The 61,260-nt window shown below is 48.7% G+C and overlaps 1 protein-coding gene across 1 annotated transcript; it reads left to right on the top strand.

Moving 5' to 3' along the window:
- The first annotated feature begins 28,883 nt into the window (after positions 1–28,883).
- Positions 28,884–57,754, top strand: SSUH2 (ssu-2 homolog). The gene is made up of 12 exons (XM_042927320.1): positions 28,884–28,911; positions 40,722–40,820; positions 41,202–41,283; positions 42,886–43,015; positions 44,501–44,561; positions 45,639–45,763; positions 47,254–47,316; positions 49,011–49,096; positions 50,218–50,310; positions 50,853–50,958; positions 53,009–53,116; positions 57,608–57,754. The coding sequence occupies exons 1-12, from the start codon at positions 28,884–28,886 to the stop codon at positions 57,752–57,754; spliced, it is 1,128 nt and encodes a 375-aa protein (XP_042783254.1).
- Positions 57,755–61,260: the final 3,506 nt, after the last annotated feature.

The following is a 61,260-nucleotide window of genomic DNA, read 5'->3' as shown; positions in this document are numbered from 1 at the left end:
GAACCGTGAGATCATGACCTGAGCTGAAGTCGGGCGCTCAACCGACTGAGCCACCCAGGTGCCCCTAAGATGGAGATTTTTAAAAGCCAAGTTCTGGTGTAGGCACTTGACACACATTAGCTCTGTAACTCTCATGGCAACCGTGAAAGGTGGATAATATTATTACTTTTTACATATGAGGAAAATAGGCTCAGAGAGGGGAACTAATTTTTCCCACATCACACAATGACTAAGTGGGAAGACTGAGATCCAGTGCCAGGACTGACTGGTGCCAAATAAATGTAGATTTTCTGTGGTTGCCACAATAAAATATCAAAAACAATTATTTTGGTGACATCGTCCTGTAAGTCAGAATATGCTCTACCTTTGCCCAAAAGAAATTGGCATAAGGGCCCACCAATCTGCCTTTTTTTCTTCCAAATTTTTATTTAAATTTAAAATAAATTTTGTTTAATAAATTATTTATTTTTATTTATTTTATTATATATTTATTATTTATAAATTAAAATTTATTTGAAGAGTTAACATATAGTGTAATATTGGTTTCAGGAGTAGAATTTAGTGATTCATCACTTACATGTAACACCCAGTGCTCATCCCAACAAGTGCCTTCCTTAATGCCCATCACCCCTGCCCACCTCCCTTCATCAACCCTCAGTTCTCTATCGTTAAGAGTCTCTTCTGGTTTGCTTCCCTCTTTCTCTTTTTTTCCCCTTCCCATATGTTCCTCTGTTTTGTTTCCTAAATTCCACATATGAATGAAATCATATGGTATTTGTCTTTCTCTGACTTATTTCACTTAACATAATACACTCTAGTTCCATCCACATCCTTGCAAATGGCAAGGTTTCATTATTTGTGATGGCTGAGTAATATTTCACTACATATACCACATCTTCTTTATCCATTCATCTGTCGATGGACACTTGGGCTCTTTCCACAGTTTGGCTATTGTTGATAGTTCTGCTATAAACATTGGGGTGCATGTACCCCTTTGATTCTGTATTTTTGTATCCTTTGAGTAAATACCTAGTAGTGCAATTGCTAGTTCTATTTTTAACTTTTTGAGGACCCTCCACACTGTTTTCCGCAGTGGCTGCACCAGTTTGCATTCCCACCAGCAGTGCAACGGTGTTCCCCTTTCTCCACATCCTCACCAACATCTGTTGTTTTCTGTGTTATTAATTTTAGCCATTCTGATATGTGTGAGGCAGTATGTGGTTTTGATTTGTATTTCCCTGATGATGAGTGATATTGAGCATCTTTTCATGTGTCTGTTGGCCATCGGGATATCTTCTTTGGGAAAAAGCCTATTCATGTCTTCTGCCCATTTCTTCACTGGATTATTTGTTTTTTGGGTGTTGAATTTAATAAGTTCTTTATACAAATCTGCCTTTATGCTCCATTAAGCGGTGAGATGGAATCACAGGCTGCCACTGTCTGTGTATAGGAAGACAAACAAGAATTGATCTCAAAGATTGCTGGATTCCTGGGACTGCTCTGCCCCCCACAGGTCATCACTAACGCTATTCGTCACCCTGAAAGTGCAACCAGTCCCTCTCCTCATTGTTGTGTTCCTCCCCTCTTTTCTTGGGGTGCTGCTTGCTGACTATGGCAGAAAATCCTCCTTTTCTCTAAATTTATATGGCTTGTATCAAGTATGGATGCACGTTGATTGCAAAGAATTGGATATAATTTCTTTGAGATGGGTTATGTGTAAAAATACTAACAATGCAACCATATAGCCCTCTTGACTTGACCTTTGCGCCAAGTATAGTGTGGCAGTAATGAAGATACTGACATATTTGCAGCTTCCCTGCTATCTTGAAGTGTCCCTTGTTACTTGCTTTAGACTCTGGTGATGGAGCTCATGCTACCAAGTGGGTAGGAACATTTGCAGGAGCCAGCAAGGTTGAATTGGTTTCCATTGGAAAGGAAGGGAAGGAGCCACAGGGAATGGAATAAACTTAGTAGATTTAGAGGGCTGAAATATAGTGGAGAGACAGAGGAAAGGTTTTTGAGCAGGGAGAGACCCGGAAATAAATCAGGATCCATATGTTTTGTTGGACATCCTACAACAGAATGTCTCTTTGGAGCCTTTTTTTTTTAAATATTTTTTTTAACGTTTATTTATTTTTGAGACAGAGAGAGACAGAGCATGAACAGGGGAGGGTCAGAGAGAGGGAGACACAGAATCTGAAATAGGCTCCAGGCTCTGAGCTGTCAGCACAGAGCCTGACACGGGGCTCGAACTCACGGACCGCGAAATCATGACCTGAGCTGAAGTCGGCCGCTTAACCAACTGAGCCACCCAGGTGCCCCTCTTTGGAGCCTTTTAAAGAGATTTCTATAAAGGTTAAATCAGTAAATATTTACCTTCATCCCTACAATAACCCGTTTTTTTAAAGCAGTCAAAAAACAAAGGGAAAACCTCAATAAATGTGTGTGTGTGTGTGTGTGTGTGTGTGTGTGTGTGTGTATATGTATATATATATTTTATGAGCAAAAAGAACCCATAAAATTAACACTGAACTGGTCAGTTCAAGGGGTGGGATGTTTGGGGAGTGAAGGCTAAATTTTTTCTCTATATCTCCTATTCAGTTTGACTTCTTATAATAATCATGTACTACTTAAGAACAGTTTAAAAAAATAATAATTGTAGACTTACAGGAGAGTTGCAAAGAGAATTCTGAGATTGCCTTCATTCAGCTTTCCATAATGATACCATGGTACATTTGTCCAACACTAAGAATCAACACTGGCACAAGACAATGAAGTAGATTACAGACTTGGACTTTATTCGGATTTCCCCATAATGTCCTTACTCTGTTCTAGGATCCCATCCAGGGTCCTGCGTTATTCAACCATCATGTCTCCTTGGTCTTGTCAAATGTGGGATAGTTTCTCAGTCTTGTCTTTTATGACCTTGACAGTTTTCAAGAGTACTTGCCAGGTATTTTGTAGAGTGCCACTCAATTTGAGTCATAGGATATTTTCTTATGGTTAGATAGACTGAGGTTGTGGATTTGGGGGAAGAATGCCGGCAGCTGAGGTGCCCTTCTCAGTGTGTAGCATTAGTTACATGACATGGGTATGTTTGTAACTGCCAGTGTTTACCATTATGTGGTGTCAGATTTTGCACCAGCAAGTTGCCATTTCCCCTTTTCTAATAAAGAAATACTTGGAAGGAGGATTCTTTGAGGTTATCAAATACCTTGTTTCTCCTTGAACTATTCCCCACGAATGTTAGTATTCACTGGTGGATCTGGCATCAGTTATCATTATACTGCTCAGATGGTGGTTTTCTATTTTTCCCTCCCCTTTCTATTTGTTAGGAATCCTCCTGTCAGGAAGAGTTACCACTTCTCCCTTGTTTGCTTGTTTGTAGGTGTTTGTTTTTAAATTTTTCTTTCAGTGTTTATTTATTTTGGAGAGAGAGAGGCAGAGCGCTAGCAGGGGAGGGGCAGAGAGAGAAGGAGACACAGAATATGAAGCAGGCTTCAGGCTCCGAGCTGTCAGCACAGAGCCCGATGCAGGGCTCGAACCCACAAACCGTGAGATCATGACCTGAGCTGAAGTCGGACACTCAACTGACTGAGCCACCCAAGCACCCCTGTTTGTAGGTGTTTTTATTAAAACACTGGAACGGGACAGGCAGGAAGAGCTGCCCTCCCCTATTTATTTACTTATTTAATCGTTTAAAAATATTGGGCTCATGGATATTTCTTTTACTAATTTTTAATCAATTTAATTTATTTGGGGGTCCTAATAAAATATCATAGCTACTTATTTTATTGCTCATGTTGTTCCAGCTTTGGCTAATGGGAGCTCTTTCAGGTCAGTTCTTGTGTCCTTTTGACATGCTGTATGGCTTTTATCATTTAAACAGTGCAATTAAGTACAAATAATTAAAATTGCTGTTCACTGCTTTTTATTATCTTCCGCTGCTGTTTATTTGAATGGGAGAGGATGCTGAGATAGCCGTGAGGCAGCCTTGCCTTTACTTGAGTTACACAGACAAACCTTTAACAGATGGTGGATTTTTTTTCTTTCTTTTGTATCACAAGGTGCAATTCTCTTTGGCATTTGAGGCTGGTTGTACTCGAATTGAAAATCAGGACTCTAGGTTATGAACATCCGAATTCATTGTTTTTTTTTTTTAATCACAAAGAATGACAAGCACTTCATGTTGAAGAGACTCATGAAAACCATGAACTCTGAGTGTTGCCAAAACTTCACATGGAGAGAAAATTACAAATCAATTCCAGAGTATTGTTTTGTCTGATTTGACAGTGAAAGGCAGAGAAGATGAGAAAATCAAATTTCAAGGTTAATTCATTACTAGTAAAGGAAAGCTGTGCTCACTGCTTGTTTATGCATGCTGCATTGGAGAGCCTGGGAGATGAGCCCTGAGTCTGACGATGTCTTTGAAGCACTGGTCAAAATTCTTTGAGGGTAATGAGCTTAAATAAAGAGAGAAAAAAAAAGTGGGTGTCCAATGATGCTATTTCAGCAATGCCTGGTTCAAGATCAGCATTTGGGACAAAACTCCAAGAGAAGATTAACATTTTGAGGATGCCTTATCACTGCCAAGCATTGGATTGAACAGTTCTGTGAGGGCAGCTCCATCTAGCTACCAAGATAGCCAGTGCATGGAAAATAGCATGCTAAAACATCAGGTCATTTCCCTTTTTTGTGTGAAGATTTGGGAACTGATCCCAGAATCCTGAGGTTTGTAGGGAAGTTAACCTGGCTGGGATCTGTCATTCTATTTTGGGGATACCTGGTGAAAGACTTTTTCAAACTTTCAGACATGTTAACTCTCCACGTACCTTGGTACAGCAAACATTCTCAGTGCTTCACCTGGAGCCCTTGGGTCTCTTTTCTGGGTTTGAGCACTCATGTCACAGTTTCTTTGTGCTTTGCTTCCATGACTTGTACCTGCTATTTTCTTCCAGGGCCACCCTTGGGCAGGTGCAGGGAGCCTAAGTGCCTCTGGGAGCTTGTAGCCCCTGGGAGTTTGTAGACAGTGACTGTAGGGCTGGGTATGAAAGTCTTTCTCCATTGTGTTGGGGTGGGGGGCAAATTTGGGGTGTAACTCATCCTCCAGAGTTCCCCAAGGGACCAGGCCATAGTTGGGACCTTGAAAGGCCTCATTGCCTATCCTCACTCCATTACATGTTTCTTCTTAATAAATACCTTGAACATGAATCCTCACCTAGGGTCTACTTCTTGGGAGCCTGACTTAAGATACTTGGCATACTTAACAGATACATTTGAAGCTTTGAATACAGTAATCATGCAACTTTAAGAGATAAGCACCCACCTCATTTGTCAGTATTTTATATGTCAAGAAATTATAGCCAAAGTTTATAGATACATTATATTGGTGTCAAATTTTCTTTTGAGTGTTTGGATTGGGTGATATTCTTGCCTTCAAGGAAAAAAAAAATATTTCATCTAATTCAGGTGAATTAGGATATACGCTTTTTTCCCCCCTGATATTGTGGCTGAAAAGCACATTTATAACTTTGTAAGGAACCCCTTTCTCATAAGTGTTGTCTTTGCCAGATCTCTTACAGGTGTTATTGGAAGTCAAACTTCATTTAGTGGCCAAGACACCTTACATCAGATTGACTTTAAACACTTGCAGGAGTAAATTATTTCTCTCATTTCCTAAAAAAAAGTAAGCATTGGTTGTAAATTATTTTCCATTTTCATCAAGTATGCAAAAAAAAAAAAAAGGTATGCAACAGCCTTGATGTTGAAAATGATCTTGGGTTTATTTTAGCTGCCATTCTTTTTTTTTTTTTTTTTAATTTTTTTTTTAACGTTTATTTATTTTTGAGACAGAGAGAGACAGAGCATGAACAGGGGAGGAGCAGAGAGAGAGGGAGACACAGAATCTGAAACAGGCTCCAGGCCCTGAGCTGCCAGCACAGAGCCCGACGCGGGGCCCGAACTCACAGACCGTGAGATCATGATCTGAGCCGAAGTCGGACGCTTAACTGACCAAGCCACCCAGGTGCCCCTGCCATTCTTGACTAAAGAGAGAAAAGCTGGTAGGCAAGTAGATTGATACCATGTGAATAAATAAAGATTTAGTTTCCCTTGGACAGAAAACCAAATTATTTTCATCTGCAATTGCCATAGTCTTGCTTTGTTTTTAGTGATAATATTTGATCTGTTTATACCTTCCAGATGACATTAAAGGAAACCGGTGTTTTTTGTTTGTTTTTTGGCTTAATGGCAAGGAGAGAAGCATTGAAGGTTGTAAGAAAGAACTCCTGTGGGCATCTCTCCAGTCTTGCCCTGCTCTGACATCCTTTGATAATAAGATCCTCTTTTTTCTTAGCTAAGATTTGTCTCTGAGTCAGAATGCCCTTCCCCCCAATTAGGGGATGCTGTGGAAGTTCCGTTAAACTTTGGTTTCAAGCCCAAGCACTGAGGAGAAGAGATTGCACAGTGAAGTCCTTCCTGTTTCAACAGACATTACCAGTAAACACTGCCATCTTTGCCTCTTGTGGATCCCTCCGGTGGGGAACTTAGTAGATGAGCATGGTCCTAATTATCAACTCATTCTCCCTGCCTCCTTTCATCCCTGCCCCTCCTTCACTCCTTTTTTCCTTCACCCCCTTTTCCTCTCTTCGTCTTCCCTCTCTTCCAATGGCTTTCCCTCCTTGATTTATTTTTCTTTCTTCTCTTCTCCCCGCCCCCACCTCTTTCTGTTGTGGCAACTGAAATGCACCCATACCGGAGTGATTGCAGTCAGCTTCTTACCCTTTTGACAAGAAACATTCCAGAGAATTGACACAAAAGACCCCTTACAACTGGACATTAAAGCAGAATATCTGCAGAAAAATGGTGGACAGTGGGGTGGGTGTAGATGGCAGGGACCCTGTGTGAGGGCTGTTCTTAAAGAAGTCACTTGTAAAGGTGGGGTCATAGGTGCTAGATGCTAGAGAGAGTACAAGCTCAGTGTTTTTGTGATCCTCTTCCAGAGAAGACTTGCAGGAATCCAAAGGTGTCTTTCTTGAGGAATGTTCAAGAGTCAAATGGATGTTGATGTAATAACCAGCCCAGGTTGTCTTCTGGACACTTTAATCTGCTGCTCTGTGAAATGGGAACAGTGGTCTTGGCTCCTTTCCATATGTTAAAAATATTATGAGGGCTGATGGCATGGGAGGTCTAGGAGAGCATCATGGTGAGGAGGCCAGAGGCCTGGGCTGAGGAGCCAGGACACTTGGGTTTTAGTTCCAGCTCTGCTATTTCTTGGTTTGTCATTATCAGTATGCAAATAGCTTCTGAAGATCTCCATTTCCTCATTTGTGAAATGGGAAAGCTGGGTGTCTCAAAATGGGATACATTTCCTCAATTCAAAGCTACCTCGCCCCCACCCCACTGGCACTCTTGGCTATGTGTTTCTCAAAAGCAGGGCCTACCATAGAATCTGGCAAGAAGCAGTTACTTGGAAATGTTGTTGAATGAAGGGATGAATAGTCACAGTTGGGGACCCCAAGTATGGTTGTACACAGGTCCAAGGGAAGGGGGACACCACTCATGAAGGCTATGATGAGAATCATGTCCCTGCAGTTGGGCAACATGGTGGCCTGCTTCCAGTGGACAAGCATTCAGTGACTGGAGTTGCCAAGAAGAGTGTGGGGCTCTTGGAAGATGTAACGTACCTTATGCCCCTGTGCCTAGTTTCATTTCCTGGGAGCTGCAAAATAACCCACGTGGGTCTTCATCTCTCTCACCTTACAGAAACACAGGCCCATGAACGCCTTCTGGGATAGCAGCAGTCATGGGATTCCATGACCTGCAAAGAGCCTCCGGCAGGACAGCCAAATGAGCAGACCCCTTTTATTGATAAGCCAGAAGAGTTTATGAAATAATCCGACTCTTCAGTTCCTTCTGTTAGAAGCTGTATTTTGGAAGTTAAAGGGTCAAAGAATCCCTCACTTTCTAACCAAGGAAAAAATTAATAGCCTCGTCAGAAAGCAAATCCTTTTTTTTTTTTTTTACCGAGTACATTTAGAAGAAAACTAAATTTTCTTAGAAAATACATAATAATTAATTTTAATTAAATTTTTCAATGTTTATAATTTATTTTTGAGAGAGAGAAGAGTGTGACTGGGGGAGGGGCAGAGAGAGAGGGAGTCACAGATTCTGAAAGCAGGCTCCAGGCTCTGAGCTGTCAGCATGTAGACCAATGCGGGGCTCAAACTCACAAACTGCAAGATAATGACCTGAACCAAAGTTGGACACTTAACTGACTGAGCCACCCAGGCGTCCCAGTAATTAATTTTTCTATAAGTTAATCTGTGTGTCTTTTCCATAAGTTCATCTGGGTCCATCGGTGTGGTACCCATGGAAGCCTCTCTCTGGGAAACCCTCTTAGAGCAAGGCCTCCTGCAGAATTTTGTATTGAGGCTTAGTTGATCAGTTAACAAATTCATAGCGCCCCCTGGTGGAAGTCGCTGCTCTAATTGACCATGGAATTCTTGGATTTGGCTGAATGGGAACTAGAGCATTCCCAGTCACACTGCTGTGGTTCCCGCTCCACCCCCGCCCCCACTTTCTTAATTTTCTCTGCATTTTTACGTCCTTTTTGCGTTCATTTCTCACAAAGTCATGGTGATGCTATCAGAGAACAAAGGATAGGGGTACAGAGGCCTGGACCCAGAATTAGCATTCATTGAAGGTACTTTCTCAGACTCGGCATGTGCCATTGCTATTCTGAGGCCTTCCATTCCTCTGTCACACGTGAGGGAGAAGGTGATTTCCAAGGCTCTTTGTAGCAGTGTAATGCAGTTTGTTAAAGCTTGGGCTTTGGGGTCAGGCTGGTCTGGGTTTTCGGCTGAGCTTGGAACTTGAGGCAAATTACTTCATCTCCATGACCTTTAGCTTCTGATTTGTACAGTGGAGCTGATGATAATGGCAGTCTTGGGGGTTATGTTGAGTGTCAAACAGGAGCATCTTTGCAGAGGCCTGGCTCAGGGCCTGGCATGTTCATTAGCACACTCAGTGGCTATCTTCATTAATGCCCTCGTGATCCTCCAAAGGTTTGGTCCATGGGATGGCTACGGAAGGGAGCAGATCAGTCTCTAAGTGAGAGCTGAAATAGTGGCATGGATGTTGTCTCAGTATGCATTTTGCATTTGGAATCTTTCCAAAATGATTTCGTTTATACCTGTTTTTCAATGGGCAATAATTGGTCCCAAGCCAGCACCCCCAGAGCCTGGGGCCATCCTCAGCCACGTGGATTTCATCAAGTCCTGTCTGTGAATGAAAAGGCAGGACGGAGACCAGAGTCAATGGTGGAGGAAATTATATCCTGCCTGAGTGCACAGTCGGAGCCTGGGGAAGGGAGGTGGGTGGGTAATGATGTTTTCTCCTTTCACAGCCATGATTCTGCTCCCTGTTCAGGAGCTGGGCCAGGCCATTCTGGTCCATGCGCTCAGCCTTCTCCTTGTGCACACCTGTTCCTTTTTCCTTCTTTCTTTTTTGCTAATACGTGGAGCACTTACTGTGTGTCAGCCTGAGTACCTCACAGGAATGTATTCGTTTCATCCTCCCAGCCACCCTGTGAGCTAGTTACTGTTACTAAGCCCCTTTTACAGATGGGGAAAGTGAGGCTCAAAAGTGAATTCCATGACTTGCCATGGCCACCCAGCTGGTAAGAGGCAAGGTTGGACCAGAGCAGGCTTCTCTGGGTCTTCACACTCTACTGCCTTTTCTTGATCCTGTCTCCACCTCCTGTGTGTGGCTGAGGGCCAGACCAGTCAGGTTCTTTATTACCTGGAAACTCTCCCCCAGTATGGATTATAATATCACCATGAATCCTGGCATCCACTGGAAGAGAACCACCAAGAGGGACCAGGTTGGGGCTCTGACTGGATACTCAGCCGTGATGTTTGTTATTAGGAGGGCAGAATGAGACCAAAGATGTGTGTGTCATATTCATTGGGTACCCACCAGGTTCTGTTGTGAGCAAGTTCTCCATGGGCCTCTGGTGTTTCTGCATGGTTTGCCAGCAGAGGCCCTGTTTGTGCTTTATTTGGAAGTATCTTTTCCAGGATGTTTTTACAGTAGACATCCTTGAGAGACAGAGCTAGTGTCTTCCTCTGGAACAGATTACTTACTAGCCACTATAAAATATTTGGGTTTCTTAAGCATGGTGGTGCTCTCCTGTAATGCAACCCATGGCATGAATGGGGGTTACCTGGCCCTCTTTATGTGGTCCTGTGGGAATTGGAGCTCTGGGAACTGGGGCAAAAATGCTGATTGTCTGGCTACCACTATTTGTGGAAGTAATAAAGTCCTTTGTCTCTGATCCAGGAATCTTGTGTCTTCTGCCAGCAGCCATGAAACTGGCATGCTAATTGAGGTGCCTGGGTGGCTCAGTCTGTTAAGCGTCCGACTTCTGCTCAGGTCATGATCTCGCAGCTCATGAGTTTGAACCCCAAATTGGGCTCTCTGCTGACAGCTCAGAGCCTGCAGCCTGCTTTGGATTCTGTGTCTCCCCCTGTCTCTTTTCCTCTCCTGCTTGCTCTCTCTCTCTCTTTTGAAGATAAAAAAAAAACTGGTATGCTAACCTGTCAGCTTGCAGGTAGGGTATGCTTCACAGTTCTTGAGAGATTCTAGGTTCATTAGTTGGAAGAGGCAAAGATTTAGGGTTTCAAAGATGAGTCAGCCACAGCCTCTGTCCTTAAAGAGGTGGAGAGTAAAAGACACATGAGAGAATGATACGGGTGCTAGAAGGTGAACACTTTCTGAGTAGAGAAGGGAAAGACTCTTGGGGACACCGCCTGTGAGTGTGGCCTGAAGGAGGCGTGGGATTTTGATGGGTTCAGAAGCTGGGCAAGGGAGTTCCAGGCAGAGGGAACAGAAGGAGCAAAGGCACAGAGGTGTGAAGGCCAAGGGTGGGTTCAGGGGATAGCAATCATTCCAAGAGTGCTTGAGGCAGGGACGCTGGGCTGGATGCTTTGTCGGTCCCTCTGGAGTCACCTCCACCCTCTCTCCCTGGTTGTCTGCTCTGGCTGCATTTGTCCATGGGAGGTACCAGCAGAAGATCAGCAGGTAGGAGAAATGTGAGGTCAGGGTGTAGCTCCTCTTTGCTCCCTGCCTGTGAGGTTACCTTGGGCCACTCGTGCCCATCGACAAGGTTGTTGTTCCTCTTTGGGGCCTTTACCCAAGTCTCTGCTTCTAGATTTTTACAGACTTTCCCTGTCCTCACCCTTTCAGGTCTAGTGGGTTGTGATAGCTCTGTTACCACTAGCCAGGTGACCACACAGAAACTACCTGCCTCTTTCTGTGTGCTTGCCCCTATTAAAATAAACACTTGTTGCATGAGTGAGTGCTCAAGTGAGCCAGGCTGCCCTGTTGGGACCTGACTAATACAGTGGCTGACAGGGGCTGAGATGTGGGGTCAGCCTCTGGAAGGAGTACCGAAAACCTGTAAGATTGGTCTAGTGTCACCTAATGAGCCTGCTCCATTCTTCCTGTGAGACCCGACTCAGGTGTCCCGTCCCTGGCAAGACTCCCAGGATCTCCATGCCTCCCCTTCCAGGGCACTGACTGACTAACTCTGTTTCACTTTCCTGTCTCTATCCCCTCTGACTGTGGGTATCTAACTGACTTCTGTGTCATTCATTCAGTGAATGAATAAATATGTGGGTGGATGATGCCTGGAGAGAGGGATGAATATGATCCTGTGCCATTGAAGGTTTGGGGACCGGGGAGTGATGTGAACAGCCAGAAGCACAGACATAGCCCCTGCCCTCCAACAGCTTCTAGCCCAAAAGGTGAAATACAGCATGGATGTGTGAAGTCTCTAATCTTAAAAGGCCACATCTGCAGAGGTATTCCAGGCACTCATACAGTGGGATAGGAGGTCAGACAGGAGGGAGCTCACTCTGCTCTGGGCAGGGAGATCAGGGAAGGCTGCCTGGAGGAGGTGAGGTGGAGCTGGGCACCAAAAAATGGTGTCTCAGGCTGCTCAGGCTGCTATAGCAAAAACATAGACTGGGTGGCTTAAACAACTGATATTTATTTCTCACAGTTCTGGACGGTGGAAAGTCCAAGATCAAGGCACTTGCAGATCTGGTGAGACCCATGGCAGAGAGCAGGGAGAGGAAGTTGTGGTGTCTCTTATAAGGGCATTAATACCATGGCCGAATCAGTTTCCAAAGACCCTACCTCCTAACACCATGTTGTTGGGGGTTAGGATTTCAACCTGTGAATTTTGGAGAGATACAAACTAGGTAGGAGGGGCCAGACTTCAAGTGGCCTTGAAGGCGACACTAAGGAGTTTGGAATTTACCTTGAAGGTGCCAGAAAGCCAGTGAAAATACCCCAGTGAGGTTTCTTACTTAAAACAAAAGGGAAAACCAATGAAAAAATCATGCTTTCTTTTAGTAAGGCATCAAGAGAAGTGTCTGGAGGAAAGAACATAGATTTCAGAGTCAGGTAGACCTGGGCTTGAATCCCAGCCTCCCTGCTTGCTACCTGTGTGACTGTTTTTTTTTATTATATGAAATTTATTGTCAAATTGGTTTCCATACAACACCCAGTGCTCATCCCAAAAAATGCCCTCTTCAATACCCATCACCTCCCCTCCCCTCCCTCCCACCCCCCATCAACCCTCAGTTTGTTCTCAGTTTTTAAGAGTCTCTTATGCTTTGTCTCTCTCCCACTCTGACCTCTTTTTTTTCCTTCCCCTCCCCCATGGGTTTCTGTTAAGTTTCTCAGGATCCACATAAGAGTGAACACATATGGTATCTGTCTTTCTCTGTATGGCTTATTTCACTTAGCATCACACTCTCCAGTTCCATCCACGTTACTACAAAAGGCCATATTTCATTCTTTCTCATTGCCACGTAGTACCCCATTGTGTATATAAACCACAATTTCTTTATCCATTCATCAGTTGATGGACATTTAGGCTTTTTCCACAATTTGGCTATTGTTGAGAGTGCTGCTATAAACATTGGGGTACAAGTGCCCCTATGCATCAGTACTCCTGTATCCCTTGGATAAATTCCTAGCAGTGCTATTCCTGGGTCATAGGGTAGGTCTATTTTTAATTTTTTGAGGAACCTCCACACTGCTTTCCAGAGTGGCTGCACCAATTTGCATTCCCACCAACAGTGCAAGAGGGTTCCCATTTCTCCATATCCTCGCCAGCATCTATAATCTCCTGATTTGTTCATTTTGGCCACTCGGACTGGCGTGAGGTGATATCTGAGTGTGGTTTTGATTTGTATTTCCCTGATGAGGAGCGACGTTGAGCATCTTTTCATGTGCCTGTTGGCCATCCGGATGTCTTCTTTAGAGAAGTGTCTATTCATGTTTTCCACCCATTTCTTCACTGGGTTATTTGTTTTTCGGGTGTGGAGTTTGGTGAGCTCTTTATAGATTTTGGATACTAACCCTTTGTCCGATATGTCATTTGCAAATATCTTTTCCCATTCCGTTGGTTGCCTTTTAGTTTTGTTGGTTGTTTCCTTTGCTGTGCAGAAACTTTTTATCTTCATGAGATCCCAATAGTTCATTTTTGCTACCTGTGTGACTTTGGACAAGTTACTTCACCTCTCTGATCCTCAATTTCCTTTTCTAGAGAATGGGGCTTGTAATAGGTACCTCCTAGGGCTGCTGTGAATGGATGATCAAATGAAGGCAGCCTGACTGTCCTACTGCTTTTTGTGTGGTAAGTGCTCTAATATTATTGTTATTATTAATTAGTATTCCTACTGCAGCCTTTTGGGTTTTTTGTTTGAGAGAACTTGGCCTTGAGGGTCATGTACATTGTCTGTGGTGGTGTTGGCAGCTGTGTTTGTGGGTAACAGAAGGAGGAATCATGCAGCCACGGAGCTTTTTTTTTCTTTGTTTTTTTTTTTTTGGCCTGAAAGAATGAGATAGTGGAATATTAATACCGCTATCTGGGGGCTTGACGCTGGGGCCTGGCGGGGGCTTGTTTTTACAGCCTGAAATAGTTTGGCATTTGCCTTTCCAGCCGGCAGGCTGCCAGACCCAGGAGTGTGTAACCACCCAGCCTAACAAAGCAAAACTATTTTTACCTTGGGGGGGCCCAAGAATGCAGCCCCACCCCGCCCGGCGGCCTGAGTCAGTCGCCAGCAAAGGCTGGTCTCCTGTAGGCGGCAAAGGGAAGCAAACAGCTGGGTCCCTGGGGTACCAGTGTCCCTGGCAGGCAGGCCGGGTGTCCCAGAGAGTCCTGGAGTGCCCCGCCCCCCCGCCTTCTTCTCTTAGCTGGGAACTAGGAGACCAGAATTCTCACTCAGAGAGTTTCTGAAGTCATCGCACAAGAAGCAGTAGGGTTTAGTTTAATCCTCTACTACGATCTGCATAAAAGCAGTATTGCTAACAGTAATGACCCACTTTCTGAGATTCTACTGGATGTCGGGCACTGTGCTGCCTACTTTACATGCGCCATCTCTTAACGTCGTATCTTTGTGAGGAATGGCCCCATTTTTCAGATGTGGAAACTGAGGCTCAGGGAGGTTAAGTGACTTGCTCAGGGTTAACCAGCTGGGAAGTGGTTTGGCCTCAGACTTATTGGCTGCACCGTGGATGCCCCTGTTACCCGGCTCATTGCCTGTCCAGGCAGGAGAACAAGAACAGGGAGGAGTCAGGGGGACTGCCTTAGTCCTGATGTTACCCTTGACCTGGACAGTGAATCTGTGGCTTCTTCATGCCTTGGAGTTCCTATGGGGGTAATCATGCCTGTGCTCCTGGCCATGAAAACAAGGAGGATGGAAACAAGGCCTATGAAAACAAGGAGGATGGAAAGAGACTTTGGAGAGCCACAACAGCATATTAATGCCAGCCCATGATGCCCACACACTCGAGGTTGAGTTGTCACCACACCAATTCTCCCCTGAATAAGGGGGAGGTGAGGGGTCAGAATCCTGCAGAGCTGAATCCTCCACAGGTTACCTTAGAGGAAGCTTATGTTCCCTGCTTCTCTCCCTGTCCCTGTCCCCACCTCTCTCTGTCTAATTCTCCTCTCTCTCTTCCTTCCTTCTGTACTCACCTCTTGGTAGGATGTAGCAGAAAGAGCCTGGTCGATGTAGCAGAAAGAGCCTGGTCTTTGGAGTCCACCTTTGTTCGCTCCTCTTCTCCATCCGTCTAACTCTCCCTGTCCTCCAGTGTCCAGCTCCAGCCCCACCTACTCCAGGAAGCCTTCCCTGACTTCCTTTGCTGCCCAGAGCAGTGTGGGGGTACTTTTCATCTGACCTCCTGTCTCACCTCCTCTATCTGTAAATACGGGGTCTCTCGGGCGAATTGGATTGTCACTGTTAGAGACATTTCAAGGGTCCAAGCCAAGCCTTCCCAACTGGATCGAAAACTTCTTGAGGGTAGGGGCTGAATCTTGTGCTTGTCTACATCACTTTCTATCCCTCCCCTGCCCTCAGATCTTCAGTGACATCCTCCTGCACACAGGATCCAGTATCCATCCGCCCACCCATTCAGCAAATACTCAAGTGCAATGTTAGGGGTGTGGCGACACAGTGGCCAGGACCCAGAAGTCTGGCTAAGGAGGGAAGCAGTCACAGCTACCACAGGATGGTAAATCCTGTGAAGGAGGAGGCAGAAAGGTTTGGGGCACCAGAGAAATCCATAGTCAGGTCATGGCTCTGCCACTTCCCAGCTGGGGGAGCTTGGGTCAAGTCTGTTCCTTCCCTGTGCCTCAGTTTCTCCATCTACAAAGTGGAGATAGTCATAATTCGCGGTCACAAGGTTGTAGTGAGGACTAGATGAGACGGTGTGTGTCAGGCACCTGGCCCTTTCCCCCTTTCTATCACACTTCTACTCAGGCAGGGCGACTTTGTGGAAAGGCTGTTTCTGCACCTCTGGGTACCTGTTGCTGGTTGTGGGGAGCTTGGAGCCTGGGAGTTGAAATGATCAGGTTGTGTACCAGTTTGGTCCTAAATATGCTCTGAATCACCATTCCAATCAGCAACCCTTTTCGTTTCTCTCCTGCCTCTGGTCTGTACCGTATGTTTTGGTAAGGGGGCAGTTTCTAGCAGTCTGCCTTCCCTGGTCCAGCCTCCAGCCTCACCCCACGAGGGGACAAACCACAGCCCAGAGAAGGGGCACAGAGCCAGCCAGGTCACATTTAACGTTTGGATCCAAACTCTGGTTCAACTGATTGCTTTTGTTCTCCTGATGGCAAGATTGCATGGGGCCTGACTGCTCGTATCCCCTGACCGCCCCCCCACCCACCCTCCCCCCCAGATTTCCAAAGGACCCCCACCCCTCCCCTGGCCTGCACACACTATTCCAAGAGGTCTCATTTCCCATGTGTTGTCGGAATACAAATACTAGAACTTGTCCTGGGCCAGACCTTTTGTTCCCTTTCCTGCAGACTTGTTGATGGGAAAATTAGCTGTTTAGTAGGAGACAAAAAAAGAGGGAGGGTGTGTTGCCAGATTTGGGGTTTCTCGGTCCTGAGCCTAAATACGAAGCTTTTTGAGTTGTGTGTTCTGCTTGCACTCTGTCTTTCTCGTAAAATCTTATTTCCTTGACCATTGTTGAAGTGGGACACACATTATGATTAAAAACAAAAACAAAACCTTGTTTTCATAGCAGCAAAGGCTTATATTTAGTTAGAAAAATATCCTTTTGAAATTCAATTTCCCCTGCTCCCCGGTGGTGCAAGGGGAAGGAAAAAAGTGGAGAAATCTGAAACATTTCCCCGGTGTCCTGAACTTGAAAAAGAGCAGAGTGGGCTTTCCGAATCGAGGTCTGTGTCTGTTTCCCTCCCCCGGCCCCAACGTGCGTCAGAGATCTGGGTCTTCGGCTTCGGAAACCATCAAGTGTTGCCTCGGAAAAATGCTGTGTGGTTCTGAGGCTGTATGAGTAGGCTGCCTGATTTGCTGTGAACAAAAAAATGGGCAGTGTTTTCTCTCCACGCAGTCAGCTTGAAATGTCAGTCAGGAAACCTGCCTGAGGCGTGTTGGGGATTCTAAGGAGTTTGCGTGTATAACTAACTCCAAGGGAATATTTTCAATGTAGAGACACGTAGTGTGGACTGATGGGGCAGGTGGGGCAAGTCAGGGGAGCGTGTCCCTGGCACTACCTCTGCTACCCACTCACTGTGACCTTGAGGTGGACACTCAGTGTGACCTTGAAGAGAGCATTCACTTAGTGTGACCTTGGGAAGCCCATTCATTGTGACCGTCAGAGACTGTTCACTGTTAACTTGGGGAGACCATTCAGTGTAACATTGGAGGGACCGCTCACTGTGACTTTGGGGAGACCATTCATTCATGTCACCCACTGTGAACCTGGGGAAGTCCTGGACTGAAACACTGAGGTGTTCACATTTTCCCCTGAGCCCGGCATCTGTCCGTAAAATGAGGCAGTTACAGCACTTCTGTTTTTCCTAATCCACCCTGTGGAAAAATGCACACATGTGCAGGCATGTGTCAAGGACTTTTTTTTTTTTTTTTTTTTTGTAAATCACGATGCTTTTTATAATTGCAAAAAATAGGAAACAATTTGGGAGTCCATCAAGAGAAGCGTGGTTGTTGGGGCGCCTGGGTGGCTCAGTCGGTTAAGCGTCCGACTTCAGCTCAGGTCACGATCTCACGGTCTGTGAGTTCGAGCCCCGTGTCGGGCTCTGGGCTGATGGCTCAGAGCCTGGAGCCTGCTTCCGATTCTGTGTCTCCCTCTCTCTCTGCCCCTCCCGCATTCGTGCTCTGTCTCTCTCTGTCTCAAAAATAAATAAACGTTAAAAAAAAAAAAAAAAGAGAGAAGCGTGGTTGAATACGTCACAGCACATTCCTACCATGGAAAGCTGTGACATATTGGAAATGGATTGGGCTGGGATGCCATGGGCAATTCCCACAAACGTAATGTTGAATGAAAGAAGCCAGACACAAGAGAGGCTTGCGGTGCTCTACGCTATAGCTGCCCCCCTGTCGCGCCCCCCCCCCCCACCTCAAATCCAGCCACTAAAGCCTTAACCAGGGCTTGGTATAATGCCATGGTAGTTGGGGGTGGTGTCTTGAGGAGGTGATTAGCATTAGATGAGGTCATAAGGGTGGGGCCCTCATCATGGGATTAGTGCCCTTATAAGACCAGAGAGCACCCTTGCACTTGCTCTCCGCGCCCCCGCCCCTCACCATGTGAAGACACAGCGAGTAGCTGGCTGTCTGCAAGCCAAGGAAAGCACTCTCCCAGAGCCCACCATGCCGGCGCCCTGATCTCAGATTTTCAGCCTCCAGAAGGGTGAACAAATAAACTTCTCTTGTTTAAGCCACCTGTCTATTGTCATGGCAACGCCAGCTGGCTAATGTAAGTACCTAGTATAAGAAGTTCAACAACTTCCAAGTATATCAAGCTTAACAACACACAAAACCAAGCTGTGGCCAAGTTAGGGGAGCGGTTACCCTTGGGGCAGGGGCAGGGCTGGGGCGGGGGGGTGAGTACTGGAGAGAGGCTTTGGGATCTGGTCGTGTTTTGTCCTTGATCTTACTGTTGATCACATGAGTGCTTTTACCTTGTGAAAATTTATCATTCATGCTTGATATTTGTGCATTTTTATGATATGTGTTATATTTCGGTAAAATTTACAAGAGAAAAGAACTCATCCAAAAAAAAAAAAAAGAATGATTACCAATAAAAAGAAAGGCTCATGACTCATATTTCAGTCATTCTCTGTGATTGGTATCTACCCCAGTGCCTGGACTTATAAGTGTACAGTAAAAGAAAAATTTGCTACAAAATTTACAAAAATGAACAGAGTAAAACTATGTATGCTGACACAGAAAGCTATGTGATACATTTTGTGTTTACTAAAATGTATGAAGTAATATTTATAATATAATGTCATTTATGGTTTAAAAAATTCTAAGTGTATGTACAGAGATGTGCAGATCTAGATATAAATTTTTACATGGACATTTTAGGTGGGGAGTCACTAATTTTTAACTTTTAATCTTTTGTGGGTTTGATTTTTTTCACAGCATTAAGGTATTTCTTTTGTAGATATAAAAAAGAATAGTGATGAGAAATAAAAGAGGAAAGCAAGTGAACAGTTTGGAGCAGATGATGTCTGAGGTCCCCTTTTCGCGCTTTGGGGTCTATGATTAATGTATACCTTTGCACCCAGCAATAATAATGGTTTCTGTTGTGTGGCACTGAATCTCCATTTATGTGTGTGTGTGCGTGTGTGTGTGTGTGTGTGTGTGTGTGTGTGTGTTTAATCTAGATCCAAGGCATTCAGCCTTGTCCATTCATGTAGCTGTTGTTCTGGGTTTTTGCTGTACATTCTTTCTGTAAGTCAAGTTTGACATCTGGAAGCAAGGTGCAATGGATGTGCCGTAGGATGGCCATTCAGGGAGCAATTACCAGCCTGCGCCCCTCCCACCTCAGGAGATGCCAGTCACAAGCTCATATCTATCAATATGCTCATATCCATATCCACCCTGTGGAGAGTGGTGTGGAAATATGGGGGAGAGAACAATTGGTTCTGCCCAGGGAAATCAGGGAGGGCCTCCCGCAGGAGAGGGCATCTGGAAGTGGTCCTTGGAGGATAAGTAGGAGTTTGACAGCAGATAATTGAGGAGGAGGATGTTCCAAGTGAAGGGTACTGCACACACAAAGGCTTGGGGTCATGATGGCTTGGATGTTGGGGTCAGGTAGGAGGGTAGTGTGACCAAGAACTCATGACATGGGTCAGTAGAAAGTGTGAGGGTTAAGGCTGGAAAAGCTGTTTGGAGCCACAGCGAAGATTTGGACTTCATGGTGATGATAATAGGGAGCCATAGATGGTCTGAAGCAGATTTATGCACATTGAAGTGAGGCAGGAGGGAGATTTTGATCCTTCTGTTCTTTTCTCTCTCTTACCCTCCCTTCTAGAGAGGGAGCCTCTGACCAGTAGGAATAAAGACAGTCTTGGTAGACATTATAAGTTGGCAGGATTATGTTGGGAGAGGCAGTTGACACAAAGGTTTGCTGCCTTGTGGATGTTTTATGTGGAGGAAGGGGGGGGCCGGTGAAGCCATGCACTTTCTGAGTCCAGAAGCTACGCCTGTGACTCAGGGAGACCTTGAGACCCTGGGGTGAGTGTGAACAGGTTGAGCAGAGGCAGGAGAGCAGAGAGAAGGGGCCCACGTGGGCTCCGTATGGTGAAGACTCACCGGGAGAAAAGAGTGTCCCCTTGTAGCATCCTGTGGACCCTGAGTGTGCTCATGCTTGGCTGGTCATCGATTCTCCCTACTGTGATCTGACCGTGGCTGGTCCCCACAGAGCACATGCTCCTGGGTTAGAGCTCCTCCCCCTGGGCACTGACACTGCTCAGCAGGTGAGAGGAAGCGGGGCACAGCGTGGGGGCTGGTGGGGGAGGGACAGAACCGGGCAGTCCCTGCAAAGATTCCGGAGAGATCGGCAGGAGGCATCCACTGTGAGGAGAGGCAGGAATTGAGGATAACTAGAGGGTTCCAGTTTGTGGCTGGCGGCGGTTGTGCGGTGGGCCAAACAGAGGCCAAGGAAGGGAGGGGCTGGCCGGGGAGGAAGGTAATTAATCAAAGTCATGGCAACACATCTAGCTTAGGGCTGTGTCTCCAACTGACAAAAGACAGGAGGCCCAACATCAGGGCAGAGAGGAGAAATAATTTCCGCCATTTTTGCCTTCACTGGAAGGCCCCTTAATGGGGCTATGTCTGTTATCACTTGTGGCTCCAGTACCCATCAAGGTGTCTACAGGGAGTAAAAGCTTGTTGATGATGATGATGAGTGAAAAAAGGCCCAGTTCCTAGTCCCAACCAGCTCCTAGCTCCCTGTGTGGCCTTCAGAAGTCACTTCACATCTGGGGACCTCAGTGCAAAGCATGAAGCACATCTTTCCTAGAAGAAATCCTAGACTATGACTTGCCGCTCACTGCCATGTGACCGTGGGCAAATCCCTTCCCTTAGCCTGGCCTCAGTTTCCCCATGTGTTTGGTGAGGAGGTAGGGCAAGGGGATTTCAGAGGTGCCAGCACAAGTTAATGACCCATGATGATGACCCTCTCCTGGCTGCTTCCCTTTCTTGCTGGCTAGTGGAGGGAGGCACAGGCTGGACCCTGAAGCACTGATGACAGAAGCATCCCTCTGTGTCCCAGTGCTGGGGATTAGTGCTGTCCCGAGACCTGGGAAGGCTGGTGGTGACTCACAAAGCAAACTGAATTTGTGGTTGAAAATTTAAGTGACCAAGAGGACTGGCCTTTTCAAATTCCAAATTGGGTTTGGAGACCAACGGATTGGATTAGTAGGAAGGGACAGAGAAATGGACAGATAGCTCCATGTGTGTGGACTAGCTGGCGGGCAGCCTTGCTCAGAATGAGATGAGCATTTCTGACTTTTGCTGAAAACAGACCACTCTGTTCTCCTTGCCTGCCAGGAACCAGGAATGAAAACCTCCCCCAGTTTTTAGCCCAGATAGGACAACAGCCAGGCCACAGAAACTGGTCCTCGGCTGTATCTGAAGCAGTCTGGCTGGTCATCACCTTGGTCCTGCTCAAGAGCCCTGTGAGTTACGTCTTTTAGAGTCATGCCACAGACTGGATCTTGAGCTGTCACCAGCCAGTTTTCCGACCCCATGGGGACAAAGCTTTCCTTATTTCAAGCTTCTGGAAGCCTTAGTTCAGCATTTAGGGTCAAGTGAATTCTCTCCTGCCGTCCCTTAATGAGGTGCTCAGAGACTGGGCTCTTCTGTTGTTGAAAATGTGAAAGTCTACAAACAGAAACTGATATTTAAAAAAAATTTTTTTTTTAGTTTATTTTTGAGAGAAAGAGAGAGAACAGGGGAGGGGCAGAGAGAGAGAGGGAGAGAGAGAATCTCAAGCAGGCTGTGCTGTGTCAGCACAGAGCCCCACATGGGGCCTGAACTCATGAACTGTGAGATCATGACCTGAGCAGAAATCAAGAGTCAGATGCTCAACTGACTGAGACACCAGGGTGCCTCTGATATTTAAAACTTATTCATGGCTCTCTCTCTCTCTCTCTCTCTCTCTCCCTTTCTCCCTCTCCAGATGATGGAACAAACTCATCTTTGGAGAAGTCTGCTCAGAAGTCCAGAAATAGGATGATAAAGTCCCTTTATGATAATGGAGACTGTGATTTCCCCAGCTGGGTTCTGGGAAGTCAGTCTGCCTGGTTCTAGAGACCTACAGACAGGGCCTCGCTAATGTCCATGAGGGGAGGGGCGAGGAGCAGAGGCCTAGAGGAGGTGAAGGAAGGGGAGAGCATCAGACCAGGGTGGCACAAGTGTGTACCCAGCATATTAGTGCAATGGTGAGCATTCCTCGGCAACTTCCAGAAAGACCTGGGCGGGATGCTTGTTGAAGTGTGACTTTCCTGTTGTCAAGGTGACAGAGGTTCAGACGATTATCACTCAGCCAGAAAAGGGCAGGGTGGAAGGGTGACCTTCTAGAAGGCTGAAGAATTGCAGGAATCGTTCCTCCATTGTTTTCCTAGTCAGCGAGGAAGAACACCAGGTGGCCAGACTTCCAGGGACCAAGCTGTTTTCTGATGGGAAGACCACGTCACGGTGGTTGCCTTCCCCCCAGCTTCTTACAGTGACACATCACAATTCACACAGGTGTTCGTAGTTTCTACCTTAGGGCCTTAGTGCCAACAGATCTTGCTCGAATCCTGGGTTTGCCGCACGTGAGCTGTGTGACCTTAGTTAAGTCACTCACCTTCTCTGAGTCCCTTTTTTTTTTTTTTTATCTATAAAGAGAATATTATCTACCTTATGGGTTGTTGTGAGGGTTTAGGCGGGAAAGCACCCATGAAAGCGTACCCCTCCATCGCTGGCATTTGGGAGGCATCAGAAGACCTCAGTGTCACTGTCTCTGCAGTCAGGCACCTGTGACTTGAACCCAAAGGGATGTGCCAGCTTCCCTGGCTCTCAGGGAGAGGGGGGTGCTTGGGTGCAGCGTTCCAGGAACCTCTCGCTTGGGCAGACTTCTTATTTGTGTCAAGACCATTCTCTTCCACTCCATCCTTGGTTCCGGCCATGGGCACTGCTGGTCTCTATCCAGCCAGCCTGCAGATAAGCCAGGAACAATGTTATCGCAGCTGCCAGGCCCTTTGGGCAGAATTCCTTTGTTGGGCAGTCTTGGCTCCTGCGGGGGGTTCTGGGTGGATTCGGGTTTAGACAAAGTGCTGAGAGGGTCTGGGGCAGGGCCTGGCTCCTAGTAGATGCTCAGTGAGTGTTCACTGGGTGACTAAGTGACGGAGAGCCCTATCAGATGGGGGGGCGAGACCTTCATCTGGAAAGGGCAAGACTGGTTTTGGAACCAGTGCTCGCATGTCACCGCATGGCAGGGGGGCAAGGCAGGACGGGAGTTAGGAGGCCCCAGGCTGCCTCCTGACTGTATGGTCCTGGACAGCTCACTTCATCTCTTCAAGCCTTTTGAAAACATCTGTGACACACATACAAATAAGAGTAAGAGACTCTGTCATGTGGAAAGAAGCACAACAGTTTGTAAACTGTGAAGTGCTGTATAAATAGGAAACAACAAGTGTTGATGAGGATGTGGAGTAACGGGGGCCCTGTTGGTGGGAACGTAAAACGGTGCAGCTGCTGTGGAAAGTAGCACGGCGGTTCCTCAAAAAACTAAAGATAGAGCGACCATGTGATCCAGCAGTTCTGCTTCTGGGCATATACCCAAAAGGTCTGAAGGCAGGGTCTTGAAGAGATACTTGCACACCACCCCTGTTCACAGCAGCGTGATTCACAGCAGCCCAGAGGTAGAAGCAACCCGGATGTCTGTCAGTGGGTGAACGGATAAAGAAAACGTGGTCTGTACATACAAAGGACCATTATTCAGCCTTAAAAAGGCAGAAAACTCTACTATGTGCTACCGTGTAGATGAACCTTGGTGAAATGAGTCAGGCACAAGAGGGCAAATACTTTATGATTCCGCCCTATATCTGACATACCGGGGTCCTCAAATTCCTAGAGACAGAAAGTAGAACGGTGGTCGCCAGGGGTTGGCGCAGAGGGGAATGAGGAGTTGGTGTTCGAAGGGGACAGAATTTCAGCTGAACATGAAGGAAAAGTTCTCAATATGGATGGTGGTGATGGTTGTAGAGTGTGAATATACTTCATGGCACTGAACCATACACTTAAAAATGGTAAATGGGGTAGATTCCCTGTTACGAGAAGTTTTCCACAATAACCTTTTTAAAGTGCTTTACAACCATCACCCCCATTGTGACAATACCTTGTCTTGACTGGAGTTGAGCCTTTGCACTTGCCTACCTGTAAAAAATGGCCGAATCCTGAATAATTTAAAATTCTGGGTGAACTCCTGATGCCATCAACTCGTCAGCAGATGGTTACGCATCTGTATTTGAGTGTCCTGGGGTTACTCAGCCTGGGGCTGCCACCAACTGAGGCAGCAGCTGTAACTCTAAAATGCTTTCCCAATTCTCATCGTGGTTATTGCTCTCACCCCCATAGGACTGGTGCCCTTGAAGGAGGAAAATGAAAACCCATGTGTTGATAAGAGAATGACCCCTCTACAGTACCTAGCTCACTATTATGTCTTCATCTTGAGCCCAAGAAAGTGCCCCATCCCCCCCCCCATGAAAAGAAAAATCTAAGACAGATGGTGAGGTAATCACCTTACACATCTAGTGGTTGTATCTTAAAATGACTCTTGTATGAAAGAAGTTGGAATGCTGGATTTACCCTGAGTGGGTTCCTTATGTCGGTGTTTTTAAAAATGTAGGCAACCTGAATTGGACTTACTTGGGGCTCTGGTAAAAAGAGACACACAATCCAGGGTTCTACCTCACACATACTTGATGAGGATTTCTGGGGGTGGAGCCTGGGAATTTATATTATTTACAGACCACTTCCTACCGACTAAATTAAGAAACAAGAGCCCAGGGCCAGCCCAAGTGAGTTTATTAGGAAGCCTGGGAGACACAGCAGAGACCCCGTTTTGGTGGGAGAAAAAACAGTGGTGGCCAGCAGGAGCCTGAGGTTTAGTAGTAGGGAATTGGCAAGCAGGGGGCTTGGCTAACTGATAATTTCTGATAATTTCTTTAGTCTCAGAAGACGCAGCTTCTGCTCCCTTTTTGTTAGAATCTACAGATGGTAGTTTCTTTCTCTCTCTCTCTCTCTCTCTCTCTTTTAAAACATTTTGAGAGAGAGAAAAAAAATAAAGCAGAGTGTGAGTGGGGGAGGGGCAGAGAGAGAGAGGGAGACACAGAATCCGAAGCAGCTCCAGGCTCCAAGCTGTCAGCAGCACAGAACCCGATGCGGGGCTTGAACTCACAAACCGGGAGAGCATGACCTGAACTGAAGTCGGACCCTTAACCAAGTGAGCCACCCAGGCCCCCAGAGATGGTAGTTTCGATAGACGTATTGTATGCTGGGAAGGCAAATCTGTATTCAGAGTATCTGTTTGTTTCAGAAGAACAAAGCGCTACTCCTTCCATGATGGAAGTGGTTAAATGTAATCAACTGGCCACCAGCCAGCTGGCTAATCACCTCAGAGAGTGGTGCCATATTGGGACCAGTGTTGCTCTTTGCTGCTGGCAGACTGAGCATTTAGCTGTAGCCAGGCCAGCACTGCTGAGTGGAAGCCCACGCACAACCTCCAACCCTGTCACTCTGACCCTCCAGGCAATGACAGCAGTGGCTGGTGCCCACAATTGGGTCATGTCATCAACTTGATTACTGAAGTCCCCCTCTGCTGAAGTTGGTGAGCAGCAACATGGGACATGGGATATAAATCTCTTCATATTCCTTATCCATTCAGAGAAATCTATCAGTATACCTCTTCCTCAAACCTCCTGTCACCAATTTTCTGGTGATGTTCCTCCCAGAGTTCCTGACCATCCCATTAAACCCTTTTCCATAGCCCCTTGGTGTAGACCCTTCCCTTGTGGCCATTTCTTCTTGCAGGCAAAATGCACAGCCAGGTGTATTGTTAACAGTTCTTCCCCATCACCTGTCCACAGAATTTCGCGTCACCTGTCCTCCAGGGATGCTCCAAAAAGGGTCATTTGGGCTTTGAACACAGTCACACCAGCTCTGAAGCCATTTCTGTTAACATTGTATTACTGCCCACTTTGTGTAACTGTCATGCTTCTGCTTGAATCTTCAGAGAGGCTCAATCAAACAGAAGGAAGCTTTACACTTTACTCACTAGACAGATACTCCTTTTGGTAAGTTGCAGATGGTCCCCCATTGTGGACCAGCTCTCAGCATGCCTGCTCATCAGTGAGTATCCTGAGAGTCAATTCTGCCACCTCCTCCCCCATGACAGCTGTTTAAACACTCGAAGGTATTTGTTAAACCCTCCTATTTCTCTTGCCATCATATTCAACTGCAGTCATACAAGGTGACTTCTTCACTTCCTTCTAAAGCCTCTACCGCCCTGACATGTTTCCCTGAGCCACAACATACCCTCCAGACCCAGAGACCATCCAGTAAGGTTACATAGACTTTGTTTCCAAGAATAAACAAGGTTCGCAGTCAGAAATGAATGGGTGGAGTCAACTCTTGGACAGCTCTGTTCGTCCAGCGAATGTTTCATGAGTACTTACCATGAGTAGAAGGGACAGTGATGGATCATACCCATGGACCGCTGAGGACTGGTTCAGGAAGAAGAGCTCTAAGGAACCCACTTCCTGATATCAATGGCAGTACTACAGAATGACTGTAAGAAGCCTGTCTTCATGCACACAGTTCATGCCTGTCTTCTCCTACCCAAAGCCCCTTTGATACAAGCAGGAGGTGGGAACCAGTATTAGCTTTATGCTGGCCTGGGTCCTAGAATTAGTGAAGCCTGTTCCCTCTGACACCACGAATAGTAGGTGGCAATGGGTATATTATTTGCCGTCAGTCACTCTAGCACATGGTTACAGACAGCTTTCCTGTCTTGATGGTTAAGCAAGATTAGAAAGGTCTAGTAGTTGCTTTATTCATCTTCCATGTATTTTAAGAGATGTTTATTAACATGTGCGGCAAGGGACTATCACCCTCTTTGGTCTGCCCTCTCATTCTTAAGATACAACTCATGGTTATCTGCATTTCTGCAGACTCCAGATTTCTGGTGTCTAATACTCAACTCTATTTAACATTCTGTTCCTTCTGTTTGCCATTTAAATAATTTCCTATAGTTGTTTCTTTCAAATGCTGCAGAGGGATTTAGGCAAGCATATATTGATGCTTATAAAGTACTTGAGGTATAATAGTGGTATATTATTTTAGTTAAGCCATGAGTAGTCTATCTATCTATCTATCTATCTATCTATCTATCTATCTATCTATCTACTTATCTATCCATCCATCCATCCATCCATCCATCCATCCATGTATCCATCATCTATCTGTTGTGTTTAGGCTCAAATACACACACACACACACACACACACATACAGACACAGACGCAGACATAGATACACATACACAATATGTTTAGAGTAAAATATATGCACACCCAGGCACACACATTCATGGTAATCCTGTTACTATGGAGTCAGTTTTACAAGCACTGAAAAACTGCTTACTGTATAAAGGTATTAAAAGACTATATCCAGTAGGGCACATACAGTGTCCATAAAAAAAAAAAGACTATATTTATTTTTCAGGATCTGGGTCTTTCTCATGCACATGCAGTAATGAAACTTACATAACTCTCAAATTTAAGAAATTCAGTGCCCCTGCCAACCATAAAAACCTATTTGAGTCATCTGCCTGTGTTTAAGAAGCATTTGCCAAGTTGTTGCTACTGCTTCTTTACTTTTATTACTGCCACTAGCATTCTGTTGGGGGTAGGCAGTGCGTGATGAGGGTGAAAGAGGCACAGAGAGAGATCAAAGGTACTTTGTGGGGTCCCTTTAAGCCATCAGTGTGTACATTGTGGCCATCCAAGACAGGCCTCTGGCAAGTCGGTCACAATGCTTCCCTTGGTGAATGCAGTAGTCAGTTTTCACTGAGGAGAATCATGGTACAACCCCACAGCCATTGCTGGCCTGGGCAAGCGGGGTATGGGGTGCTTGCTTTGCCCTATGGAGCAAGGCTTCCCTGGCCAGAGGTGTGGGGGGTCACTGCCAAGGATGCAGGGCAGGTGGCTCCAGCTTACAGCTGTCTGCTTCCACCTCCAGGAGACCCAGTCTAGGTGTTCATTGTTTAGATTCATCCAGAAGAGAGGAGTGATCCTCTAAGCATTGGGTTGAAGAGGTTTCAAACTCCAGTGCAAAAGGCTCCGGAAGAGACTTTGAAAAACCCACAGATACTTCACAGGGGGCTAGGCTGGTGTGGTGAGAGCAGTGGCCATGCAGCCTGGGTTGGAAGCTGGCTCTGTCTGCTATGTACTGCATGGCCCCACCTCATGATCCGAGCCTCACTGCTTCCCCAGTGAGAGGAGGAGGTCAGAGCTTGAGACTTCAGAGACCCCACCCGTATCTTCTCTCCCCCTAGGGGAGGTAACCTCTGTGTGCTCTTACATTTCTCTGTATCCCTTCCCCTGTCACCCCACGACACTTAGAAGCCTGCCTCCAACACATGAGTAAGCTAGCAGAGTGGTCAAGAGCTCCGACTTGAGAGTCACACAGATGAGGGTTTGAATCCCAGCTCAGAAAAATGGGCACCAGTGGCTAGAGGCACTGTGTAAGAGCCTGGCAAGAAGTTCTTGTGAGTAGGGGCTGCAAGGACCCCTGCAGATTGGGTCCAGAGCAGCAGCTCTGAGGGACACTGTGCTTCCCCGAGTTGTTTCCCTCTGTTGTATTCAAATCGGGTAACAATGGGCCTGGCATTCTGGGAGGGCCCGAGGGTGGTCCCTCAGATCCCAGCGGCCTGAGCCCACTGGGAGGGCAGACACCTCCTTGGCTGGACATCTACACCATGGACAGGGATCTGAGTGAGGACGACAGTAAGTACAGCCGGAGACCTGGGGCGCCAACTCCTGTGGCCAGCGCTGACCAAAACTTTCCCTCTGGCCTCCGTGCTGTGTCGGGTTCTGGGTCTGTGTTGCTGAGGGCATCCTTCCTTCCTTCCTTTTGCATGTAAAGCTTATTTGCAGCCTGTTGGCTGTTCTTCCATTATGTGCCTCTGGACAGTGGGGGAGGATGGTAACAACCAGGAGAACTCTTCTCCCTGATCGCGGTCCAAGTCTCGTGTTCTTCAATCTTCCTTTCTCTGGCTGACAGGCCCCCCACCCCCGCCCCCAGCTACATGTAAGCCAGAATACCTCACTTGGGCTCCGTTCTGAGATGAAGTTAATTTTAAAGAAATGTCATGGATTGTCTTTACTTGTGATCTTCCTCTAGCAAAGAGCTGCTTATTCATTACTGCTTGAGGAACACAGTCCTCATGACCCCAAGGCTGTCATTCCTGGGACAGAAACACAATGCAATCTAAGGACTATTTAAATAGATGAAGAAAGAAATGGCATTTTAGGAAGAAATGTGGTGTGTTTTAAAAATAAGAGGTTTTTGCTCCTGATCTGGAAGGAGCAGTGTGGTAGAGTATCAGATTGGGGGTTGGGAAGCTAGGGTTCAGATCCTGACTCTGCTGTGTGATCTCAGGCAAGTCATTTAGCCTCAGTTTCCCCATCTATAAAAGGAGATGGGTCAGGAGTTCTTAATTTGAGGAACATGAAGGTGAGGGCAAAATGTTGTATGAATGTACTTTTCTGGGGGGTGGAAAAGTATTCTCACAATTCATTTGAATCCTGGAGAGGCCTGTGACACTAGTAAGTACGTTTTCACAGTTCCTGAACTTGCTGACTTTGAATGTCCTGCACAGGTCCAACACTGCTGTCTTTAATGTAGGCATCTCAAAGCTTTAAGTTTCAGAGCTGAGGTGGGATATGAAATAAACCCATGTGAAATCTTAGAATTTAAATTTTTGTTGGAATCCCTTTTCATATTGAAGTTGGAGACTGTACAGAGATATTTTAGCATGTATTTGGGCAGGATCTGATCTCTGATATATTGGAAATCGTGTATCCATAGTCTTATAAGCTTCTACTAATATTAAAATGCAATTTTTCCTCTTTAAAACACTGCTCATTAGTAGTCTTGCAATTTATAATCAGAGTTTCTCTTAGTAGCAGTGGGCTTGGTCAGATCTGGATTCACATCCAAGCTCTGCCTCCTGATTGCTGGCTGATTTTGCTCAAGTCACTTAACCTCTCTGAGCTATATTTCCCACAATAAAAATGGAGATCATGTCATCTTGAAGAATTGTAGAAGATTAATTGGATGAAAAGTGCCTACAACATTGCTCAGAATAGAGTAGGCATGGAATAAATGTTGACTCTAGAAAAATTATCAGATTATGTGTCCCAGGGCTTTAAAATTAAACTTGCTATTAATGAAAAATATTATCATCTGTAGTGTTTCTGTTCTGGCATCATGACTTTTGGCAAGCCAGGTGAGAGTAGGGTAAACTCTTCAGTTCCCTTAAAATTCTAAACACTCTGATTCTGTCGTAGGGTCCAAACCTCCATGCTGGTTTCCAATATAATTGAAACTTTAGGTCTACTGCAAGGTATGGGATTATCCAGAAAAGTTTTTATTTTTTAATTTTGAAATGTTTATTTATTTTTGAGAGAGAGAGAGAGAGAGAGAGAGCAAGTGCTCAAGTGGGGTAGGGGCAGAGAGAGAGGGAGACACAATCAGAAGCAGGCTCCAGGCTCTGAGCCATCAGCACAGAGCCAGATGCGGGGCTTAAACTCATGAACTGTGAGATCATCACCTGAGCCAAAGTCAGATGCTTAATCAGCTGAGCCACGCAGGTGCCCCCAGAAAAGTTTTTAGAAGCACCACTGATGAAATCTGAAACTAGGTCAATATTTGCCCAGGTTTCAGAAAGGGAGACTGCTATGGGACTTATGTAATTTAAATGTCCCTTCTTAGGTAAGAGACGGCTGCCCATTTATCCCAATTGAGTTACCCTCCCCAGTCATGAAAATGTTGTCCCCTCAGTTTTTGAGTCTGTAATGTGGGCAGCTTCAGAGAGAGAATATCTTCTAACAGTGACACACTTTGGGACCAAAGTGGGCATGGATAGAGACGTTCTGGGATGTGGCACCCATGTGGCAGTCACCATGAAGACCTCTTAGCACTGCCACCGTTGGCTGCTGAGACACCTCTGACAGCATTCTTGGCTGGAGGCAGCACCTCCCACCATTGGTTGGGACACCTCCAGTGATGGGCTGGTCTCCCTTCCATAGCCGAGGCCATCATGAATTCTTTCGTACATTGAGTTGACATCTCTTTCCTTGTAACTTTTACTCTTTGGTCTGGATTCTACCCCCCAAGGCTACTTAGAACATGTCTCTTCCCTGTTTAAAATAAGAAGTCTTCAGAGTCTTTTCTTTTCTAGCCTGACCAGGTCCTGTTCTTCTGATGGTCCCGGATGTAATTGTGGTTTCAATCTCTCTTCTCTTAGAGGGAGACATCCCAGACCAGGGATGAAGAAGAAAAATCCCCTCCCTTATTCTAAAAACCATATCTCTTATAATAGAACTTATTTTATTACATACCGAGCTCCCTCCCAGATTTGGTGTGCAAGAGCCTCTTCAAGTAAGATAAGGTCCCCATAATTTGAGGAGGGGACTGCTGTGATTCTGGACAATAGGACCTAGGTGGCACCTCCTTTCTTCTGGGCACTGATAGCTGGGGAGTGCTCGGAGCAGTGATCTGAGGCCATCAGTGGCCCACTTCCCTTGGTACCCAGGCCAGCTCTGTTCCCCAAAGGCTTATTCCTTAGTGTTCCCCCCACCCCAGCTCTGAGTTGGAGACTAGAGACTGGGTTAAGCTCTCAGGATATCTTGGTGGGAAAGATGCTGGACTCCTGGCAGGGGCCCAGCTTCTAGGAGCTTTGGTGACTGACTGTGGGGCTCTAGCGTATGTCACCCATCCCTTAGGATGGAGGCACGGCCACCAGGAGTGCAGGTGCTCCCTGCCAAGTTGGCCCTGTCCTCACAGGGCCCATCTGGTCTTTCTTGTAGACTGTCCTGTTTCTGGAAGGGGCTTGTGGTTCCCGCAACTCCTAATGGAAAGATAGGGTGTCCCCTTTGGGGAACAAGGAATAAAAACCTTTAATGAAATCATACTGCAGCTGAGAAAGGGTCCCAAGGACCCTCCCAAATCATTGGCAGAGCCTTCTCTTATCCATCTTCCCAAGTGCTCCTGTCAGCAACCAGATTCCCTGAACCCTCCTGTAGGGAAAGAAGACCAGGGCCATAAAAAATAAAGTGACTTCCCCCGCAGACCACACAGTAGGCTAGCTATTTGTTGCTGTGCTCATGGCTGGGGGAATAAGGATGATTCACTGATCTGCCTTCCAAGTGTTTAAAGCCTCGTGGAGGAGGCAGACCCCAGATGGACGTTCTGCAAATAACTCTTGGAAAGCCATTTGGCAGAAACAATGGTAGAGAGTGGAACAGAGGACTGAGGGGCATGGGGAGGGGAACCGCACCCGGGCAGGCTTTGCAGGAGGTCAGGTCTGGGCTGAGCCCAGCCAAAGGGGGTGAGGGGTGTGTGTGTCATGGGCAGGAACAGCCAGAACAAGAGCTGGGAGAAATGGCACGCTGCCTGTGCCAGGGGGGAATGCACACATCAGTGTCCCCAGGGGACGAGGCCGCACTTACAAATCCCACCCCCACGTGGCCCTATCTTGGCATGATGACACTTCGACAAAGCAAGAGTTCCACATCCCGGCTAATTGAAAATTCGTAACATTTGCCGGGGTCTCTCCTGACGCACCAGAGGGCCCTGCAGAACACCAGGGAAAACTTCTCCCGGCCTTCTCCCTGTTTCTCTCGATGCTGGCCTCGCTCCCATGGTGGGCTGTGTGTTTGCTCTCCCAAATGTGTTCTCAGTGGCTCCCACCTCAAAGCTCCCACACCCCTGACTCCTCTCTGGAGCCCCAAGCAGGCTCTTCTTTTTGCTTCCCCTTTCTGCTCTGTTCTTTATCCCCACCCTCTCCCCTTCCACAGCAACTGTTTTTCTTCCTCTCACCCTGCTCTGGGCTGTGTGGGGAGGCTTTTCCCCTCAGGACTGGGGAGACTAGAATCTTTTCTTCCTGTCCGTGGGTACTCTAGGGCCATTTAACACAGGACCTTCTCCGCTAAAGGCAGGAGCTTAGACGTTAGCTGTGGGCAGTAGTGAGCCACTGCGGTGTTTAAGAGATGGCATGGCCCAGTCAGGCCCTCCAGTCTTGCTACAAAGACTTTTATTTTTTATTTTTTTTATTAAATATTTTTTAAGTTATTTTTTTGAGCGAGAGACAAAGTGAGAGAGAGAGAGAGAGAGAGAGAGAGAGGGAGAGGGAGAGAGAGAGAGACCCAAGCAGGCTCCATGCTGTCAGCACAGAGCCCGATTCGGGGCCCGAACCCACGAACCGTGAGATCATGACCTGAGCTGAAACCAAGAGTCGGATGCTTAACCGACTGAGCCACCCGGGCACCCCCACTATGAAGACTTTTAAATAATAGAGCCAAGTATTTGTTCTTCTTGGTAAAGCAGGATTTTTTTTTCTTTCCTTTCTCTTGTGATCACCTGACTCTCCTATTTTTATTATTTTCAATTGTGATAAAATACACATCACATGAAAGTTGCCATCCTAAGCATCTTTAATTGTGCTGTCCAGAGACATTAAATACAGTCCCATTCTTGTGGGAATATGATCACCACCATGCATCTCTCAAGTCCTTTCATCTCTAACCCCTTTAAACAACAGTCCCCCACATACCTCTCCTCTTTGCTGCCAGCCAACACCATTCCGTTTCATGTCTGTGTGGATTTGACCACCTGAGTCTCTCCTGTCCCATCTTAAGTGTACAGATCACAATGCATTTTTGTGCATCGACTGTATACAGGAAGGGGGGGTTCCCTGTCTTAAAGGGTCTCCCGCCCCTGTTGGAGGCGGCAAGGGCCGAAACAAACTAAAGCAAATTGGCAGTGGGGAGGCATGTGAGTGGAGACATGGCATGATTTCAGTGCTTTTAAGATGATTAGTACTGGAATCTAAGGCAGAAGATGTGGACTCCTTTTTTCCTCTGAAATAAAGGGAATGGCATTTTACAAAGTGGAAGTTAAAGAGGTTGTCCACTAATTATACCTTGCTCCACAAGAAAAATTCCTTTTGACACAAAAGAAAAATAGCTGGCGGCTGGTGAGCACTACCTTAGAGATGCTTTGCAAAGCTTTCTCAGCAACCACTTGATGACATTTGCACAGAGCAATAGGGTGTTCAGCTAGGTGGAAAGGACATTGGCTTAGCATTAGGATCTAAGTTTTTGTTTTTAATTTTTTTAACATTTATTTATTTTTCAGAGATAGAGTGTGAGTGGTGGAGGGGCAGAGAGAAGGAGACACAGAATCCGAAGCAGGCTCCAGGCCCTGAGCTGTCAGCACAGAGCCAGACACAGGGGTCGAACCCACGAACCGTGAGATCATGACCTGAGCCAAAGTCAAACGCTTAACCACCTGAGCCACCTAGGCACCCCTGTCTTTTTTTTTTTTTTAATTTTTTTTAATTTTTAAAATTTCTTATTTTTTTTAGAGAGAGACAGAGAGCAAGCAGGGGTGGAGCAGAGAGAGAGGGAGACACAGAATCTGAAGCAGGCTCCAGGCCCTGAGCTGTCAGCACAGAGCCTGACACGGGGCTCAAACTCACAAACTGTGAGATCATGACCTGAGCTGGAGTCAGACACTTAACTGATTGAGCCACCCAGGTACCCCAATGGTTGTTTATTTTTGAGAGAGAGAAAGAGAATGAGCGGGGAAGGGTCAGAGAGAGAGGGAGACCCAGGATCCAAAGCAGGCTCCAGGCCCTGAGCTGTCAGCACAGAGCCCGACGCGGGGCTCGAAGTCACAAACTGTGAGATCATGACCTGAGCTGAGGTCGGAGACTTAATTGACTGAGCCACCCAGGTACCCCAATGATTGTTTATTTTTGAGAGAGAGAAAGAGAATGAGCAGGGAAGGGTCAGAGAGAGAGGGAGACCCAGGATCCAAAACAGGCTCCAGGCCCTGAGCTGTCAGCACAGAGCCTGACGCGGGGCTCGAACTCACAAACTGTGAGATCATGACCTGAGCTGAGGTCGGAGACTTAATTGACTGAGCCACCCAGGCACCCCAGGATCTCAGTTTTAAGTACTCTTTCTTTCTGGCTCTGCTATGAGTGTGTGAGCTCGTTGCCCCATAATCACATCTCTGAGTCTTACCTCGGTCTTCTACGAAGCAGGGAAAACAGTGGTTGTCTTGAAGTGCAAAAGAGATCATGCCCATACCATCCCTTTGTGAGCCACGGGACACAGTGCATGTATTAGGGTGGGGTGGCCGTGCTGGAACTCGGCCGTGACCCCATGGAAACGGTGATACAGCTTGGGGACCCCCTTCGAAGTGCCCCACGCCGGGCGTCACACAATGACCTGTGACGTACACGTTCCTGTTGTGCCTGTTGAGATCTGCACAGGAAATGACGCATCTGCCTGTAGGTCAGCCCGGAGTCCTTTATTTTTGTACATAACATAATGGTGAGATTAATTTAGCTCTGACGAATTACTGCTGCCCTGAGAGGTCAGGGTGGCTCCTGGTTGATGGATGGAGCTGTGAGTTTCCCACCTCTCATTCTTCCCCTCTTCCTGCCTCTTTGTTTGGTTTCCAGCTGGACATAGCAGCCATATGGCATTTGTCTGTCTTCTAGCACTGGAGAGTATGGATGCCCCAGCAGACCCCAGACTTCCGGGTGGGCGGGGGGCCTTCCCCGGGGAGAGGGCTATGAAGGTCTTGCCTTTCTTTCTGTGCTCGACATTTTCACCTCTTGTCCCCTGGCTTAAAGGAGCACAAAGAAAGAGGAAGACTCGCCCTCCTCAGGTCCAAGGCATTGACGAAGCATTTATTAAATGCCAGGCTCGGGGCCATGAGCTGTGTGCATGCTGTCTCATTAGATGGGCACTAATATCGTCTGCCCTGGTTCACAGCCGGGGGTGGGGGGGGCGTTGATTTCTGCAAGGATGGGTGGCTGGCACAGAGTCACGTAGTGCATGACTCAGACGTATCAGAGCCCAGGTGTCCAACCACCAATTCTGACTCCAGACACTCTTGGCTACAGTCCAACCCTGACCTTCACCCTTAATTCTGATAACTGGGCTCACAGGAGCTGCAATGACATGCATGGGCCCTGATGCCAGACAGGTTCAAATTCCAGCCTCCTTCTTTCTGACCCCCTCCAACGTATCCACACAGGTGAGTGTCAAGGGCAGCTCAAGGGCCAAGTCTGACCCGCTGCCTGTTTTTGTAAAGTTTTATTGGAACAAAGCCATGCTTACTCAATTGTGCATTATCTATGGCTGCTTTCTCCCGAGTTGAGTAATTGAAACAGGCCGTATGGCCCATAAAATCTACGGTATTTACTCCCCGGCTATTTGCAGGCCGTATGGCCCATAAAATCTACGGTATTTACTCCCCGGCTATATCGCAGATCCCTGGTGGCGAAAATAGCTTAAAATGCTAATAAACTTAGTAGGAGCAAATACTGAGAACCAAGGTATGAATAATAGTTCCTGATGAATTATCATGTTGGGGATTTCAGGACACGTTGGCATACACCATTGTGCAGGCCTGGGATGGTGTCTCCTTGCGTCACACCCACAACTGTCCAAGGTCTCTCACTGGTTTCTGCGCAGAATCATTTGCTTACAAAGTTTAGCTTTCTTGCTCAGAAAGGCACTCTCCGTATCTGGAAACACTCTCCTCTCTCAGCTTCCTTTGTAAATTTCCTGCAAGGAGAAACCTTACAGATGCATATGCATTTCTTATTGTCAGAGGGCTGAGACGGACTCTGAGGGGAGTGGTAGAATGAGATGCTCCATTTGTCTTAATGACACCCCTCCTCCCTCCATTGTTCTCAGCCCACTTCCAAATAGCCTCCCCTGCTCCAATTTACAAGATCTGTTACTTCTTCTGGACTCTGTTTTTATTAAACTTGAAAGGACAGGACATATTATTTTTATTTTTGTAGAGGGAAAGAGCTATTAGGCTTTCGAGAGCTGAAAAAAAAAAAAAAAAAAGGAGGGATCTAGGGGGTAAAACAGATCAGCTGTTGACCTGAGTGTGTTCAGTGACTTCATGCAGAGCGAATTTCTTTCCACAGACCACTTATCAACTTACCCTTTTAAAGTCAACTTCCCGTAATCAAATTGGCCACTGGAAAGACAGAGCTGAGTGGTTCTTGTCCCCCAGCATGAGAGCTTCAGGGAATAGGTTTGAGGGGTGGCCAGGTGTACTGGAGCTGGAGCAAGGAGTGTTTATCCTGCTCTGATTTCACTGCTGTGTATCCTACGAATACTGGAGTAACCTCAGAGTTACTGAGGAGCCTCAGTAACCTGAGCCTCAGACTCCTCATGTCAAATGGAGTTAGAAGTCCTGCCTTCTGTATCTCCAGGTGAGAGAGTGGGTGTAGCAACAGGTATGGGGAGGTGCTTTCTGGGTTGTCTAGCATTTCTTGGAGTCAGTGCTTATATTATGCTTTCTTCCGTGCAGTCTCAGGACTATGTGTGTCTCTGCCATAGCCTGGCAGATCAAGCTGAGGTGTTTGGTTTTTTTTTTTTTTTTTAGTTTACTTAAATTTAAATTGGGGCACCTGCGTGGCTCAGGTGGTTAAGTGTCAGACTCTTGATCTCAGCTCAGGTCATATCTCACGGTTTCTAAGACTGAGCCCCGCATCGGGCTCTATGCCGACAGTGTGGAGCCTGCTTGGGATTCTCTCTGCCTCTCAGCCCCCACCTCAAAATAAATAACTAAATATTAACAAAATAAGTTTAAATTTAAATTTTGAGAATTGAAATGCGATTAACATACAGTGTTATATTAGTTTCAGGTGTATAAGGTGAGGTTTTAAAAGCAGATATATAGTGAGTGATTCTTCCACAGGGGTTGCCTCATGGGAAGTAGGTGGGAAGGACGTGGGCTTTGGAGAGCAACGAGCCTTGGTTTGAATCCAGCTGCATCACTCACTGGCTGTGTGATCTGAGGCGAGCCACAGCCTTTCTAAGCCCATTTCCTCATTGGGAGAATGGATAATATTCTGTGTCGGTTTGGGTCATTCAAGAAGCAGATACTAAGTGGCAGATGTGTCCGAGGTCCCTGGGAAACGTATATGGAAGGAAAAGAGGAGAGGAGGGAGCAGGTGTGGCCAGGGACCGTCTGCAGGCTAACCGCAGGTTGGACCCCTGTGAGAGGAGAGAAGGAGGGAAGGGAGGAGCCTCAGACCATGGTGTGGCTCTCGGAAAGTTTTGCCAGGTTTGTGGGGAATCCCAGAGCAAAGATTGCCTGATGTGGGAAAAAAAGGCAGAAGGAAGCCGTTGTGGGAAAAAAAGGCAGAAGGAAATGGCAGGTAAAATTGAATTTCCTGATAATCTGCAGCACATTGATGAGTACTTGAGGCAGGCAGAGTATGGCATTTCTCTAGGAACTCCCTACTGTCTTGGTGTTGATGCTTTGCTAGCGGGGAAAACAACCTTGGCCTGGAGGTAGTTAGACCTCCCACACCCTGTGAGTCTTCTTTGGCATGTGAAAATTCTTTTTGAAATTCCCCTTTGACTTTACCTTTCCCAACTCCCAAGTATGTGATCAGTCTCTTCTCACCATCCCGGGGCAGCTCTTCCTGCCCATGGGTCCTGTCCCCATGCTTTAATAAAATCACCTTTTTGCACCTAAGACATCCCAAGAATTCTTTCTTGGCTGTCGGCTCTGGACCCCACCATGACTCCACTGCCCGTTAGAGGAAGCTGCACAAAAAACAAGTCTACACCCCAGCGCCTTAAAACAACAATGATTTTATTATAGTTCATGATTTTGTGGGTCAGGAATTTGGGCAGACTCAGCTGGCTGATTCATCTCCTCCTTGTATCATCCATTAGGGTCAGTTTGGGCTGCTGTGATAAAACACCATAGACTTCCTGGCTTAAACAACATGTATTTCTCTAGTTCTGGAAGCTGGGAATTCTAAGACCAAGGCACCCTTAGACCCGGTGTCTGGTGAGAGTCCACTTCCGGCTTGTAAACAGCCACCTTCTCACTGCATGCTCACTGGGGAGAGAAAGAAAGATCCTTGGCCTCTGGGCTCTGTCTTTTCCTGGCAGGGCACTAATCCCACCACATGACCTCATCTAAACCTAATCACTTCCCAAAGGCCCTACCTTGTAATACCATTCAGGGTTTCAACATATGAATTTGGGGGGACATGCAATCCATGACAGGGTCACTCAGTGGTATTCAGCAGGAAGCTGGTCTGGCCTGGCGGGTCTGTGATGGCTTTGCTCGGATGCCTGGTGGCTCGGTAGGATGGTGGAGTGGCTGGCAGGCTGGGCTCCACTGGGCCCCTCTGCGTGTAGGCTTATAGTCTGCCTGTAGTCCATGTGGTCTCCCCAGGAGGGTAGCTGATATATACATGGAAGTTCAGGGCTCATGAGGGAGTGCTCCAAGAGAGTGCTCCAAGAGGGAGTGCTCCAAGAGGGAGTGCTCCAAGAGAGTGCTCCAAGAGGGAGTGCTCCAAAAGGGAGTGCTCCAAGAGGGAGTGCCCCAAGAGAGTGCTCTGAGAGGGGGTGCTCCAAAAGAGTGCTCCAAGAGGGAGTGCTCCAAGAGGCATTGCTCCGAGGGGGAGTGCTCTGAGAGGGAGTGCTCCAAGAGGGAGTGCCCCAAGAGAGTGCTCTGAGAGGGGGTGCTCCAAGAGAGTGCTCCAAGAGGGAGTGCTCCAAGAGGCATTGCTCCGAGGGGGAGTGCTCTGAGAGGGAGTGCTCCAAGAGGGAGTGCTCTGAGAGGGAGTGCTCCAAGAGAGAGTGCTCCGAGAGGGAGTGCTCCAAGAGGGAGTGCTCCAAGAGGGAGTGCCCCAAGAGAGTGATCTGAGGGGGGTGCTCCAAGAGAGTGCTCCAAGAGGGAGTGCTCCAAGAGGGAGTGCTCCAAGAGGGATTGCTCCAAGGGGGAGTGCTCTGAAAGGGAGTGCTCCAAGAAGGAGTGCCCCAAGAGAGTGCTCTGAGAGGGTGTGCTCTGAGAGGGAGTGCTCCAAGAGAGAGTGCTCCAAGAAGGAGTGCTCCAAGAGGGAGTGCCCCAAGAGAGTGCTCTGAGAGGGGGTGCTCTGAGAGGGAGTGCTCCAAGAGAGAGTGCTCCAAGAGTGAGCGCTCCAAGAGGGAGTGCTCTGAGAGGGAGTGCTCCGAGAGGGAGTGCTCCGAGAGGGAGTGCTCCAAGAGACAAGAAGTAGAAGCTGTGGTCTCTTCATGTTTCCCCCATGTTCCCTTGCTTGAAGCAGCTCAAGCCTGTGAAGGTTCAAGGGGAGGAGATAACAGATACACCACTTCAAGACAGAAGCAACAAAGAAGTGTGGCCATCTCTAATTCAGTACCTGTCTCCTAGGGTCGTGGAATATGATCATGTTTCTATATGATCATCTGTCATGGGGGACTGGCACAGAGTAGGTACCCAGCAAACAGGAGCTGCCATTCTGAATGTTTTTCTCATCATTATTATTATCGCTGCTATTATCACACCCCCACCCCGTCCCCACCTGCCCTACAGATGTGTTGTGTGTCCCATGGTGCCAGAGTGAGATTGGCTTAGTTAAACTGTCAGCCTTTTTGTAACATGCCCACCCTGGCTTGTCAGCTTCCAGTGAAGTCACCACTGACTCCCTTCCTCCCAGAAGCTCAGGACTGCCTTCCTTCCACAGGTGTGGTGGACCTCAGTTTTGAGGCCGAGAGTCCTTTGGCGCCACCAGCTGAACTCCTGGAGAGACTGCCCAGCTATGACTGGCTTTTTCAAAGAGGTGGTAAGTCTGGTGGGTCTTGCTTCCTACAGCCTCTTCCTGGGGCTTATGCTGGTTGCAGAGACCTATCTGGAACAGGCCAGTGCTGGGATACAGCCCCTTTCCCCTGGGGGGCCCTGGGAAGCCTCTTATCACCATTGGGAGGGACAAGGAGCACATAGGGACATCAGCCCTGTGTCCACGAACATTCCATGACCATATCCACAGGTATTTAAGACTGGAATCATGCTGGTTTGAGAACCACTCTTCTTGCATTAGATACATTAGCATTTCCCTTTGTCTCATTCAACCTGCCTTTCAACCAGTCTATTCTTCCTTCACCCTGCAAATACCTGTGCCTTTGAGCTAGGCTGTGGAGCCCCTGACTCCTCCCCTCTCCTCCAGGACAGCAGATAATGTTCCCACCTTTGGAGGCTCCAGGGAGACCCCTGGAGCAAAGGTGCTGGTCCTCGTTCCTGGAACACAGGTGAGCTGTGGTGCCATCACACAGGATCATGTGCAGTGACCCTCACATCACCCCCACCCCCACTGTGCCAAGAGCCCTCCTCGCGGATTTTAGGGTCTACAGATCTCAACCCTGACAGTGCATCAGGATCCCAGATCTACTGGATCAGATCCTCCAGGGACAGAGGCCAGGAATGTGTACTTTACCAAGCAAGCCCTTCAGGCTGTTTGGCTACCAAGCTGCAGTCGAGAAGCACGGTGTCGACCAGGGGTTGGGAACTGCAGCTCCCTGGGCCAAATCCAGCCGCTGCTTGCTTTTGTAAATCAAGTCTTATTGGAGCAGAGCCATGCCATTTATTCACATACTGTCCGTGGCTGCTTTTGTTCTACAACAGCACAGGTGAGTGATTGAGGCAGACTGTATGGTCCATGAAGCCTAAACTCTTTAGTCTCTAGTCCTTTGCAGAAGGAGTTTGCTGACTCCCTGGACCCAGGACTCTGGACAGAGCTCTGGCTTTCCAGCCAGCTTTGTGCAGAGAGAAGGTGGAACCCCCTGCTTTCTGGGTCTGGCCACTTGGCTGGGTGGCTGTATCCTGCCTTCAAGGAATCTCCTGGGTGCTCCTGGCCGCAGTGCTGCCTAGAGTGCCTCCCCTTCCCCTCCCTGGCCGCCCACCTTCCATGCGCAGGGCAGACCCCGCTTCCTCAATGGAGTGCTCTTGGCCATTCTGGGCCGCACACCTCCTGCATGTGCGCAGGCCCCTCTGTGCACCAGACCAGAGGTGCTGGAGACATCGCTGTGCATGAGAGGGGCTTACTGTTTGGAGTCAGGCTGCTGTGGAGAAGTAAATGAAGATATGAGGGAGGAAGAAGGAGGGGACTTCTGCTTCCTGGAGGTCTTGGTGGGGGAGGGCTTTGCTAGGAGGGGACATGGCAGCTGGGCCTCAGGGAAGAGCTTTCTAGGAGGAGAGGGAGGCATCCAGAGAGAAGGCCAAGGAAGGGGCCATTTGTTGTCTTCCTTCCCACCCATTGCCGTGCTGGCCCAGCAGGCTCACAGTGGGTCCCTGTGGGCACCACGGCCTGGTAGTTCTTGGCAGGGGCTTTCTCATGAACACTGCTCATAGCTCCTCTGGCTGAGGGGGCAAGGTCCCCAAGGGCAGGAACATGGGAACGTGGTCTGACCTAACTTTGCTTCCTCCTAGCTGTGTGACATCGTCTCCAGACCTCAGTTTTCCTCATCTGTAAAATGGCGTGATTTGTCTTTAAGTACATCTTTAAGTGTGTATGTGTGTGTGTGTGTGTGTGTGTGTATGTGTGTGTGTGCACGTGCTAAGATTCTCTAAGCTCTTCTCCTGAGCCCTGCACTTCAGCTACAGCAGTGTTGCTGTCCTGTCCTCTAGAAAGAACTGCCTTGCTCCCGCTGTGGGCATCTGTTCACACAGTTCCCTCTGCCAGAGATTCCTTCCCCAGATGGACCCCCGAGTGCCTCACCACTACCGTGGCCCACGGCCTGGCCCTTCCCTTCTCCTGACCTCCATTTCCATCTGCATCAAGAGGGAGCTGGCTGGCCCTGATGAGCCTGCAGGCCCTTTCCAGAGACCCTGCTTCTGTGCTCTGTCCCCAGCAGAGTCCCCTTGGTGACAGAGGAAGTGGCCCGGGAAGCCCTCCTCAGCTTTGTGAGCTCCAAATGCTGCTATGGCAGCACAGCCGCCGGTGACCTCATCATCCAGGAGCTGAAGCAGCAGACGTTGTGCAGGGTAAGGGGGCCTGGGCCTGGCGGTCGCCTGGGGAGGGCTTTAGGCTTTGGGGCGGGGGGTGGCTTGCGTGAGGTCGAACGGGAGAAAGGAGTCTTGGGGGGGTCAGTGCATGTGAATAGCGGTGACACTGAAGTGCCTTTGCCACTCCTCTGATCTGTAGTTGTGCATGATGACACAAGGAGTCCTTATTACCAGTCTTCACTGCAAAGCTCAACTGTGTTCAGCATCATGGGTGGCACATTACACGTATGTCTTATGAAGTCCCACAACTGCCCTGCACAGTAGATCTTACTGTCACCAGTTAAAGGGGAGGAATTGAAAGTTTAGAGAGGTAAAGTTACTTGCCCCAAGTTTACAGCTAGAAGTGACAGAGCTAGGACGTAAATCGGGTTCGCCGTCACCAAAGTCCGTGTCTTTAAATACATGAGTAACCCGCTTCCGGGAGAGGTGGGCCAAGAAAGGCCCATCTACTCCCCTTGATCCCACCAGTCACATCTGTGCCAAGGAATCGTTTATTCATGACCCCTGGGCCCGAAGCTCCAGGGAAATCTTCTGTCTGTTACTGAGACCACAGTGGGCACTTATGTCCCCTTCTGCATCGACAGGGCCAAGGAACAGCTTTTAAGTTCACATTTTCTAGTGCCACTGGCACAGCCATCCTCTGGCGAGTGCACCATCACACAGAAAGCATAGAAGCCTCACAGGGAGTGGTTAGAGCAGGAGCCTAGGGGAAGAGGCCCCTGTGTAGCTGTGTGATCTTGGTCAAGGTAACTGACCTCTCTGAGCCTCTGTTTTCTCCAGTGTCAGAGGAGGAGCCAGGTGATGTCCAAGATCCCTTCTTGTTTTGTGATTTTGTGGATGAGATCAAGAAGGAGGACCTTGACATCAGGCAGAAAAATGCCTCCAAAGGGGACGTTTGAGGCAGCAGATTCGACTGGCCTCCATCTGTTAAAGGGCAATTGCTGGGGCGCCTGGGTGGCTCAGTCAGTTAAGCATCCGACTTTGTCTCAGGTTATGATCTCACAGTCTGTGGGTTCAAGCCCCGCGTCGGGCTCTGTACTGACAGCTCAGAGCCTGGCGCCTGTTTCAGATTCTGTGTCTCCCTCTCTCTCTGACCCTCCCCTGCTCATGCTCTGTCTCTCTCTGTCTCAAAAATAAATAAAAACATTAAAAAAAAAAAGGGCAATTGCTCTCCCACAGCTTGCCTTATAGAGCATTTCTGGGTGTAAAGAAATGGGAGCTGAAATCAGCTTGTGAGCCCATCGGGGGAGATTTCCTGGGGCTGACTGACCTCCCTGCAGATGTCCAGGGGCATCTGAAGTAGAAATCATCTTTGCCAGCTGTTCAAAGCAGCCTGTGGTGCTGGGTGTGGGGCCTTTCAATTTCCTGGGGAGCCTCGGCAGGTGGAAAGCTTCGTCTTTTTCCACAATGCTGTCTTCCTAAAGGGCATGACTGTGAACATGCTGGTTTTTTTTTTCTCTATAGTACCGACTAGAGACTTTTAGTGAATCCAGGATAAGCGAATGGACATTTCAACCCTTTACCAGTAAGTGAAATCAGTTTACTTGGGAACAGATATGGCAGGGGCTGGTGAAAAATATCAGGACATGTCTTATCCACTAACCTGAGTGAGATGCTCTTCTGCTTGGAGCCCTGGTTTCCCCATCCTCTGTAAAATGAGAGGGTGGGCTTTTATCCAGACTCTCCAGTGTGGAACTTGGGAAATAAATCCTTCCTGTCTGGAAGTGGTTTGCAGAAGGGCCTGAAAAAGTCTAGGGTTTGCCTTTGGCCACACACTGGTGCCACCACACAGGGCTAGATCACAAAGGCAGCCTGTGTGGTTGGGTTTCCGCTTGCCTTCTAGGCCATCCCCAGTGCCTCCCTGAGTCTTGAGGACCCCATTCACTGTGCCATCCTGCCTGCTGCTGAACCCCACTAGCTGCTGAAGGTTCTCTCTGGGAAGCCCTTAGCGCTTCCTTCTCTGCTGACCACTGGTTCATCCTTTAAGACTCAGCTCCTGTGTCACCTCTTTTATGAAGCCTTTCAGGATTTCTTCACCTGCTGACCCCTTATCCAACAGAAGGAGTCAGTCTTCTGAGTTTGCAGAGGCTTTATGCAACTCTTGTCCCAAGCACTTTCCATATCCTATTACATTGTATCATCATTGTAGCTGTGCCTTATCTCCTTGAACAGAGGAGGAGAAGGAGAAAGGACAAGAAGGTGGGGAATAGTCACCACAGTGTTGGCAGTTCTTGCTTTTGATCCCTCTATCATGTGCCACCCCTGTGCTAAGCATTGCTATGCCTTCTGTTTAATTTCACTACCATCCTATATGGTAGGAGCCATGTATTTCCCCCATTTTGGAGATGAGAGAATTGCAGGTCAGAGAGGTAAATGAACTTGTCTGGAGTTGCGCAGCTGGGAAGCAGAAGAGTCAGGAGTCAAACCAGGTCTGTTCGACTTCAACACTTGGGTGCTTAACCACAGACTCTGAGGGGGCCCTTAGCGCAGGATCTTGCCTAATGCCTGGCATCAGGTGAAGGCTCCATACTGTTTGGTAAGTAAATGAAAGCTTGTTCTTGTAGCTGTTCACTGGCCTTACAATGATCCCTTTTTGTGTCAGACCAGTCAGTGGATGGGCCACAGAGAGGGACCTCTCCCAGGCTTTGGGACATCAAAGTCCAGGTCCCCCCAATGTTTCAGGAAGACACGAGGAAGTTCCAAGTCCCTCATTCGTCACTGGTCAAGGTAACGTGATTGTTGGAATCTTTGCCCTTCTCTCTGAGTTGGTTTCAGACTTTACAGTGCTGATCTTAGGAAGTCACTGGGTATTTCCTCAAACTTTATTTATTTATTAAAAAAAATTTTTTTTAACATTTATTTATTTTTGAGACAGAGAGAGAGCATGAACAAGGGAGGGTCAGAGAAAGAGGGAGACACAGAATCTGAAACAGGCTCCAGGCTCTGAGCTGTCAGCACAGAGCCCAACGCGGGGCTCAAACCCACGGACCGCGAGATCAAGACGTGAGACGAAGTCGGACGCTTAACTGACTGAACCACCCAGGCGCCCCTAAACTTTATTTTTTAAGAAAAGAAAATCCAGAATGCAGACTGGTGGTTCATTCCTTGGCTATTAATCGGGCTAATTCTAAGGAAACCCAGTGCAAGGAATATAGACCCATCCAAAATTCCATGCAAATTAGGGGCTCGGTGGGTTGTGCAGCCGACTTCGGCTCAGGTCATCAGCTCACGGTTCGCTGCTGTCATCAGAGAGCCTGCTTTGGATTCTCTGTCCCTCTCTCTCTCTGCCCCTCCCCTGCTCACTCTCTCTCTCTCTCTCAAAAATAAGTAAACATTAAAAAATTTTTTAAATTCATGCAGATTAGAGAATAGTCACATAGCGAAAGGATGATTCCATTTACTAACCTGTCACCAGCTTTAAACAGTGAACATTCACATTCCTAGACCCTCAGTGTGTTTTTATTTTTGCCCGACCAGTAAACAGTAAACGGCTGAAGTGCTGAATGAAACTGATACAAAATAAAGTTCAAACTGTTTGGATTTTCAGCAGAGTCATTAAAGGGACAAAATTGGACTTCTGTCCTGTCCTATGGAAATGTAATTGCGACCTGCAATGAGGCCAACATTGTAACATATTTTGTAACATATTACAAAACCACACATGTGATATTTCCCATTCTGTTCTCATCTCTTTACCTGCCTTATTTTCACTTTAGAACTTGATTCAAGCACGTAACCTATGAGTTTTCATAGTGTCACGTGATGACCAGGACTTTGAGAGGTCAGGAGGGGGTTCCATTCTTTTCTCAGGAGTGGAAAAGCTATTTTGATTTGGTGATTAAATTCCAATAGCCAGCTCTTTGCCTTGCACAGAAATGCTGTGCAGTTTTTATGGCGTCTGTTCCAAAAGACCTCTCAGCTACCCAGTGGGCCAAGGACGTCGGCCTTTGTGGCGTAGCCTGGGAGCACGGAGTTCAGAGAACAGACTGGGCTGGGGCTCTGAGGAAATGGTAACATGACCTCCTTGGCTTGGCATTCAAGGCCCTTTGATGAGGATTCAATCCTCATCAAGTGAGAATGGCTACCTTCCTGCCCTGGGCCTTACCGGCTGCACCTCTGTTTGGGCTGGTGACATTGTGGAGTGGGTGTGGGGCAGGTGAAGTCAGGAGGTGCTGGGGCTTGGGAAACTGGAGCCCAGGAGAGGTTTTCACTTTCAGGAATGCCACAAATGCCATGGGCGTGGGCGTTACAAATGCAGCGGCTGCCACGGGGCCGGCATGGTGAGTCCTGTGTGGCCTCTGGTGAGTAAGTGATGATGTGGGAGGAGGCACCACGCGGGGACAGAGGGCTCTGCCCCGGGTATGGGGCTCCCCCACTAACAGTGTGACCTGAGGCAAGTTGTCCTCCCTTTCTGGGCCTCCATTTGCTCACCTGCAAAATGGGAAAGTTGGATTGGGCGTCTGCTACTGGCCTTTGTTCACTGCAGTGGTTTATGGTTTATGATTTCAATTCTTTTCCTTTTTTCTCATTCATTTACAAACATTTGTTGAGACTGAGTACACGCTCTGTGCTGGGCCCTGTAAGAGGACCCCATAAGAGGTGGGCCTTCCCACTGGGAACCCTCTGTCTTTGGGTAAGACTGACAAGCGACCAGCATTTGCAGGATGGGGAGATGAGTCTGAAAAAGTGACGTTCATGGGAGCTTCTAGAGGCAAAATATAGATGGGGGCCTTGTGTTTGTGTCTTAGAGAGCATGATACATTACCACAAACTGGGGGTGGGGGGGCTGAGACAACCGATTTTTATTCTCTCACATTTCTGGAGGCTGGAAATCCAAAGTCAAGGTATCCATGGGGTTGGTTCTTTCTGGAGGCCCCGAGCCACATTTCCAGCTTCTGGCAGCTGCCCCCCAGTCCAGTGCACCCTGGCCGGTAGGTGCACCACTCCATTCTCCGCGTGTGTCCTGGGGCTCCCTCAGAATGTGAGGACACCAGGCGCTAGATTTCAGCCCCACCATCGTCCAGCATGACCTCATCTGGACTAATTCTATCTTCAAAGACTATTTCCAAATAAAGGCACATTCGGAGGTTCTGGTAGCTATAAATTTTGGGGGGTGGTGGTGGGGGAGATACTGGTCAACCTAGTACAGGTCCGTAAGCACACTGCCAGGCTCTGGTGCCATCAGCCTTCGGGGCTGCTCACCACACTGGGAGTCAGATCATGCCCCTTATGTGTCCTCAGCTCTCCCCATTTGCTCCTGATCTTTTGGACACATATTGACCACTCACCACGTTAAGCCATGTCTTCCTCCATCCTTCCCTCTGCCCACCTGCCTTCCACCCTCTGGATGCCCACCTTCCACCTGCTGTGTTCCTTCCTCTGCCTACTCACAGGCCACCTGTGGGGCCCGCCTGTGCCCTCCCACCCGCCTCTGTCTCCTGTGCCCTTGCTCCTGCCATGCACCCCCTTGCAGCCTTCGTGGAGCCCCTCCCTGAGATCTTTTGTGTTCCTCCCTCCACCCCTGCTCCCCTTCTTCCCTTCCCTCTTCCCTGGAATGTCTCCAGAGGCCTTTGTGAGCCAACTGTGGGAACGAAGCCTGGGGGCCTCTCCAAGACTGAGCTCCCCATTCCCAACTCCAGGCTCCTCAGCCAGCCCGCCCCTCTTCCCAGTCCCTCTGGCCATGGCTGTTTGGTCAGGGCAGAGTCTCAGGAGTCATGGGGATCAGAGAGGAGCAGGAGAGAATGATGTCTCAGGAGACACACAGATATAAGGCTGTAGCATCTTTGAAGGCAACAGCTGGTGGGGCCCAAAGGTACAGTGTTCCCCTTCCATCTTACAGATGAAGGGGCTGAGGCCCAGGGAGACAAGTGGCTTGTTCAGGATCACCGGGTTGGGATTTGAACCAGGTCTCAGGATGCCCTTTGCCCCCTTCCCTGGGAGGCCAGCAGGGGCTGAGGCCGTGGTGTGTCCGCAGGTGAGGTGTCCCTCCTGCAGTGGAGCCAAGCGCAAAGCCAAGCAGTCCCGGAGATGTCAGATGTGCTCGGGGTCTGGCAGGCGAAGGTATGAGCGGGTCTCCCCGGCACCGAGGTGAAGAGTGCTCCCTTACCAGCTTTCTTGCTTTTCATTGTCTGCCCTTCTGGAGGGCAGTTGGGTACCCTGTCTTGTCGCTCCTGTGCCCCAGAGCTGTGTGTGTAGTAGGTGCTCAGTAAATATTTGTGGAGTGGGTGAGCCTTCCTCCAGGCTTGATACTTCAAGAAGAGACTAGAACTCGTCCAGCAGTCTGTGGGTACAGATGTAAAGAATGAAGTGCTGCAGAGAGGAAGGGAGGGAGGGTTTTAGGAGGGGAGACTTCTTCCCGCCCACATGGTGGGGAAATGAATACAGGAAACCACTCGAGCCAGATATCCTTAACTCTCTGAGGATCGGGGCCTAGGCAAATTCTTATTTATAACTCACTGCAGGGCCTGAGTGCAGGAGTCAAGGAAGGTTGCTTGATTGACTGAACAATCAACAGAGTTCCATCTCTGTTCGCTCAGGTTTCTTTTATTTACATGTGAAAGGATCCTAATTCAAATGAGCTTAACAAAAAACCCTGCCCTTGTGAAAGAAAAGTCCAGAATTATATTTCTGGGATGGCTTCAGGTACAGCTGGATCCAGGTGCTTAAGCAATGTCACCAGGACTCTGTCTCAGTCCCTCACCCGGTGTGTCTTTGTGTTGACTTCATTCTCAGGCAAGCTGTCTCTTGTGGTAAAAGAGGGGACAGCCAATGGCTCCAAGCGTAGTAGCCTCAGTAGATAGGGATATCCCTCTCCTGATAGTTTCAGAAACAGTTACAGGGCAGATCTCATTGCACTCAACTGGGTCATGTGCTCATATCTGTGTCAGCCACTGTGGCCATAGAGATGGACTGAACTGACTGGGCACGCCCAGGTCCGAAGCTAGTCATAGAAGGGGTTGGGGAAAGCCCACAATCCATGTGGGCTGGGTGGGGAAAGGGTGGTCTTCAAAGGGAAACTGGGGCACTGCCACCAGAAGCAGGAGGCCTAGATGGTGGGGAGTGGAAGCCAGTGGTGTTCACCTTAGTCCAACTCTATGAGGAAGGATTTGGGGGTGGGCGTGCTGGAAGCCGCCAGGACCCCGTGACTTATGTGAGTGGTGCCGACCATGTGCCCCTCTCAGGTGCAGCACGTGCTCAGGGAGGGGAAGCAAGACCTGTGCCACCTGCAAGGGGGAGAAGAGACTGTTGCACTTCATCCAGCTGGTCATCATGTGGTATGTGGCTGTGGCCCCATGGGGGAGGCCAGGGGACATGGCCTGGACTGGTTTCTGCAGAGAAACTCCACTTGGTTGGGGCTTTCACAATGCAGGGTTCTGCGCTGGGAGAAAAGGGCTTTAGGCCACTTGGGAGGGGGGAGGTCCCTGGGGAGAGGCAGGGTGGGTGGCTGGATGCTGGCGTGCTCCACAATGGACAGACCCGAGTTCAAATTCTGACATTGCCAGTTTCTAGTGCAGCAGCCACTCAGTGCCTGGGCCTTCCCTTCTGGGACTAGAGTCCCTGTGTCTTAAGTTCCCATGTCAGGGAAGGCTCCCCATGCGCTATGGGTTTCCCTTGTTGGGCGCCGTGCTAAGGGCTTCACAGGCAAGGACAGAATGAGGTAATAGAACAGAACTGTCAGTACTTCAGTTTCCCACTGTACAGATGAGGATGCTGAGGCCCAAAGAGGCTAAAGAACTTTCCCAAGGCCCCACCGGTAGTCATGCAAGCCCTCCAGCCGACACCTGTCCGATTCCAAACCTATCCTCTGCACTTCCAGGAAAAACAGCCTGTTTGAGTTTGTATCTGAGCACCGGCTGAATTGCCCCAGGGAGCTCCTTGCCAAAGCCAAAGGAGAAAGCCTCTTTAAGGACGAAAACACCGCGGTAAGGAGGGATTCGAAGACCGTAGCACGGAAGCTGGTTTTGCCCTCCCCTCCTGTGTGTGCTTCGTTCACTCGGAAAGACAAAGATGGGCTGGGTGACGATGGTGCTTGCTGCCAAGCAGGAGAGTGACTGCTGGGGCCTGTGGGGCCAGTTCTCTCCTGAATTTCACATGCTCGACCCTGTGTTTCCTCCTCCTCCCCCCACACCCTCACACAAGCCTTGAGACCCTCTGCCCATACTAGGCACTATTCTAGGCCCTGGGGATACCGTGGAACAAAATGCTCACTCTTGTAGATCTCTCATAGTCCGGTGAGGGAGAAGGTAATAGTATTCCACCCCAATGTCAGATGGTTGTAAGGGCCACTGAAAATATGCAGGCAGGGAAAGGAGACATGGAGGGGTGTGGTTTCAGCTGGTGGCCGGGAAGTGACCCTGCGCAAAGACCAGAACGGTGCGGTGGGGGAGTAGACCATGTGGACTCGAGCCAAGGGGTCCAGCAGAGGGAGCAGCAGAGGGCAGTGGGACAGGAGGGACTTGAGTCGGGCAGAGCAAGCAGCTAAGACATGAGAGGTGTCAGCAACCAGATCAGGGAGAGTCCGGTAGGACAGGGGTTGGCAAAATCTGGCCCTGGCCTTGCTTTTATAAATAAAGTTTTATTGAAACACAGCCATGCCTGTCTGTTTACTTATTGTCTGTGGCTGCTTTTGTGCTACAAGGGCAGAATTGAGTAGTTGAGACAGAGGCCCTATGGCCTACAAAGCCTAAAATATTTACTGTGTGGCCATTTGCAAAACAGATTTGCCAACCTCTGCTGTAGGTCTTGGCAGGGAACTTGGCCTTTATGGGATATCTGAGCAGGGTCATCCTGTTTTCTCTTAGAGAGACCAGGTGCTCAGCCTTTTTCTCTTCTTTCTCTCTCTCTCTCTCTTTCATTCATAGTATGTAGCCTTTTCAGATTGGCTTCTTTCACTTTATAGTATGGATTATTTTTTATTTATTTTTTTAACATTTGTTTATTATTGAGAGACAGAGAGACACAGAGCATGAGCAGGGAAGGGGCAGAGAGAGGGGGAGACACAGAACCCGAAGCAGGGTCCAGGCTCCGAGCCGTCAGCACAGAGCCCGATGCGGGGCTCGAACCCACGAACTGTGAGACCATGACCTGAGCTGAAGTCGGATGCCCAACCGACTGAGCCACCCAGGCGCCCCTGTAGTATGGGTTTTTATAAGTTGAGGCACAAGTGACATACATCATATTCGTTTCAGCTGTATAACACAGTGATTCAATATGTGTATGTATGGTGAAGTGATCATCACAATGTCTAGTTAACATCTGTCACCACAGTTACAGTTTTTATTTTCTCATGATTAGCACTTTTAAGATCTAGTGCCTTAGCGGCTTTCAAATATACAACACAGTATTATTAACTATCGTCACCATGTCACATCCTCAGGACTTACTTATTTTATACCTAAGTTTGTACCTTTTTACCACCTTCTCCCATCTCACCTTCCCCCGCCCCGGCAACCACCAGTCTGTTCTCTATCTAGGAGTTTGTTTTTTAGATTCCACGTATAAATGAGATCATATGGTATTTGTCTTTCTCTGAATGATTGATCTCATTTAGCATAATGCCCGCGACGTCCGTCCGTGTTGTCTCCCACGGCAAGGTTTCCTTCTTTTTTGTGGTGGAATAGTATTCCTCACCCGCCTTTCTTCGCCCCAATCTGACTTCCTACGGGCTCAGTTCAGGCATGACCCCTTCAGGAAGCCCCACCCCAAGCCCGAGTCAGCAGCAAAGGTGTGCTGGGTGAGAGTGGGCTGCAGGAGAAGGATTGCTGTCTGTGCCACAGCCCCGCTTTCTTGGTTGGAATTCCCCAGGAGGTCAGGGGCACCTGGAGGTTCAACAATTCCCACCCACTCACTTCTTGGCCTCGGGGGCCCTTCCCTGTCTGGGCTTGCTTTCTGCCCCGTGTGAATCAGAGCTGTAAGGCTCCAGGTGCTGACACCCTGGGTCAGGGCAGCAGGTCGGCTGTGTCTCTCCCGCAGGTGTACCCCATTGTGGATTTCCCGCTGCGGGAGATCTCTCTGGCCTCCCAGAGGGGCATTGCGGAGCACAGCGCTGCCCTGTCCCCCCGGGCCCGAGTCCTGCAGCAGGTGAGTGGGGTAGGGGTCGGGGGCTGTGGGGAGGCCAGGCTTCTGGGGCCAGGCTGGGGCTCCTGCTGGGGGGGGGGGCCCTTCCAGACAAGGGCGGGAAGGCGTCAGTTAGGGGAGGGGTGGAGGACAGGAGCCCCAGTTTAGGAAGGGGGTCAGTACTGGAGACTGACCTGAGACTCGTGTGGCTGGAGGGCAGAGAGCAGAGCACTGTGGGGCCTCCACAGAAGGTGGGACCACTGGAAATTGTGCAAGATTAGGATTCTTATCCTGAGAGCAACTGGAAGCTATTGTAGGGTCTCAAGCAGGAGTGTGGCAGCCAGATCTTGATTTTAACCCCGTGTGTTAGAATCTTCAGAGAGGGGCGGGTGGGGAAGTTCAGGATTCAGGGCTTACCCAAGTCTGGCACCTAAAGTTCTGCCCTTCAGGGCACTTTCTAAATCCAAGGCCTGTCTTCTCCCACCTCCCTTGGGGAGCGGCGGAGGCCCCCAGGGTTAGGCTGCTTTCGTGCTGTGTTGGGATGGCCACTAGGTGGCGATGTTGCCTCTTGCAGCTTTGAATGGTCCCTGCAGCCAGCTGCTTGATGGGGGTCCCTGGAGGAGATGGGGGTTTGGCCCCGGAATGGCCAGGGCCGAGCTCCCTGAGTCTAATAGGCTTAGATCCAGGTTCTCCTGTGTCCTGACATTCTCCTGGGCCAGCTACTTCCTCCTCCCCGAAGTCTGGTTTCTCACCAGTGAAAAAGAGACGTTAACACTCCTTCAGAGGGTTTGCTTTAAGTGCTTGGAAACTGCTGCTCAAAATGTCCCTTTTCCTTCTGGTCCCTCTGCAATGAGTATCTCCCCTTCCCTTTCTGCACATCTCCCCTGTTTGCAGGGGAGAGAAGGATGCATTTAATTAAAAAGTAATGAATCCCATCTCGGAGCTGGATTGGGGGCACCGCAAACTCAGAGACCTGCCACGGCCGGGTGGTAACATGAGTGAGAGAGCCGTCTTCTCCAAAGGAGCCAGCCACGACTCATCTTTGTGCAGGCACAGGGGCAGAGATTTTGGACCCTCTGAAAGCCAGACTTTTATAGGAAACCTTCCAATTTTTCAAGATTGAGAACAAAGCTTTAAAAATGCTAGGAATACCATATGGCTGACGGGCTGGCTTTGGCCTGTGGGGTGATGTCAGCTACCCCTTAGTCTAGCCTGAACCCACAAGTTTTCCAGTAAATCAAAGGAAGCTCAGAGAGTGGAAGCAATTTACCTAAAATCACACAGCTTCTTAGTGCAAGAACCCAGGAGTAGAACCCACTTCCTAGTTCCAAGTCAAATGTTATTACTCACTGCACTCAAGGCACACCAGCGGCTCTTTGAAAGCCAGTGCAGGTTTATGGGGCTATCAGCGAAGGGGGATCTGAGGCCAGACACTGCAGGGATGGGACCTGCTTGTCAGCTCTGGCACATACACGTGGCTCTGAGCCACCCTCTCCCCTCCTGAAGGCCTTGGTGTCCTCATCTTTCAAATGAGCTGGGTTGGACCCTGCCTTAGGTTGGGCTCTGCAGAAGCAGCTTTGAGACAACAGCTTGTGTGCAGGACATTTGTCAAGGAAGGGCTCCCAGGAGGAACCTGTAAAGGACTAGGGGAGCCAGCATGGGAGGGGCAGGGGTCACACAAGGGTGAGGTGTGGCGAGGGCCTGCCACCACCCTGTCCCAGGGGACCTCTGTGCGCTCGTTACACCTCAGCAACTCTGTGCCTGGAGACGAGGGAACTGGCCTCTTGCTGTTTAGCACCGTCCAAACATCGGGCACAGCTTCGCAGGCACTTTGTGCATTCTCTGTGAGACATGGGCTCCGTAACTCAAGGACAGGACTCTGAGGAAGGACAATGGGCTATGAGCAGCAGAGAAGAGGCAGATTTGCAGGAGCATGGGTGGGACAAGAACCTTCTTCGTGGAAGACCCAGAACATCGTCTCTGTGGGACTTTGCTCTTGCGGAGCTCATATTCACGGTGTGGGTCACATGGAGAGCCCCCAGGATTGAGGTGTCTACTCTAGGAATGGGCCTGTCAGCTTGTGACACTCGTGATTATCCTGAGATTCTTTTATTTCTGAGACTGATAATTTGAATCCTTTCTGGGCTCTTAATTTTGACAGCTGGGGAAACTGAGGCCTGAAGAGGGGAAGTGACCTGCCCGAGATCACACAGGATGTTGGTGGCAGGCCTGGGTCTCCTGCGGCCTTCCCCTAGAGTGTAGTCTTGTCTTGGGCAACACAAGCCCTCTGTGAACCAGTCCCGGAGCAGGGAAATGTAAGCCAGGGGCAGACGGGTGTGTCGTGTTAAAAGGGATTAGCACTGAGAGAAAAGGGCTCTTGTGAATCCCTTCCTCAAATTGTCCTTTGGTCCTGCATCTGGAGACAAAGTTGTCCGAGGATAGTTTGTTCAGGATTGAGAAGTTAGTGGAGTCAGCCCGAGGACACACCCCTCATGACACCTGCCCCGTGCCCCGCTCTTGCTCTCAGACTTGGAATCTGCTCATCCTGGGGGCATGACCAAGGCGTGTCAACAGATCCGTGGCTGATTACAAGGTAGCCACCTGATGGCAGCTGATGTCCTAACCAATCAGTAGCCTCAAACCTGAAGACCTTTTGCATCAGAAGCCAAGGGAGGCAGGAAAGGGTGGTATTGGTGTTGCTCTCCATTTGGTTCTGGTAGAAAAGCCTGGAAACGAGAGCGGCCCTGACCATACTGCCCAGGTGTTTGGAGCAGTGATGTGGGCTCCCGCCTCCTCTTGCCTCTTGGTTCTCATTTTGTGTCCTCCATACCAAAACGTCAAAGAGGGGTCTTCTACCTTTTATTTCCAAAACTACCACTCAGAGACAACTTTCTGGCCTCTGGGAAGTCTCTGGATCTCATTCGGTTATCTCAACAACCCTGTGGCATAGGAGCTCTCACCCCCATTTCCTAGAGAAAGGAAGTTTAGATGGCACAGAAAACTTCATGGAAGATGTGCTCCTTGACTCTGAGTCCCCTCTTCCTGCCGCAATATCACACTGCCCTTCAGCCGCCCCTCCAGTGGAACAGGGGTCCCTTTTTTCACAGCCCCCCTCCCTGGCCTGTTTCTCCTTCCCTGAAGGCCTCTGGACCTTCACCTACAGTGAGAGAGCTGGAGCTGTTCCCAAGGAATGGAACATCCTGAAGGAGGAAGGTCTAACCCTGGGCCATCCACACCACCTCCCTCTGGGTTTGGGATCCCCCCAAGATGTGAGTCTGGGACAAAGAAGCAGCTTGTGCTGGAGAACGTTGGGGTTTTGATGCAGAGCCTGGCCCGCAGTACATCCCCAAGGAAGCTTAGCTTGACTGATGAGGAGTGACTTTGCTGTGTCCCCTGTAGGGAGCTGTCCCAACACAGCAGCACCTAGCGCTAACGGGGGTGGATGTTTCAGCTGGATGCCTGTGTTCTCTCCCAAGGTGGTCTCCCACGTTCTATTCAGGGCTCTGCAATTCTGGAAGATTGTAGAGTAACTGCTCAGCAGAGGGGCCAGAGAATGAGACACCTCAGGACCGCTCTGCTGGGGGAAGTGAGTGCCCCAGGCTCTCAGGTACAGGCCACGTGCTGGGAGGAGAGTAGAGCACTACCCACACGGACCTTGACCTGGATGATGTTCCCAACCTGAAATTCCGTGAGCCCATGGGCCTCAGTTTCCCTGTTTGTAAAAGGAGGGGTGGTGTTTGAGAAGGACTGCTTTCAAAGGGAGGTCAGAGCAAAACCATGGTGGGAGAGGGAGGGTCCTGTGAAAATAGCCTGAAGCAGACTAGCAGACTTTGGAATTTCTTTGGTGTCAACGTTTAACCTTATATTTTAGTTCAGATTGTGTTGTGGACTCCCTAACATCTCCATGGTTGTTTTTTTAAATTAAACTTATTTATTTACAGAGCATGGGGGAGGGGCAGAGAAAGATGGAGAGAGAATCCTAAGCAGGCTCTGCGATGCCAGCACAGAGCCCGACATGGGGCTCAAACTCACAAACTGGGAGGTCATGACTTGAACGGACATCAAGAGTTGACCGCGGAACCGACTGAGCCACCCAGGCACCCCTCCATGGTTGTTTTAATACAAAAATGTTTAAAATGACTTTCTCTTCCACCTTTCTCTGCTCTTCCTCCCCATCTAAAAATTAATGCTTCTGGAAGATGTCCTGTTTGGCTCGTGGCTTTCCATACACCCTGGGACGTCCCTGGGGATGACTCCCCCCTCCCCCCCCCCCCCCCCCCCACTTTCTGAAACATAGAATCAGATAGTGGCTAAAGCTGAGAAGTCGGTTTGGGCCAGAGTTCAGTGTGTTTGAAGGAGTGTAGTATGAGGTACATCTAGAAAGGCATATGGGAGCCAAAACGCCAACTCCAGAGCATAAACTTCATCCCACAGAGTAGTAGGGAGCTACTGAAGATTCTTGAGCAGGCAAGTGACTCGAACACTGAAGTTTTTCTCGGCCCGTTGTTTCCCCAGCGCCAGACCATTGAGCTGATCCCCGTCACGGAAGTCCATTACTGGTACCGGGGACAGACATATGTCTACTACATCTATGGCACTGACCACAGGGTACATGTGGTGGACTACCCGGACCGGTACTGCTTTGGCTGCACCATCATCTGACAGGGCACAGCTGTCTCCACGGCCTGCCAGTCTCGTTTGCCACGGAGCACAGCCGAGGTCCCCGAGCTCACTCATCGCTGGCTCCATTGAACCATCTTGTATAAACCCTGGTGTGTCCCTTCAGACAATTTGGCTTATCATCTGTCAAGCCACAAGTCTTCCCCAGAGCTCGCCTGGTGGAATCCAGCATGCGTTTAACCTACACACGTTTCCTCACAACACATCATTGAAATGGCCGGGGCCACGCCTCTGGTCTCAAAGCCAGCGCCCCGATCGAGCGTGCAGTTTGATTTTGCTTCTCCCTTGACTTGCTTGCCTCAGTTCTGTTGTGCCACTGTCAGTGCCTTTGGCCCAGCTGAGCGTTCCTGAGATGTTTAAAGGTCTCCTACAGATTGGCTGCCTCTTAATGCATACCAAAGAGTGCTCTCGAAGCATCAAGAACAAAATATAGGGGTGCCTGGGGGGCTCAGTTGCGCAAGCATCCAATTCTTGATCTCAGCTCATGTCTTGACATCAAGGTCATGAGTTCAATCTCTGAGCTGGGCGTAAAGCCTACTTAAAAAAAAAAGAGAAGAGAAGAACATTTACTCCCCATTCTGTGGGCTAGGAATTCAGCTACCGTCACAGCGGAGATGGTTTATCTCTGCTCTGTGATGTCTGAAGCCTCACGGGGAAGATTTTAACACTCTGGTGCCTCAAAAGCAGGGGACTGAAATCATCTGAAAGCTGGTTCACCGAGGGGTCTGGCGGCTGATGGTGGCCATTGGCTGGGATGTCCGCGAGGGGCCATGAGCTGGACACCTACATGTGACCTCTCCATGCAGCCTGGGCTTCCTCTCCATGTGGCAGCTCCAGGGGTAGACGCCCCGCACACACACCCCAACTGAAAAACTAGAGATCTGTTTCCAGGCCAGGGGACAAAGCTGCTGTATTGGATGGTGACATGGTGCATATGCGAGGGTCGGCTTTGGAGGGCGATTTGGGGTGTATGTGGGTTCTTACATCACCTGCCTACCTTAGAACCTGCTCACGTGGCAGGGTGTCCTGTGAACCCAGTCACGTGCAGCAAGGCTGGGTGGGTACAGAAGATGCTCTGAAGACTGAACGCCCAGGCTGTTTTGGGGGGCCAGGCGGGCTGCTGTGCAGCTGGTTGGGGGTAACCAGAGGCCCCTGTCATACTGTTCCCTCCGCACCCTACCCAGAAGGGAATCGCTACACACCGAGAGGGTCAGTCTGCGCCCTCTTGATCCCCAGGCCCCTGCTGGCCTGCAGCCCTTGTCCACCTCGGTGTGTGAGGATGTGGACATAACAGGCCTGGTTAGAAGAAGCTTGGGATGTCTGAGACCACCCCCCCCCCCAGGGCACTGTTGACAGATGGTATGCAGATGAGCACTTCACCTTCACCTGTTACACCCCACCCCCTGGGACTCGCTGTGTCCTGTTCAATTACTGCCGTCCCCCCTTCCCCACCAAGCCTGGCCGAACTACATACCCGTGGGGGTCTTGCTAACAGGGAGCCGCAGCCCTGGGAGGGGTGTCCTGCTCGCTTGGGACCACCTGGCAGACAAGGGGAAATGCAGAAGCAAAGGGCCGTGAGCTGGGAGAATCTGAGTCACCTGACCTGGCAAACCTTCCCGGCTCAGACTTGGCCCCTGGATCCAGCTGCCCCCCGCCAACGCCACAGGCTCCGCCTATAGGGGAGGCTGAGGCCAGGATGAGGTGCACCCCTGGGTGGTGGTGCATTCTGCCCCTGGGGACGGACTACTACGGGAGAGTACTACAAGCCTCCCTTCCTCCTCTTCCTCCTGTAGCTCTGTCACGCTCAAGTCTAGGAGGCCAACACCTCTAACCCTGAGGTTCCTCCAGCTTACCTCTGTGGGCCTCAGAGGGGATGCTTCTGGGGGCGTTTGTACCAACGGAGGGCACGGGCTTTGTTTGTTGCAGTGATTGGAAGGGACACGGTTGGCATTTGGTAGACGGAGTCCAGGAAGGCGGGATGTCTAGCAATCCGTATGACGAAGCCTGTATCACATCTTACACAACTTGCAGATACCCCACTGACATTCACAGAGAACCTGGTTACACAAAATCTCAGCAGTGGCTGAGATTGATGCAGTGGTAATTCTTATTTAGCGTTCGGCTCTGTTCTTTGATTTTCCTGCATGTCTTGTTTGAAGTTGCTTCTGGATCTCTTATTACCCTGAAGTCCAAAGGAGTAATTCCCTGATGACCCCATTACTGCTCCTCGTGCAGTCCTGCCTGAGCATCCACAAATTCACATAACGTGCATTAAAATATTACTTCCTTCTCATTCCTCTGCAATAGTTCAGTTTGTGCATTCAATTGCTTTTTTGTTTTCTATTTTTAAAAACAGGTAAGTGGACTATACATGAGTGTCCTTTTAGGATAAAAAAAAAAAAGTGTCCAGTGACCAGTACATACTGTTGGTGTGTGAACCCAAAGAGAAAATCTAGCTGGAATAAAGTGGGTCCAGAGAGACACTGTTCCAGTTGAGTACCAGTGGGTTACTAGCCACAGGGCCCTTAGTTCCTGTGGTTCTGGCAAAAGTCCCAAATAAATCCTGGGTCTTCTGGCTGTTTGATAACAGTCGCTTGTTTCTCCCTGCAGTGTTAGCTATTTTTATGACCTTCGCTGCAGCCAGGGTATGACTTCATTTTCTATTTCTGCCTCTTTCTATTATCCCCGGGCTGAGTTGGCTGTCTGTGTGTAGCCCTAAACCTAGTTGAAGTCACTGGGGGGGGGGTAGAGATTAGAATATTAGGACAGCTTGGACCCCAACACTGGCCACCACAGACTGTGGCTCTGGTCTCCATTCTGTTTTAAAAGGACACAAACTCAAGTGATTTGCTTATTCTTTGTTGCTTTCCCAAAGGAGAGCCCTAGCCCTGTTCTTCTCTATTCACTGATGGTCAGTCTGCCAGGCGGCCAGAACCATGCTGGGCTTTGTGAGGGTTTCATGGAGATCTGCAGTCTCTGCCCTAAGACTATAGGAGAGACTATAAGACTATATACTATAGTATATAAGACTATAAGACTATAGTAGGAGAGAATATATGCAGGGGACAATGAAAGAATGAATGTGATAGTCAGGTAGCTTTATAAGAGGAGGATACCTAAGGCCCAAGTCAGTAGTAGTGATTACAGGTGACAGTGACTCAAATTGACTCATTGATTAGCTCTTATCCCTTAATAAAGTTTACCAGCTTCAGGTATAGCTGGATCCAGGGATTTGAAGGATTTCATTCCAACGTGGTCTCTCCTGCCCTCCTTCCCTCTTTTTCCTATCTGCTTTTCTCTTTTGCTTTTGTTCACAGGCAAGCTTTCCATACCTTGGCAGTAAGACAGCTACCAGCAGCTCTGGAATTTCATCATATGAGTTCAATGACCTCAGGAAAGAGGGGGCTGCAAGCTAATTTTCCAGAGACTCTCACACAGAGGTCGCAGGGAAGGTTCTCAGTGGCTTGTTTTGGGTCACATGCCCATTC

The sequence above is a fragment of the Panthera leo genome, chromosome A2 (assembly GCF_018350215.1).
Source record: "Panthera leo isolate Ple1 chromosome A2, P.leo_Ple1_pat1.1, whole genome shotgun sequence".
Classification (NCBI taxonomy): domain Eukaryota; kingdom Metazoa; phylum Chordata; class Mammalia; order Carnivora; family Felidae; genus Panthera; species Panthera leo.
Note: the sequence above shows the minus strand (reverse complement) of the source record. Positions and strands in the feature narration are given on the sequence as shown.

What these genes read in the sequence shown, in the direction of transcription:
- SSUH2 (XM_042927320.1), top strand. Translation starts at nt 28,884, where the DNA reads ATGGACAGGGATCTGAGTGAGGACGACA. An exon ending in GGATCTGAGTGAGGACGACA is followed by an intron (nt 28,912 to 40,721) that starts GTAAGTACAGCC and finishes TTCCTTCCACAG; the next exon opens with GTGTGGTGGACCTCAGTTTT. An exon ending in GGGCCCGAGTCCTGCAGCAG is followed by an intron (nt 53,117 to 57,607) that starts GTGAGTGGGGTA and finishes TTGTTTCCCCAG; the next exon opens with CGCCAGACCATTGAGCTGAT.